This window comes from Homalodisca vitripennis, chromosome 4 (genome assembly GCF_021130785.1).
Source record: "Homalodisca vitripennis isolate AUS2020 chromosome 4, UT_GWSS_2.1, whole genome shotgun sequence".
Taxonomy (NCBI): domain Eukaryota; kingdom Metazoa; phylum Arthropoda; class Insecta; order Hemiptera; family Cicadellidae; genus Homalodisca; species Homalodisca vitripennis.
Genome location: NC_060210.1, coordinates 116,320,907 through 116,392,995, shown reverse-complemented (window position 1 = coordinate 116,392,995; position 72,089 = coordinate 116,320,907). Strand labels below are relative to the sequence as shown.

Sequence of the window (72,089 nt, the reverse complement as noted above, 5' to 3'; positions counted from 1 at the left end):
GCGGTCTACGTCGTTGGACTTTTGGTCTGAGTTAGAGATAGCGCAGGTTCAAATCCTGTATGTGGCAGAAGCACTTTTTACCAGTACCATCGACCTTCCTTGTACTGTATCGACTTTTTGATAAGATCCTCGCACAGGACAATGTCCATGAGGATGGACAGAATAAGGCTTAAGAGGGGATCGGCCTCTATTAGACTATAATGATATACCTTCAGGTTTAGTTGGATGAAAGTTGGGAGTGCCGATTGCCGAGCAGTCTATGCTGATTCGAGTCTGAGTTAGAGGTAGCGCAGGTTTAAATCCTGTCTGCAACCGTTGCACTTTTTATCAGTACCATCGACTGTTTGATAAGATACTCGCACAGGCCAGTGGCCCATGGGGACGGACAGAAAAGGCTTAAAAGGGAATGGGCCTCTCCTTTTGTAATAAAAAACAAAATATTAAAATATCATTTCTAAAAAACGATTTTAAGTTTTTAAGCAAAAGATTTCTTATCTTAGAGTATACATGTTATTGAAAATACCATACGTAACAGATTATGTATTGGAAAACTGTATTGTGCATTATGAACAGAAATGTATTTTTTTAAATTAAGCACACTTTTCGGGAAACGAATTTTATTTCATATACATTTTTGTGAGTGGTTTTTAATTATTAATATTTAAATAGAGAAATAACCATGGCGTTAGTTGCAGTAAACAAGAGAGTACGATGCGTGATATAATTTCAAGGCCTCTGTATTGTGGAAGAAAGTAAAAATAAGAAGCGAAGGCGGCACTGCGGAGATGACGCCATAACTAATGCTAATTGAGGTGACATTGTTCTTCACATGCGCTTCCTTCCCGGTCGCGTTCTTTGCTTCTCCGTCGTTTGCATACGCGCACAGGAACTGGCCTCCACCCGGAAGTCGGGCCTCCCACTAAATGAGGCCTTTTTGGTGAAATTTTACATTAATTACACTGATTATGCCCCCACGTCGGCACCACACTAATGTCTTAAGTAAACCGGAAATGGCCCGAAGCATTGCTTTTGTAGCTTCTTTCTCTGCGCGGATGTGCCCTGGTGCGTTATGGGAGAACTGTTTTTATTTCATTTCTCAGTTCCTTTGTCTAACGAACTGCGAGTCGGAAGCGGTGTCTTACTACAGAACACGGTGAATTTAACTGCTTTTGTCTTAAAAAGTCTCAATATTTTAGACTAATATGACTTCTGCATAACAGCCATTAGAGAATAACCTACATGCTAAATTTTAATAATATTTTAACCATAAATATATATATATATATATATATATATATATATATATATATATATATATATATATAAAGTCGTTTGATAGGTATTTGGTCTTCCGATCATATGTTAGTTTGCTTATTTAAACGCATATGTGACAGATACGGCCAAATACAAAATAATTGAATCTGAAAAAGTAAGCGCTCTGTGGTGTAATGGTAGCACATTCACCCGGCAAGTGAGAGATACGGGTTCGACTCCCGGCGGAGCAAGTACTTTTGTGATTCAATGTGTATTGAAATTAAATAAGGCTATTGCCATTTATACAACTTAATGTATATATATATATATATTTAAATATACTTTATATATAAAGTTATCCGCTTCTCAAAATCGGTGACGTGAAGCAATTCCAGAATATAAAAAACCTATTAAACCTAACTGTTTTCCAAGTTTTGTCAGAGCGGTCAGACCTTTCAGAATACAGTGCAGTTGTATTTCAGCTCCTGTTTTTGCGTAAATTAGGGTCAATGTACACGCCAAGCGAATTAAAATAAAATACTCTATATCATAAAATATCATAATTTTAGGCCTACTATGGGCTGAGAGGAATATAGCCTACCTAAAAACAAAATTCACAAATGTATGATTTTTGTAAAACAATCTTCAAAATCCTCTTCCTATTAGATTTTACCAACGAACACCCTAAATTATTTAGGTATCTTTCACCATTGCGTTTTTTTACTTGTTTACCCATTTTACATTGTACATTAGTCAATACGAACCAGTCTTTGAAGATAATACGAGGCAACAATGCTATCTTAGTTGAGGAGAGGTCTAGGACTTGAGGTAGGAACTTCATCGGTAGAAGGGTTTTCAACAGGAATGCATATGATAAATCTGGATTCTTGAAAAACTCTGCTATAGATGTTCCGTGATGAGCACAGCTGGATACGGATGAATCAAAATCTTGGCAAGTTGGAGAAGAGATAGTCATTTTGTAACTGGGCGATTGAATGAATATTCTGTTATAATGCTGCATACATCGTGGTACAATCAGTATTGAATAAGGTGCAGAGTAATAATATATATATATATATATATATATATATATTAGGGTCTCTGTATAGTTGCCAACTAGTGTATAATCTCTAGTTGTAAACTCAATTAGAGTATAGAGAGTCGGAGATGCAAGAAGTGCTGTACGGTGTGGCCTCATAGCGCCACAGCTCATAGTGCCACAACAAATGTGTGGCGCTATGAGCTGTGGCGCTGTGAGCATGGACCCGATTATTTATTCGGTTGTGTTGACGCTGTGAGCACTCCGGCCAAATCTGTGGCGCTATGAGCTGTGGCGCTGTGAGCACATTCACGTTGTGGCGCTGTGAGCAAATTCACGTTGTGGCGCTGTGAGCTAAGGCACTATAAGCAACCACCGTGCTGTACTGGGATTTTCGACAAATACTGAAATATCCAGTTTAAAGATGGAACGGTTCTAGTATAGAGATTATGATATGCTAGAAGTGTTATACTGCAATTGAAATGGATCTTAAGGTTCTCTGCGTTTTTGGCAAACAGTGAAATATCCAGTTTAAAGATGGAACGGTTCTAGTATAGAGAGTAGGCTGTACTAAGAAGCGCTGTACTGGGATGGAAATTTATCTTAAGGTTCTCTGCGTTTTTTTGGCAAATAGTGAAATATCCAGTTATAAAATGGAATGGTTATCGTATATTTAAGTTAATACTAGACCCAGTATGAATACTATTACGTACAGTTTTGTAGGACTCAATACATTAAGCATATGTCTGTGCAATACAAGTTAACAGAAATTTAGCTTTCTTAAAAAAGTAAACGCATTTCAGTTTCAATAATAAGCTTCTTTCATAATATGCAATAATACACCTTTAGACCTTTAGGTCTTAACCTACATGTACCAGAAGATGAATTCATCGAATTCGAAATGTACATTGTACACAATGAAATCAATAAAAAAGTGTCTAAAGGTGTATTATTGTATGTTATATATCAAACACTTTTCGAAGCTACATCTCTAATAAGCTTCTTTCAATTTAATAAACCATTGAATAAAAACATGCACTATTGGGATCTATTTTACCATGCATTTAGACTTATTTTTATTCTAAGTACATTTACAGACCCAAGTAGAAAACATATTTTAGTTTATAATACAATATATAGTATGTATGATTATGTATATCTTAGAGTATAATATAATCTGTTATAACCTATCAACTGTAATATATATTTCCAATTGTTTATTTTCTCAAAGGTTTGAGTTTTTGTTCAAAATTATAAGCTTTGTCAATTAAGAATCACAAAATGATACAATCATGTATGCAGTGGCAAAGAATAAACTGCATACAAGAAACTTTGTTAAAGTGTTGGTGTAGTCTTCGATATAAGCATAAACACCTATTCGTTGTTTTCGTGTTAAACATATTTTAGAACGAGTGATTTAAAAATAAACTAGGGCAAATTAGTAATATTTTTAGTATTTAAAGCCCAAGGCCGCCTGTATATTAACCCTGTAGCGCAGTGGAAAGTGACAATCACTTTGTTAATCAGGCAGACCATCAACTTGATACTATAACACAATGAACCGCAGGTGAGCCAACTGCAACTTTCCCGCGAGCTGAAATCGAGCCGGATCCAACTTGTCCGATTTGCGCGCGGTCAAGAAAGCGACGCAAGATAACCTAACCCGATCGTAACAAATGACCTACTTAGCGTAGTCACAAGCGCAACGCGCCTCTCTACAAGAACCGCGGCAAAAACAACTCTCCCCCAGGTATTATGTCAATAGCTAATATGTCACTTTCAAGAATACGATACTTAAATAGAGATAAAAAGCGAGCGCGGGAGCTGGTGGCGATATGGAGCGTACTACTAGTTGGCGGCAAGGCGGGTAACTCAAGCCCCGCGTGATACCGCCGCCCGCTCGGCTCTCGCAGATCATCTGTTTCATCATCGGTAGAGTGTCGATCAGCTGATTGTGATACAGAGCCAGAACCAGCTGATCGACTTGGCGTCGCATTGCCCCACGCTCTGTTGGCTCCATCTCCATTACTTCCCATAGCTTCAGTGAAACATAACCTCCAAGATGAACCACAGATTGAGTCTATTATCCGTTCTCTGTTTGAAGTTTATTTTTGACGTAGAAGGATTGTGAAGGAAACAGGATTTTTCCGAACATTTGCCGTCGTTCAGTGAAATAAATAATCAGTAACACTATGTTTCGAGATCTGCAATCTGATCTCTTTCTTCTTCAGTGGTAAATAACTAACCTAACACATAAATACAAACCAGGTTAAAGGTACGATAAGCGGACCCGGTTTTTATATTGAATAATGTAATCATCGATACCTAACATTCGCATCTCAAATCCTAGAATATCAATCGATATAAAAGTATCTATAGTCATCAATAGCAATCATGTGTTTTAAATTAAAATATGAATTTAATATTTACAGTTATCAAGCAAGTTATTATAACCAAAATGAAGAAAACTGAAGACGACCATATTTGCTCCTCTCACATTTACAGTTGTTTCTTTCCCACAAATTTCACATAATGGGTTTTTCGGTCGAGTCCAACATGTTGAAGCCACGAAAAACTTGTTTTATCATCCTTCAAAGCAATATCGTGTAGTTTTCTAAAATTGACTTCCATTTTTAGTAATCAAATGTTACTTATGTAAAATTGAAATATTACCCTACGTATATTATTTGAAAGTGTTTACAGCTGTTGATATAGATTATTTAAGTTAATTTTTCAAATTAATCAGTATCGATTGATTATATCGATGGTTATGATTAAGTAATATCGTTTGCCAATTTCGATATAAAAAACCGGGTCCGCTTATCGTACCCTACCCTAAACAAATCATACCAGAGCGTTGTGAAACGCCTAAATCAGGAATTACAACCACCATGTATCTATGTAACTATTATCCACGCATTATCCTATTATTCTACCCGAAATAGTTTGATGTCTAGATTTTCGTGGAAAACATTACGCACGAATTAGAAACAGTGAAAGTGTTTCAAATCACTTCAAGTTCGTCAGAACCTCATACGGAACTGAATTATAAGATGGCTGTTAAAGGACCATTAAGTTATAATGCTATAAACAGCAACGATATGCATACATTTGAATGTATTCTGTAAAGTATACCGTTGGTAATACTAAAGTATGAAGCCTTGAAGACTTTTTAAAATAATTTTTAATACTTACTATTCATATTGTGGTTCATTGCATCTGAGTTAAGGATAGCGTAAGTTGAAGTCTTTCCTGTGTCCGTATTATTTGTTATCAGTACTATCAAATTTATTTATCTCATCACAAGCAATTTATACACTGACCATGCTTTGCTATGAGAAAGTTCCCACATGGGTTATACCCTTGCGTGAGAGCTGAGTCCGTAACTTTAAAGGTCTAGTCCAAATAATAAGCTACAATTCGTGACAAAAACACTGCAGCAAAGTTGTAGTAATAAATAAAATTAAACAATTTTAACTGAAGTAAAAGATATAAATAAAATCTAACCATTAATTAAAATGAAATATAATCATAAAAATAATGTGTACCTATTTTTTAACCTCTAAATGGGGGAGTTTCGATTTAAATAAAGCTTCCTTATAGGTGCATAAATACTGTGTTTATAAAATATTCAACATATTTTATAAACACAGGAAAAAAGTGTTTATATTGTATATTAAAAGACAAATAAAAACAAGTAAAAAAACAATCAATATCACTTTGGACTGTATCGACTTCCCTTCTAATTTCGTTTGATAAGATCCTCGCATAGGTCATAGTTCTATGAGGACGAGTAGAATAAATCTTAAAAGGGAATGAAAACAAAAACAAAGGGACAACTATGAAATATACTTGTATATTAATTACAAACATTAAATGAACAAGAACTATTAGCTCACGCCAAAGCTTTAGGTATATTTGTGTTGTGGTTCATAAGACCTGACATTTTGAAACTTACGAGCACCGAATTAAAAAGATCCTCTAGGGTATATAGTACACTATCTCTGGGTCAGTCTAATCCCTGAAAGTCTCTGAGGATTAATTTTCTGGAAGAATATCAAACTAGTAGGGCACATAAAATAAGATAGTTTAGGACAAAGCTGCGATTTTTTGACGCTACCGAATTACACAGTGTCTAGTATTGATACGAGTGTACTAAAGAAGTCAGATTAGTTTTAAGCGTGAAAGTAGAAATACAAAAAAAGACGGAGGTGGTAACTTAAACATAACTAAATTACAAGAGATCTGATAGAAAAATCTTATCTTAAATCAAAAAATTAATGTAAATTAAATTAACACAAAAACTCGCAGTGTCCTATTTTTTGCATTTCTGGACTAGCGCGAATTCACAATGATACAGAGTGGATCACCACACCATGCCTTCCTATAATATACCGGTTACATTAGTCCTCTTAAATACCACTATGAGCATTCCTGAGGTAAAATTTGTAAATAAATATGAATATTTTTATGAATCTTCATTTAGTTTTAATTGAAACCTTTAGTGTAATGCTTTATTGTATAATGATACCTGTTAGTGAAAAATATTTTGTTCGTATTCTTTTAATTGTTACTCTCTAATTATTTCTGAGTACATTGATACCACATACATGATATTTCACCCATATTTAGACAAGAAATTAATTTTTAGACATTGAATACACGGGGTGGAATTTGTATGTTCATGACAACTTTATTTTGTACTGCACAGTACAGTTAGCCTAGATTAAATGTTTACTCCTCCAAGTAAATAAGGATGAATCATTCAATAATGCGAATTTCAAAACAGTAATTTTTAAGGGCTAGACAAATTGAAAATGAAGTATATGATGCTGTAGGCCTAATATGTTATAATGAGGGGGTTTTAGGAAAGGAAACAAAGATCTGGTGCGAACTGTCCTGTTGGGCTAAAGCATCAAGATTTGACACGTGTGAGCGAATGGCTATAAAGAAAATTGAAAAAGGGCGTGCGAAGCAAGATTAAATACAAAAAGAATAATTGTAGAAACTGAACAAGTGCCTGATAACTATAGGCATGGAGGTCACTAATGATAGTTCACAGAAATTGTTTTGCTTTTGTGTCTATAGTCAATATATTTTTGTTTCTTTTTATAACTTCCAAAAACTGTACTCTTTATTACGTAGGTACCAATATTTCTTAATCTATTCAAGATTTTTCCAAAAATTCCCACAGATCACTTATAGCATTATTTAAAACAATAATAAACCGTTTCATTCTTTTTAAGCATAAACGCATTGTTTCTGAAGATTCAAGATTTGATTTTAACGCGTTTTAAACACACACACACACACACACACACACACACACACACACACACACACACACACACACACACACACACACACACACACACACACACACACACACATACATACATTATATGTAAATTAAACAAATAAATATCACCTGCTACAAACTCCTTTCATAAAATTCATATTTCTTTTTCAAGCACTAGAGTAGTTCCAGTTAAAATGTCATGGAGTTTCGTTCATTAATTTCTGAGAAAATTGTTCCTAAAAATTGGTAATTTAACATTGGTTTACAATTGCTGACTTTCCCTATGGGAATACGCTGTTAATGGGATCGTGCGGTAATTGATAATCTAGAACATCACGCTAGACAAAAGAATCAATTTAGACAAAATTATCACAGATTTATGAAAATGTACCATCCCAGGTTATTAGTTAACCAATTAACTACGAATAGTTGGCGTGTGTTCGGTTAATAAATAAATTACATTATGATATTAAAAGTAACCCAACAATGGCATTATTGAAATGCCACTTGAACAAATGAGTCGACCATTTCCAAAATTTTGATAATTGAGGATTTAGTAGATTTGACAGAATTTTGTATACTTGATAAGACAGTAGACACTATTTGATCCAAAACTCTCTGAATCACACCCCTTTATTGAAACAGAATTCACCAATTCGTCATCCTCTGTTAATGTTCCAAAACTCTTCAACCCCATGTTCCACCTATCATACTAATAGGCAGTAATGCAAAAAAACTGACTATTTCATAACCATATGATATTCACTTACAATGATGATCCAAAGACAGCGTTATTACTAAAGTGGTGGTGTCGAACCAATGCTTGAAATTGCACGCAGAAGAGGAAAAGAAATTTACATAACCGGAAGGAAGGAAAAGACAAAAGGATGAGGTAAGAAACTATATATTATTAAAGGACAACTCATTAATTCTATATGTTTCCAATGATAACATAACCTAAAGATGTCTACATAACTGCTCTAAATTTGCGCACAAGGACTATTTAACTCCAACGGCTTGAATTTATTTTGTATTATCCGGAGATCACTCTGTCCCTATCTATTATTAGTTATTAGGCTATATAAGTAGGTAAATATTCGGCCATACGTACGTATTATAAATAATAAAATTTTAAGTTAACCTTTACGAGCGCCCACGTGATCTAAGATTGAATTTAGGTTATATCTCGAGGTATTCATTTCCGATCGGTACGTTCCCGTCCTAAACGTTCTGACACGTGAACTGAGGTCGAAATCCCTTGAGATAGTACCAAAATCCAAGCTCCGATCACGTGAGTACTCGTAAAGGTTAACTTTAACTTGGGTACTACTAGTAACATGTCCATGATAACCTATTCTAAATAATATATCATAGTAGACAGGGACAGAGTGGTCTCCGGATGATATCATAGTATCTTTATTTTAAATACTGTTTTTATATTATTATCTGATGAAAGAGATTTGTTTCAGGCATTGCGCCTAAGGAGTCCCTAATCTTCATATTTTTGGACATCGAAAAAGAGCGGTTGGTCTAGGCACTGCTGTGACTGTTCCTGACTTAATTTGCAGGGCATAATACGTTTCCATAAGGGATTCTACTAATCTTGCAACAGAATAGACCAAGAACAATTCATACTTAGTTATGCCAAAGGAAAAGCTCCAAAAAGATATTGGTTTAAAGATCCTATATTCTAAAAGAGGTATGGCTATTCAATATTTTATTCTATCATATCGAAATGAAGGAGGAGGTGTTTTAGTAAAGAAATGTCAAAATGTGTTAAATATTTTAAAATTTATAGTTCAAAGATTGTGTCGTCTTGTTTTAAACTGGCAAGTCAACATAACAAAAATTTCCGAGGTGTAGATAAGTCAAAGTAAAAACCTTTACTAAGTCTAAAACCCTATTATTGCAGAGTAAAATGCAGGCGACAGTATTTATCAAGTCATTTAAGTACGGCTTGTTTTTGAAAAGCTTAAATCAACATTATTGAAAATGAATTTAAAGTACGATTACTTTGTGGAAATAATTGTAGAGAATTATAATGTTGGGCTTGGTTCACCAGTATCAGGTTATTGTTCCAAATGTCTTGAACCGAAAGAGAACATTCAGCCTATTGTAGATTTGGAAAAAAATGGGAAACTTAAAATTCAATTGGAAGTCCACGAAAAAAGGGAAGGTGTTTTGGAGCTATTACAAACTAATGAAGATGGCACTTTGATTATTCATTTGATTGTAACAAAATGAATTTTTCCTAAGTTGACCGACCAAGTTGCTTTTTTACGGCAATTTTATATAAATAACTTCTACAATGTGGCTCAGTTCTAGTTCGAAGCAGGCAAATGTAAACATTTTCATTTATGGTTTCTTAAGTTGCAACAATCGGGTGTCGATTGAGTTTTTTTAACAACCTTATCGTCATAGCCGTGTTAGGTAGAATCTTCAAGAGGCTGGAAACCTTGGAGAGACCTTGAATCTTCCGGATACAAGAAGCATCTTAAGACCGGTGGCGGAGGGGCTTCCATGCGGAAATTTCAACCATCACAGTTCGGAAGCTTTCAAATGCATGACATTTTAGTCTTTTTCAATATTGAAGCCTATTAACCAAGCTCATCACAATCTCCATAAACGATTCGTATGAAATACACGAAGAGTTTTTTCATGGTGTACACAACTTTTGATTTAATTACAACTCTTTAAATATACTATTTTACCACTGTAACTTGTAATATTCATTTACATTATTAGAATAATATGGTCAATAAATTTAATAATTTCAACTTTAAAGAGTTAAGATATTTATTTCGAAATAATTTTAGGTAAGATAGACTCTTACGGTAATATTAAAACAGGTTCCCTTATGGAGGACACACTAAGGATCCTAAGGATCATGTTTAAACGCTGGCGCTTCGCAGATCCTGCTTGTCATCTGATTTAACTGATACAATTCTCACCCGAGTGTTATATCAGGCCCCTCCTGGACCTCACTCAGCACCGGTGGTATGGCTCGGGTGACTATTACAAGAATAATTGTCTTTCCATTAGGCTTCTCCGTCAAGAGTACAATAGTAATTAATGAATTCGAGCAATTGAAAATAACACAATTGCTTAACGTTCTTTCTCACACCACTCAATATTCTATATACAGAAATTTGATATTCAAAATCGTCTAGTAATTGTTTGAGCAAGCGAACAATGATTTACTGTAACGTTTTTTGAGTTTCCGAAATATCCGAGGTGAACAAATTATACTAGATTGGGTCGACGAGTCCTTCAATAAAGTAAATTTCAATATTGAATTGTTTAATAGATGACTAAGTTTAAACAAAATATAAAAATAATATTTTAACTCAGCATAAAAATTCAGGTATAAAAAGTTTTTATTTCAAATTCAGCAAATGAAAATGCAACATTGTGATAATAGCAAGAAAAAATAGGATTTCAGACATTATACAGCGTTATATGTCTCAAAAATAGAATACTATGTTTCGAGGGTGTTTTAATGAAAATGCAAGATTGCAATAACTGTAACAATAAATAGGATTTCAGACATTATACAGCGTTATATGTCTCAAAAATAGAATACTATGTTTCGAGGATGTTTTAATGAAAATGCAAGATTGCAATAACTGTAACAATAAATAGGATTTCAGACATTATACAGCGTTATATGTCTCAAAAATAGAACACTATGTTTCGAGGATGTTTTGGGGATTTTGACGCCAGATGAAGAGGGTAGATTTCAATCCTCAAAGCGCAGTGTTATATTGTTGTAAGATATTATAACAGTGGCAAATCTCCGACATCCCATTATACTTTCTAATCATCCATCTTTAATAAGAAACCTTAAACAAAGAATGTGTACAATAATTGAAATCAAGATTTAGTAGACTTAGTAGGTGACAAACAAACTGTTCAATGTGCACAAAGAATTTACAACAGTCCAAGTAAAATAAATAATTTTTTACTGGTTATTAAAACTTGAAGATAAATTGCCAACTAGAGCAACAGTGCACTTAAAATGTTAGGTCAAAACTACTGCAGAGGTTCGACATTGGCGTAGTTAAGATAATCTCCAGATTATTGAATTTAGTTTAAAGTAATTTTTAGTAACTTTACAGTTTTTCATGACATAAAATACGGCTTGTTTTCCTTATTTTATGTATTAACTTTTACAGTTAAGTTCAATTTCTTATTGGTTTCAAAAATATAAGAAGTTATTCTTATTCTTTAATGGACACAAAAGTGTCTCACGAATTATCGACCTCTCTCAACTTTGGTCTAGGGTATACTAAGCCCCTTGTCCCTTAAAAATTCTAAAAATGTACTATAAAATAAATAACAAACATTTACTTTTGGGATAAGAACTACTTTAAAACAGTTAACTAATATCGCAAAGATCTATAATTATACAAGAGACTTTGTACTAATATATAAGATATGTAACACATTGTTAAGGGAAATGTAATCGATTTTGCAAGGGAAATTATTTTCCATGTTAAATTAATAGCCCGTTAAGATAACTTCCATGAATACAGAAAAAGCAGAAAATTGTTTTGATCACTTCACATGAAATTATAGGTACTATTCAAAGTAGAAAAATTATATTATTTTTCAATCATCCCCAAATAAAAACGGGTGAAGTTAAAAATGTGAAATTTTAGAGTATTTCATAAGTTATAGATTCAGGGAATATAACATTTATAGGACACTTTAACATCTTTAAGAAATAAATATTTAAAATAGATATATAAAGAGAAAGTCACTAGCCGATCGGGAGAACGTTTATTGGTGGTAAAGTTCAATTAACCTCAGCACATAACCTCGATCCGATTTCGACCATTGGTAGTTGAGTCAGCCAGCTTGGGTCGTGAGAAGTCATTAGACCTGAGCTAAACCAATGAATACAAGCAAAGGCCCCTGATAGTTGAGTCAGCCAGCCAGACTTGGGCAGCGAGACGTTATCAGACCCGAATTAAACGCGCCCAGGAAAATGCCTCTAATAGTTCGAGTCAGACAGCTAGACCAGGGCGGCGAGACGTTATCAGATCTGAGCTAAACGCGTCCAGGAAAAGGCCTCTAATAGTTGAGTCAGCCAGCTAGACCAGGGCGGCGAGACGTTATCAGATCTGAGTTAAAAGCACCCAGGCAAAGGCCTCTAATAGTTCAGTAAGCCGTCTAGACTCGGGCGGCGAGACGTTATCAGATCTGAGTTAAACGCGCTCAGGTAAAGGCCTCTAATAGTCGAGTCAGCCAGCTAGACTCCGGGGGCGAGACGTTATCAGATCTGAGTTAAACGCGCCCAGGAAAAGGCCTCTAATAGTCGAGTCAGCCAGCTAGACCCGGGCGGCGAGCGATATCAGATCCGAGCTAAACGCAGCCAGACAAAGGCCGCTGATAGTCGAGTGATGACGTCTAATAATGGAAACAATTGTGATAGGGGATCAGCAGGCGAGGGGTTCGCACGCTCTCGGCGGCCACGGCGTCAGAATCACCGAGCTTATAAACACATTAAGTGAACGTTACGGCCAACAATAGTTAATGGCCACTTCCGTTTCCCGCCGGAAGACCGCTGAAAACACACACAGTTTGCTAGACAAATTGCTTGAGCAGCGTAAAAAGTCACAATTAAATTACAGCGTACAGAGGGCGTGAAGGCCAACGCGGCGATACAGCACTGCTATGTGTGGACGGATGGTGGAGCGCTCCAGTGAGGTAACAGGAAATACAGTTCGGGAGCTTTGGGCCTGCAAACCATACTCCTCTTGTACACAAATTCACACATGGAACAAACAAATCTTTAATAGAGTAAATCAAAGTATAAGCCTTCGTCTACAGCACTGTACAGAAAGCCAGGTGGATAAAAAACATCACATTGAAATGGAGCATTGCAGGAAAAAGAAACTAAACAAGTAAATCTATCCAAAATATATGAGTGGCGCTGTTTTCTTATATTCAATTCAATCCAAGACCAATAAATGGTATTGGTTACTTGGACGTCAAATCTTGATTATGGTTTGGGATTAGGACTATTTGGCTTGGGTTTGATCTTATCTTTTTATCCGTTATTCGCTTCCATGACATATGGCATTGTTAAAATCCCGTTTCAGGCGTTCATGGATTTTGTTATGAAAACAGACTTACTGCAAACTTACAAATCATACACCAGAATCTCCGTAGCACTTAATCCACGTTAAATCGCAGTACAGGAACTTCCGTTGGTTGTTATCTAATGAAACGTAATGAGCCAATCTGGGCTAGTAGGAGGTTTCTCACTCATCTACCTCCTTCATCCTTATGTACAATATGTGAACAGTGTACACTTGTGAACAGTATATAATATTATGATACGCAATACGCTTATTATGTTTACAGTTTGCGTAAATTCGTGACGATTTGGAGGCGTGCATTCTTTAAAGGGAGTTCAAAGCCCTCCCAAGTCCCCCCACTAGCTACACCATTGAGCGGACATGCGGGTATATGCTGACGCTAGTGGAGCGTGGTCTGTGTTCCCGGACGTTCATGCCACCGAGACCAATCTCCATTGGCGATGCCAGAGACCGCTGTTGTCAATCACCCGGCGATGATGTGTTTGTTGACGTTCATGCCAGAAAGTACAATCACTTTTGCGTTGCTAGAGACCGCTGTTATCAATCGCCGTGCGATGATGTGTTTGTTGACGTTCATGCCAGAAAGTACAATCACTTTTGCGTTGCTAGAGACCGCTGTTATCAATCACCTGGCGATGATGTGTTTGTTGACGTTCATGCCAGAAAGTACAATCACTTTTGCGTTGCTAGAGACCGCTGTTATCAATCACCCGGCGATGATGTGTTTGTTGACGTTCATGCCAGAAAGTACAATCATTTTTGCGTTGCTAGAGACCGCTGTTATCAATCGTCTGTTGGTGATATGTTGGTGGACATTCATGCCACAAAGAACAATCGCCGTTGGCGTTGCTTGAGACCGCTGTTATCAATCGTCTGTTGGCGATATGTTGGTGGACATTCATGCCACAAAGACCAATCGCCCTTGGCGTTGCTTATGACCGCTGTTATCAACCACCCGGCGATGATGTGTTTGTTGACGTTCATGCCAGAAAGTACAATCACTTTTGCGTTGCTAGAGACCGCTGTTATCAATCACCCGGCGATGATGTGTTTGTTGACGTTTATGCCAGAAAGTACAATCATTTTTGCGTTGCTAGAGACCGGTGTTATCAATCGTCTGGCGATGATATGTTGGTGGACATTCATGCCACAAAGAACAATCGCCATTGGCGTTGCTTGAGACCGCTGTTATCAATCGTCTGTTGGCGATATATTGGTGGACATTCATGCCACAAAGAACAATCGCCCTTGGCGTTGCTAGAGACCGCTGTTATCAATCGTCTGTTGGTGGATATTCATGCCACAAAGACCAATCGCCCTTGGCGTTGCTTATGACCGCTGTTATCAATCACCCGGCGATGATGTGTTTGTTGACGTTTATGCCAGAAAGTACAATCATTTTTGCGTTGCTAGAGACCGGTGTTATCAATCGTCTGTTGGTGATATGTTGGTGGACATTCATGCCACAAAGAACAATCGCCGTTGGCGTTGCTTGAGACCGCTGTTATCAATCGTCTGTTGGCGATATGTTGGTGGACATTCATGCCACAAAGAACAATCGCCCTTGGCGTTGCTAGAGACCGCTGTTAGTAATCGTCTGTTGGTGGATATTCATGCCACAAAGAACAATCGCCCTTGGCGTTGCTTATGACCGCTGTTATCAATCGTCTGTTGGCGATATGTTGATGGACATTCATGCCACAAAGAACAATCGCCCTTGGCGTTGCTAGAGACCGCTGTTATCAATCGCCGTGCGGTGTTGTGTTCGTTGACGGTCATGCCACAAAGAACAATCGCCGCGCCGCGCCGTTACATATTAAACTTAAATTATAATGGGTAAGTTTCCATATATTTATTTGTATGCAGAAACTTGAAGCTGAAGACTGACAAGAAGTTGAGTTTTAGGTTGAGAATCTGACGATTTGTTCATGATATCCAAGACATTTCACCCATCGTCGAACAATTCTGTCTATTTAACATTTTTAGACAGTTAAAATAATAGTAATAGCACTATGTTATTAATAGAGGAACTAATAAGCCACTATATATTAAAATATTACCACTAGACTAATTAACAGCGTTCGAAATGTTTTTTTGAGATGATCAAAATATGTTGATATGACGAAATATTTATTTTAGGGCGAAATGAGTGAAGGAGACTCATGATGAATAAATGCATTGGATGAATCCTGATTATTAGTCTTTCAACAAGTGCAATTTAAATGTTAATAGTCCAAAATGGCAATCAAGGAAGTTCCACAGTTTTACATGGAGTCTGATCCATGGAAATTCCGTTCTACATTATATTAGCAGATTATTTAAATGCACTTTCATAAATACTATCCTTCCACCATATGCAGCTAACCTGAACATATTTGCTGAATTCCATGTTATTCGACAGGATAGTGCGGCCGCGAGTATACATGAAGACTGAATCCAGTAAACTCAAATTTACCATAAGATCCTACCTCCAAATGGCTTGATTATAGGATCTCGCTTATCATCAATTACTCTGGGAATTAACTATTGTAGAAACATATGTGAGGATTGCCCTGTTCATGTGTTTGATTATAATCAAAAATATATAAACTATTTGATAAGCAATGTTCAGTAGATCCTTGCAAGTTTCTGAAAGTTATAGTTAGAACAAAAGACTATAATATTCTTAGATGAAATGCCCCTTAAGGAATAAGTGCCGAATATTGAGAAACCAATTCATGTTTTTGACATCTTGAAGCCGTGCGTTATGGAGTCTACTACACATTCTGGATATAATATTAACAAGTAAAGGTCACGGGGAGTTAAGATATATCTAGACAAAAGAATGTGTTTAAAATTGAAAACAGCATAACTTCAAGGGATAAATCCCCAACTTGATGGTTTCGATATGTTTTGTTAGCAACAACCAAACGTCATGGAAAACTTAAGTATGTTCCCGTTTCCAGTGAGACCATGTTTGATTTTCACCTGATAAGGTGGAAAGCACTGGGTACAGTAAATATTGCATTTCATGACTAGTCTTGAAAGTATACTATTGCAGGGCGAGAATGCATTTACACGCGAAGTATGGAAAAGACTATTGAGCCCCATAATAGAACTTTCTAGGCGAGCATTAAACGATATGTTTCATCACGATGCCAAAAGCACACGAAATCTTTTAAAAGATTATCTGACATGCCATAGTGTAGTTGTAATCATTCTTCCGTAAGTAAACGTAACACTATTATATCATTAATTTTTTTGCTAAAATCAGCTGTTTGAACATAGGACTGTCAAATCAAACTCAATTGTTTGTACAGGGAAAGATATGTTTACATAGGGAAAGAATTGTTCAAATAGGGAAAAGTAATTGGGAGACTGAATATCAGCTGAACTAGCGACGAGGAAAACGACGACTTTCGCAGATCTCAGCTGTCTTGGAAAGTAGCCCATTACCATAAGAAACTTATGATATACTAAACAGCCTAAGTTAGGCCTGGGGTTGACAAAACCTTTTCCCACCTTTTCGTTCTCTCTAGTTCTTAGACAAATCGGCGTACTTTGTTGAGTTTGTTATACCCAGTACAACTTGCAGGACAGCATTTGACAGCCATACTAGTGATTAGGCATCACGCTATTAACAGTTTTTCATGGAAAAGCTAACCTATCAATAGATCTGCTGGACATAGTATTGAAAAAGAACCCCGATTTGCCAGTGGGACATCTTTTGCAAACACGGTTGTTGACCTAGCCACAATTCGTTGGCAGCCTCTGACCTAACCAACCCTAACTTCCCTATCATTCTATTTCCTCAAATGGTAACAAAGTATGTTGTTTTGAAATTGAGGATAGAACTTCTTATCTTCCAAAACCTCCACAAGTATTTAGGTACTTTTACCAAATGTTGGTGTAAGAGAAGTGATTTTCATGATTTTTCCAATGAAAGGCGTCAAAGCAAAAAAATAACCCTATACCTAAGCTAAGCTAAAAAAGAAAACGATCCATCTAACATTTAAAATATAGTGCTCTTTTCAAATAAAAAACTAAATTTACGCAACTAGAAAAAAACTATACGAAACTTGTATCAAAACTAAAACGGATCTATATCTCAGTAAATTCAATTTCTCTGACAAAATTGATTAGCTATTCAATCAAAATTTTCGAAGATATTTTGAAACACGCCAAAGGATAATTTGACAGCTTAAATATTTCCAGTCAAAATCACCAATATATTGCCAGGAATTATATCAGAGGTTTCGGAACAGTTAGACGTTGAGATAATATTCTTTACGCCCTAGTGAATCTTGTAATCTGGCTTTGCAATCTAATAATTATAATCTGTAGAATTATAGTTGTGTCAAAGTACATTGTTTCATATGAATTTGTTCAATATTAGTTCTCTGAATATTATTAAAATATGACGAGTCCTACTTAAAACCTTTTCCTTATTAGTATCTTTGTCCGTCTGTGTGATACGATACATCTTGATAAAACGGCACTAGAAACTTCAAACTTGGTTTATAGGTTCTCTTGTTTTAAAGAAGATCGCTTTTGAAATTATTGTGAAAGCTTCATGAGCAGCTAGTAACAAGTAGCATTCTTATAGTTTTACAGTTCTTATAGGTAGCCATGATTACGACGATATGAACACAGAATTTAACAATTTGTAAAGAAACAGTTCAATCATATGACATTTTTTAGAAGTTACGAACACGTGGGACTGAAGATTGATAGGTGGAACTTTCGTTATGTTGCGTGTAGTCCTTCAGTACTTTGTTGTATTTGTTTATTGGCTGAGCTTTAGCGAAGCCTATTACTCGTAGGGCTGGAAAAATGTAATTTCTGTCTGTATGTCTGCCTGCACAATTTCTCGAAAACAAAGTGACCAATAGACTTACAATTTTGTATGAAGCTTAATTTCTACATAAGTAAAATAAAGTTTTATGATGGTGCATGGTATTTGGGTGACCTTTATCATACCACTCATTGTATTTGAGTGACCCTGATCACTCATGGTATTTGGGTGACTTTTAACAAAGACTTTACGTTGGTCTTATGGCTAACCAACGAGAAAATTAGAAGATAAATAAATTTGTAAACAAACTATATGAATCAATTGAAATGTAAAAAATGTCTATTTTTTTCTTACACTAAAAAGAAAAGAATGGAAAGGCAATGTGACAAGATTTGATTTCAGCGCACTCTTTCGTTGTAGTACCCTCCCTAGCTCACCGGAAATTTTACTGCTATGAAACCTAATTTATTATGTATTATATGGCAAGATATTTTGAGAAGTATTTCATTAAATTTTGAGTGAAACTTCATTTCTACCATCATTTATGAATTATATGATGGTGCATGTCCAATCATGGAATTTGGCTGAGCGTTATTGGAGGCTATGACTCAGTAGGCAGATAAAGTTTTTCTTTTGTCTACTAGAGGGGCTGTAATAATTTCCTTATGACCTGTCTGTCTGTCTGCAGGACGCAACCCCAACGAAGCCTGTTAAACGACACGTGGTGTATTTAATTTGTAAAAAAGTAATGAATAAAAATTTTGAATTTATCCGCAAAGTTCTACTACCCTACATTTATTTTCAGAGCAAGGATGGAACAATTACGCAAGACAGTGAGAGGCTCATGGGAGGTATCCATTCAGAAACTTAAACATTGTGAAATCTCACTCAAAGTTAGGAAATCTGAATTTGTGAGAACAATCAGACGAGAGCAAACTAATTAACGGACTGCTTATTAGAGGAAACAGTAAAATGAAAAACTCTTATATAATCAACCAATTATAACAGTGGTTTTGTGAAATTAATAAACACACGAAGACAAAGAAGGAGAAGGGGGTGTGTGGGAATGGACGATCGAGCAGACATGCGATCTGGCGGTATCGGATGACATCAATGATCGCGCGTGGGTCGCCAAAAACTACTGTGCAGAGAGAGACAGAGTGCGCTACTAAATGTGGTAAACATTATGACTGTAAAAAGGCAGTCTACAGGTACGCACATATGTTTGATCAATTGGTTGCTAAAACTATACAAACATCATCATTATTATTATCATCATTACAAGTATGATAATATTTTTTAGGAGAAGCCGATCCACTTGTATGCCTTTTTCTGTCCGTCCTCACGCATCTTATCAAACAGAATAAGGGGGAGAGTCGATACAGTACGAGGTTGATGCTACTGATAAAAAGTACAAGGTTCACAGACAGGATTCGAACCTGCGCTATCTCTTACTCAGACTCAAAGTCCAACGTCTTAGACCGCTCGGCCATCAGCACTCCCAATATGTCTTTGTACAAGCGGTTGCACATAGAGTTCTTTAATTATATGTTTTATTTTACTAGAATTTTTAGAAAATATCATATTTATTTATTTTGTTAATAAGCACAAAATAGTTTGTTCCAGCAATTTTCCTCTTTTTTGAGGAGGGGGGGATTTAGCCGATATATTTATTTATATTTTCATTTTACTCACCATTTGCACTTATTTAATTGATATTGTGTTTAACTTAGTTTAATTGGTTACAAATATATATGATGGTATTTCTACAACTCTTTACTTAGTATAAGTAATCCAAATACGGTCGAATAAACTAAGTCAAATAATAATGAAAGTATATAAAATGCTTGCAAAAATAATTACTACTAACAATGTGTTTTTCAGTCTGTTTCTTTTAAAGATTAAAACAAACTACTATTATGATTTCGATAAAATTGTGTGCAGCTATCAAGCTATTACACTTCAGAAAAAGATATTTCTAATTAAAACTCTTTAAATTTAAGTTATTTGGATTATGACATGTGACAATTGTTTTCAATGATTGTTTTTTAAACTATAAGTTTAAAAAATTACACTGCTTCAAATAAAATTTGGCATTTGTAAATCTACCTTTTACAATAGTTAATGTTTTTACATTTTTTTACACCACAAATATTGCGAGTATGATACACTTTTAGACCCCTACTTGCACGCTGCAGTCTCATTATAGTTTCTGTATACGTAGTGTAGGGCTATACTTATTATTTGCACCTAAACTAACAAAAATTTGAATATATTTAGTATTTGTAATGTTTTACTATTATTATTTAGTTAAATTAATTTAATATTAATTCATTTTTATACCTATTTAATTTTTTTGCAACATAAGTAAAAGTCCTCTGTAAAGAGACAAACGAAAATATCTGTATCTTATACAGATATGAGTCTTGAATATTCCAAATCCAGTTGTCAACAGATATCAAATTGCCACAGTGAATTGTAAGCTCTTGTTATTTTTACAAATTATATTTTTGCCATTATGCAGAGTATAGCGTAGTTTTTAAATGTAAATTTGTTATTGTGAAGTATAACTGCGTTTTGTGTTGAATACGACGATATATTCGTTGGTTTCCTGTCCTAATAAATTAGAAATAAAGTAAAATATTAAATAAAAACTGTACCACGAATTTATTTGGCACCAACGCATGGTAAATATAATTAATATATTTATTTATTACTTATTATTTATGATCATGTGTTATTTATTTATGATTATATTATTTATTTATGATTATATATTATTTATTAAAAATAATAAGTGTTAATAAATAATACACAAGTATCCTTTGTTAGTAGTTTCTTTCTGACAATGGAAGGATTTTGAAGAAAATATAATTTTTTTGGATATTTTTTACTATTCAGTGATAAAAAAATCAGTAACTACGTTTCTAGACCTGAAATCTGATTCCTTCCTCAGGTGAATACTGGCCTAACACACAACTACAATCTAGGATATGTGTTTTTAACAAACAATATTCACCAGAGGAAGAGTTCAGATTGCAGACCTCGAAACGTAGCTGATATATTGTGTCACTAAATAAATGTCTGAAAAATGTATGTCTTTTTCACAAGGATATGTTTGAAAAATGGATACATGATTGTAGGCAAACAATGAACAAATAAAGTACGGTAATATATTTATACATCACTAATTTCACGTTTTCAAAATTGCTAGTGACGAGGATGGCAAAGAAAAATAAGGATGCTAGAGTGATCTACAAATTTTGATTTTTTTACAGCTGCATCTATACCATCAGATATTTTTAAAGATGGGCCAAGAGATCTGTGCGCGCCGACGCGACGTGGCTGTACTAGCCATCCACAAAACATTGATCCCATCTACGCGCTGTAATTCTGTGATTGATTTAAAAGAACTGAATGTTTTTAAAAGAACTAACGGAGCTTCTTATATTTATATATAACCACGACAAAACTGAAATAATAAGTAAATATTCCAGTTTTTGCCAGTTCTGCCATGGGTAATACTGAACAGATGGGCTCTAAGAGAAAGCCCGATGATTTTAGAAAAGGCGGACGGCCGGTCTGTGCGCGCAGACCGCTTGGTACATATGTACTTAGTCCGTATACTGGGGGAGGAGGCCACAAAAACAGAACACTGAGTCACATAATTTGTTGTATTTGTTAGGAATATTAACATGTTTATTTACAAAGCTCGTGGATGACAATAACAGTAACTAAAGTACGCTATACAGACATGCATCTAGGCTAATAATACTGCAATCTGCCAGAGCCGGACATGCGTTGCGCCCTTCTTCACTTCCAAAATTTAACAAAATTCCTTTTTTTACCATCAATTGGGTAGAAAATTAAAAAAATTCAATAGTCAAATAAAAAATAAATAAATTGACAAACACTTTCCAAATTAATATTATAGTCTATTACTAAAATACTTAAAAAAACTAAAAGATAACATATTTTATTCTTCTCTCAAAATATAAAAATAAAATAAAAACATATGTGTGCAAATTTGTGGGTTCCGAATGAAAGACTTTAAACTATACGACTTTTTGAATTAGTCTAAACATATATACGACAGCATAATAACAAACGATATACTTAATTTTAACAGTATATTTTTTACACATTTTGAAATAATTTTCTAATATATCATATTTGAGATGTATTTGATGTATGTATTTGTAGTATTTTGTCTTTTAAAACAAATACACGAACAATAAAAAATAATATCTTAACTAACGTGAATAAGAGAGAAAGTCTGTTGGGGCGTGTGGTTTGTCGCCCGGAAAAAAACGTTTATTGGAGCTAACACTTCAATTAACCTCAGCACATAACCTCAATCGGAAAAGTTCCTGTCCTCTAATATTTTTAAGAACGGCCTTCCCGAACAGCGTTTAAACCTTCTTACTGAACAAAAATCCCCTGTTCTTGTCATTTAATTTGTGTTTCCTTAGAAAAGTTTAGACTTCAAAAGGGCGCGAGAACACGCCGGGGTGGGTCTCGAAGCTAAACGGTACTACACTTATAACGCCGGTGTTTCATCCATTTCGAACCATCAGAGGAAGTAAAACATCTGTTTGGGAAGTTAGAGACTACTGTAAAATACTTGTTAATGATTAATCTTTATGAGGGATCTTTAGATATTTGCCAACCGCACATCTGAGCTTTTAACATGGGTATACGAATTGAACTGCGTTATAAATAGGGCTCGTCTCAAACACTTCATTTTTTCACTTCAGAAACTTAGATTTCAGTTTCCCAATGTCAATGAATTTGTACAAATAAGATTACCTGTTAATACTAATTTAAAACTAATACTTGAAGTATAAGTTTCTGAAATGAAATATTTATGGGTTTAAGACGAACTAAATAAGGCAGTTTTTTTGAAATTGTATCCGCATTCCTTTTTTATTTGGTTAAAGTTGTTATTGACGATGGAAAGTTTGAAAGTATAATCGAATTTCGAACATTTGCTATCGTTATATGTTACAAAATGTTATATGTTACACTACGTTTCGAAGGCTCAAATCTGCCCTCTTCTTCACGAGAAAAAAGACCATAAGTTGTAATAAACACCCGATGTTTATCCAGATATATAACAGCAGAATCTCAGATGCGCGGCCGGCAGCTAACTAACGTACCTCCTTAAGTAGGCCAACGCAATATTTAATGTTTACTTGCCAATAACGATATTATTTTTTTAGAACATGTTTTAATGTGAAGAAATGTTTCTTTTATTTTAAAGTAACTCAAATTCGCTGCGAAAAAGGGTGATATTTTGGGTAAAAGTTAGTGGAATACGTCGGTACTGCAAATATGAAGAATATAACCTCCCAAACTCACATTTAACTCCTCACACTAGTACCTTGCTAGCTACTCATCATCTCCTATATACAAATACACAAGTACAACTGTACACACAGAGTGGATTCACAAGACTCAACTTATTTATATAGTAAGTACTTTGAGTAGAAGTGAATGGTAATCTACAGTCAATAAATACATTAAATTTACTCTTATGATACAATATTAACAATTGTGTAGGATACTCGCACGGGGTCGGGCCACCGAGTGCGTTCACAACTTTAAAACGAGTTGTTGGCGGTTAAAATACATTTAGTCGTCGACAAATCTTCGTTAAAAACTTAACAGAGCTAAAGAGAGGTAGTAGTTGACTTTGTCGTCCGTGGAATACACCGCAACAAGTCACACCGGTTTGAACGTCTTTGAGATATCCCATATAAATGCATTTTTCAATATCCTAGGTAAAATTTATTAATATCACATGAGGGCTTTGGCCCTCTGAGTATTTAGGTTTCTCTCTATTACTTAAAAACTGTCCTATGCTATTAAAAAATGTATCCTATTCAATAATAAAAAAGCTTTTGCGTAAAACAATAAATTACTAAAACACTTTTAAAGCTTTAAACTAATAGTTTAAGAACGCGCAGCGTTCGGTACAGAATCGCTTTCAACCGATGATTTCAAGAGTTAGTTTATTTTTGAAGGTCTGGCTCTAAGTATGAGACATGCAACTGTAGACCTATAGGCGCAGAGAGACGATGTCGTGAACTGTAACTTTAGTGGTAGACACGGGCCTTAAAGCTAACATCAACCATAAACACTGCGTCAAGAGTCTTGGACCGAGGTAACGGGGGTCGTATTTACACAACATTCCGTGAAGGAGCCTAAGGTTGCCGAAGGAATGGTTCTTCACTGGTACCGAAGACGGAAAGTTCCTGTCCGAGGGAGTGGAAGAAAAGATTGCACATTTGAGTTCCTTGTTTCACAGAGGGTCCACTGGGCGGTTTGAGGTTAGACTTCGACGTTGGGTGAGTCGGGAGAGTCATCCTCGACGTCGACCGACTGTGGACTGTGCGGCGGGGGTGGCGAGGGCGAAGGAGAGCGTGGTGGCAGGGGGTGGTAGTAGGGGGCGGCGGTAGGGAGTCCTGGAGGCGGCAGGTGCGAGGGACCCGCCACCCCCGGGTAGAGGCGGTACGCCAGAGGCTTCTGAAGCGTGGTGACGGCGGCGGCGGCCACGGCGGCCTGGCGGTAGTAGAGGTCTGCGGCGCTGGGGGCGGTGCTGCCTGCCGCCCCTGGGTACGGCCAGCAGTAGGGCGGCCCACCGTAGAGTCGCTGGAAAGCCGCATAGTTCCCCGCCTCCGCCAGCAGCTCCAGGCCAACAGCCGTCTGTCGCTTCCACTTCGTCCTGCAACAAGAAAGCCACCATATAGAAGTGAGTCACATTATAGTCTGCACTTTATCACTTTATTGATTGCTAATTGAATAGTTAAGAAAGTACCTATCTAAAACATGATGTGCAAACTTTGTATGGCATGTGCCAATAAAATATTTTTCAGACGGATGTATTAAAATTAATACGCAACCACTGAATTAGGTGTTGTAATATAATATCAAAAAGTAACTTTCATTGAAATCAATTGATGAGATTTCGGATGAAACCTTCGAAATCAAGCTAAGAGGAGTAAAATATTCCTACTCAACGAAACCCTACAAGTTTTGGAGGAAACTTTGGAAATCAAACTAAAAGGAGTATAATATTCCTACTCAACAATACCCCAGAATTTTAGGAGGAAATCTATGAAATAAAAATAATACTCTCCTCTCCACATGGCTACGCAAGGCGAAATTTGTAATGATGTAAGTCAGAACAGAGCACGCATTGATTTCAATAGAACGAATAATAGTAATTATCACAATAATGTGTTTATGCGCAAGTAAGCCTGTTTCTTTTTTGTAATCTTGTGCGTAAACTCTCATCCCCACATCGACAAAATTGCCTGCCTTAGGTGTTTCATATACGAGTTGAATTATTGGATAATCAAAACCACACACGAGATCTAATAAAGTTCGTCCAGTGTGGAGAGCGACAACAAGGAACCTCGGAGAGGTGATTACGCTCACTCCTCTACGCCGTTATTACAGCCATTACGCTTGTTCACGTATCATTAATTAACGAGAGCATTAGAGCCGATAGACACATCACGGGGCAGCGGCAGGAGTGTCCGCAGTGGCGGCGTGGCGCGTTGGAGGAGTCAAGGTCCCGGTCTCCATTATGCCACCGATTTTAATTGAACTGCCCGGCCGGGAGGAGACAATGTCCGCGGGTAATGGAACATGCCACGGTTTACTCTTTTTACCGGTGACTTAAACTGTAATTATTTACTTTGGAAGCGTCCTCTCACGGACACGAGGCAAAACCGGCGGGACGAATGGCAGAACGTGCTCCGGGCCAGCGTGTGCTCGTCTGCCCTGGCAGCTCACCGCCGAGCACATAGAGACCTAGAGAGGACACTGGAGAGTTGTGAGTGGATCGAGCTTTAGTGCATTGACTCGCTGTGTACGAGACCAATAAGCGTTTCGTTCCAAGCAAGTTTTGATCCTGTTAGAGTAACATGTGACTCCTATGTTTGACTTTAGAGACTTAGAGAGGACAATGGAGAGTTGTGAGTGGATCAAGCTTTAGTGCATTGACTCGCTGTGTACGAGACCAATAAGCGTTTCGTTCCAAGCAAGTTTTGATCCTGTTAGAGTAACGTGTGACTCCTATGTTTGACTTTAGAGACTTAGAGAGGACACTGGAGAGTTGTGAGTGGATCAAGCTTTAGTGCATTGACTCGCTGTGTACGAGACCAATAAGCGATTCGTTCCAAGCAAGTTTTGATCCTGTTAGAGTAACATGTGACTCCTATGTTTGACTTTAGAGACTTAGAGAGGACAATGGAGAGTTGTGAGTGGATCAAGCTTTAGTGCATTGACTCGCTGTGTACGAGACCAATAAGCGTTTCGTTCCAAGCAAGTTTTGATCCTGTTAGAGTAACGTGTGACTCCTATGTTTGACTTTAGAGACTTAGAGAGGACACTGGAGAGTTGTGAATGGATCAAGCTTTAGTGCATTGACTCGCTGTGTACGAGACCAATAAGCGATTCGTTCCAAGAAAGATTTGGTCCCATTAGATTAGTAAAAACATTGTAACATTTTACATCTAAGTTTGCCTTTAATGAATAATCTTGATGTTTTTCAAATAATTACTAATTTAACACGTTGACTGCGACAAACAACATTGACGGCTTGCTTCGTATAAGAATAGTTATCATCACTCAGTATTGACTAGTAAATGCAACTTAATGGGTATGGCGGTTATGGAGATATAACCGAATCAAGCAACGTAGAGTGTGGCTGCTGCTTGGATGGGTGACCGCTGAGCGATCCTGTCCTTGCAAGCAGCTCGCCTGCCCGGCCATTGGTGATGGTTCGGAAGTCACCTTTAAGCCATTCGCGTTGTGCCCAGTTTAAGTGTTAGAGAGGGTTTCTTAGCCCTAACTTGGGCTGGTAAAATAAGAAATTTACTATTACGTGTTATTTATTTTAGCTTGACAGTTATTATTCAGTAGTTGTAAAAATATGTATGTGGAACCGCAATTTTATTGTTTGTGAGTTTTTCTTGTAAGGTAAGTTTTGTTAGTGGTTATCTAGTAAAATATTTAGAATTATAATTTAAATTGCTAACTAATCAAGTGCATAATCTACATAATTTTGGTGACACGCTCAGCATCATTCTATTTTGATTAATCATTACACAACCAATTTAAACAGAGCACTTAACCGTGTTTTCTTTTCGAAGTGCTCTAGAATTGCTTAACATGAAAAGATTTACATGATCGTATTTAATGGTTGGCCATTACAGCGCGAACTCTCTTGTCATCTTCTCATTGTCTTCCTGCACGATTGTCCGACACAATAGAGGATTACTGGTGTTTTGAAAGAATCCCATTCTCTTTTGATGATTACTCGCTATCGTCAAATTTGGTGACGAAATTGTTTGACAAATTACAGTCCGACTTTATTAGGCCCTTAAGTACATATCTCACTGTCACTTCAGGCGATCAGCAATATTGTATAAGGTCAATAAAGAGAGCGACTGGTGTTCAAGAAAAGTATACTAATATTATCCAGCTTTAAAAACAGAGGAAAGTTCATGGTACAAGGACGATTAGTAAAATACGGTAATTTAAAATCAAGACCAATTATAGACAACAAAATTTAAAGTAAATTAAATATATTTTTAATTTTAGGATAGTTAAAATAGAACTTACAGCGAAGTAAACGTTGTTTCAACCAGTTACAGCTCAAATGGAGCGTTGAATTACATGAGTAAGTATTTTGGTGCATTGATTACTCATATTGACCTTCGTCGTAAGTCACAGTTTCCATTCCGGGAAGATTAATATAGATTTTCCCTTAAAACGTTGAGTAAAACCAATAAAAATACCATTTGCATTGAAAGAACTTCATATAAAAATAAGGGATCTCTAATGCGATGAAATCTTCAGATAATGGACTTTGAAGATCATTACTAAACAGTTTGTATGGAGGAACTTGACATTTACACAGCTATTCATTGTTTACATGACAAGAAACAGTGTTGAAGTTTAACCCAATTTTTGCTCCAGAAGAAGGACTCTTTTTTAGACATGTGATGTTATTAGTTTTACGACAATACATGATATAATAGTGGTAATAGAGGATGATTATTGGGGAGTATTAGTATACCGAGTTGGAAGAACAGAAATGGTACAAGAAATGGACAATATAATCCATCTTCAAGAAAGGTGTAAAAACGGTGCCAAAGAATAGACAATGATAGGTGGTAATAGCGGAAGATTGTGAAGTAAACAGGATTTTTTTCGGGCATTTTTCATCCCTTTTCCTTCAAAATTCTCCCATTGTCAAAAATAAACTTCAAATGGGGCGGAAGATTAATGAGATAAAACTTGATCTTCGGAAAAAGTTCTTCGATAACAAACAATATCGAGTGCTGTGAACATGAAACGGTTGAGCAGCCCTTGTTCCATTGGAGGAACCATTACGTATGACAAATTGCGACCGCAATAATTAGTACAGCAGCAGTTTTATGAGCTGAAATTGTAACTGCTTTGAATGTGAAAGAGTTTGACGGCAGAGAGCGGTCTGGAGTCGGAGCCGATTCGCCCTGCAGTGCGGTCGCTGTATGGGCTCACTCGGGCGGAAACGCTACCCCGGCTCCCCTAATGACTGCTATATATCACTTCTCCGCTGTAAATGCCCTATTTGAATACCCACATCTAAATTGATTCGGTCAAGAAGAAAATCGATATTAATGTGTATCCGTTGCACACTGGACCTCGCTATTAGTGAGGTCTTCGTCTCCAGACTCCAGGTCTCTCCTCTTGTGGTAATCAGGTGTGCTGCACAGACTCACACAGGATCAAGATTTAGAGCCTATTTGTCAAATCTTAACAGTAGTGTATCCCAGGTGTGAGTAATTGCAGATCGAAATTGAATTTGTTTTAATCTGTAAAATAGTGCAGTAAAGGTTCACCCAATTCCAAACTGTAAAAACCGTCAAATCACTTTTTTAGAATTGTACATTATTCATAGGTTTCTTCTTCCAGCAAAGGAGTTGAAATGAAAATGTACTATATGATTTAAAGCCTACTGGATGCTCAATTGTTTTTTCTCTATAATCGTAGTGGCTCATTACATAAACCCAACACAAACAACCTTGAAACTTACACAAGAATCAAAGGATATTAAGGACCTGAAAGTGCCTTCTTAAAACATGTCATTGTCCGCCGTTCGGTACAACAGCTCTTGAAACCCCAAGAAAGAACTGTATCGATTTTGAGGCCAAAAGATCAAAGAGAAATCCGACCATGTCTGGTCTGTCTGTGGAATAACTCTTGATAGAAAATCCTAGAGACTTCAAACTTGGAATTTAATGATACCCTATTGATTTTGGAAAGGTAAAACTGCAGTTCTTCAGTGTGTCTTTGTGTGTGTGTGATAGATCTTTCGTACGTTGTGTCGGTATTAAAAATACGTTTATTCAGATTTTCAATACTTTGTTGTATCAGTTTATTAATACACAGCATTATTATTATTTCATAGTGATTAGAATTAAAAAAAGCAATTAGAGAATTTGTACACACTAAAGTGTGTTTAATGTTTAAACTTAATATTGCTAAGATCAAAAGTCAAAAGTATTAGAAAGTTTGGACATGACAGGTTTAACGGTTTGTAAGAATTGTCATCCTTGATACATGTATTGTTTTTCCTAGAGCCATAAATATTCTGAAACACAGAAGTCGTTGACAAAATAGCAACAAAAAACTGGACGAATTGTTTTTCAGTGGTGTTTGAGGTTTTGCCTTTTCTTCATGAATATGTTCCATTGAGGGAAGATGTTTTGTGGATGGCTTCAAAGCCGCAGCGGCGAAGCCGGGATCAACAATGAAGGCGATGGACTGTGTAATAGCTGTCCTCAACGGGGCCCGTGGACAATCGATTGCTGTAGCAATTAATAGCCCTGCAAGTCGCCTTGGTCAAACAGAGGACGGGGCAGATGCTATCTCGGCACCTCCGGGGCACCTTTGATGTAGGGCAGGTAATGAAGTGGTCTCTGGTGGATGGAAGAAGCGTGTGAGTGTAGATGAATCCTTAAATTGATACAGGTACTCCCCAATACGTGACTCTCTACTAGACGTAACGGACTGTGACTGAAAGACCATTGATACAATTTGGTGAAAAAAGATCAAGGAATTATCAGTCGAGTTGCATTCATGGTGTTCTTAGGCGGACTCTCTACTAGACGTAACGGACTGTGACTAAAGACCATTGATATAATTTGGTGAAAAAACGGTCAAGGAGGTATCAGTAGAGTTGTGTTCACGGTGTTCTTCGGTGGACTCTCTACTAGACGTAACGGACTGTGACTGAAAGACCATTGATATAATTTGGTGAAAAAAGGTCAAGGAATTATCAGTCGAGTCCAACTACATAATCTGAAGAAGTTGATTTCCACTGAGAAGACACATTTTAAGAAGATGGTGAAATCGTAATGGAAAGAAAGGGCTAAAATTATTCGCAGTTGACAGCACATACAGTTTTATAACCTTTCACTCAGAGGAATTTTCAGCGAAGTCCCTATCCTCCCCATCTAGTAACGTCTCAGGATTAATGTTATTTCCGTTTAAATTAAGGGAGCACGAACTGCAGTGAAACACAGGGAAACAGCACCACTCGACTCAGGATCAGGTACTTACGAAAACTGAGAATCAGCAAAGACCCAATAATCTAATAAAGAACGGTAAAAGGGAATTTATTTTCAAAATATATTTATCTCACAGGTAGAAAATTCTAAGGGATTTAAATGAGATTCGTTAGGTGACATCCACATTTTTGTCATAAAGCAATTTTAATGACTGTACAAAACGTGTTCGATAATTATGCAACTTTTTATACCAAATGCTTAGGCACAAATAAGGACAAAAATGACCGCTAGTGTTATAAAATATATATTGGAGAAGCTCTATGGCCTGCGAAATACTATTTAAACCGTTTTAGGATGTAAATCATTTTAATTTTATAACAAAAAATGTACTAGTGCTCGAAAATTGTGAAAAATCCAAATTGTGTCTAATAATCACGATTAGTCAGTGAACCGACAGAACTACTATTCAATAATAAAAAGAAATGACTCAGCAGTCCACACTGAGATTTGAAGCCTAATTTACTTAATCTATCTTGGTCATCACTTAACGTCTTTATTCTGGTAATTGAGGTAATCAAATGGGTAAATTGTTTCTGCTCAAATCGTAGTACCGTATTGAAAAAGGTCGAGTAGGATTCAATTTAATTTGTTCAACTGTGTTAGTGAAAAGAATCCTGTAGGATTACAGAATATAGTGTGAGTTAAACAATCATGACAACCAGCCAACGTATGTGGCCTTGAAGACGGAAATATTGTAAAAAGAGCTGTAACTTACTATTTCGTTCTGCTAAAATGTCTTGATTTGAAAAGATACCTTTGAAACCTGCAGGTTATTCGGTTGCACAATAATAATCCTGTAAGGGTTTCGTAAGCACTCTCTTGCCGAAATGCTAAGACAAGCGCAAAGTTCATTCCAAAATGATCATCATTACTTTTGCTTCCCACAAAATTATGGAAACCTTTGCCCAGAGAGCCATCAGAGGCAAAGAGTGGTAATTATCCGACCGGGTTAAGAGTTGGCCGGGTGATTGGGTTTAATGACTAGCTGATTGTCGTGGAATGGCGGTTGTCGTGGACCAATGACAGCTATCGACGGACTCTGGCCACTCTGGGAGAGCGATAAACAGCAATTACTCCAGGAGCCCGAGCCTCTGGGCGGTGCAAATGAAGAATCATCGCTTGCCCTTGGTAAATGTCCTCTTCAGCAACAGTTAGAGGCGCTCTCGACACTTGACTCTTCACGTGGCTCGGGTTGTCCTTACCACGTGACTTCTAGTTGGCGGAGTCAGAGTTAGAATTTTGTGAGTTCTCTAGACTTTCAGGGCTTGGTCGACGTCCAACTAAATATTTATATTCTTCATTAAGTATTGTTATTCCTCATTAAGTATTGATATTCTTCATTAAGTATTGATATTCTTAATTAAGTATTGTTATTCTTCATTAAGTCTTGATATTCTTCATTAACTATTGATATTCTTCATTAATTATTGTTATTCTTCATTACGTATTGATATTCTCCATTAAGTATTGATATTCTTTATTAACTATTGATATTATTCATTAATTATTGTTATTCTTCATTAAGTATTCTTATTCTTCATTACGTATTGATTATCTTCATTAAGTATTGATAATCTTCATTAAGTATTGATATTCTTCGTTAAGTATTGATATTCTACTAGGAATCATCCATGACAACACTTTTTGAAGAATTCTATTCTTTTGGAACTAGAACTACTCATTGTACATTTACAACTTCAGTTCGTTGTTACTGAAGGAAATAGGAATTTTCCGGAAATTTGCCATCTTTCAATAATACAAAAAATTAGTCACACAACGTTTCGAGATCTGAAATCTGATCTCTTCTTCAGGTGAATAACTTACCTAACACATAAATACAAACTAGGTTAAAATGAACAAACTATACCAGAGCGTTGTGACACACGTAAGTCAGGAATCACAACCACCGTGTTGGGTGTCAAATTCACTAACTTTAAAATATACATGAAATGAAAAAAAATATATATAGTGCAATGGATTCAAAATATATAGTTGTGCTGACATAAAACAACGTTTAAACAAAAATGTAGATATTACATTTAAAAGGTCCTTTCAATTAATAAGATTTGTTTGCTGTAATGCAACTTTGGAACCAGGTGATATTTTTGCCACTTTTAGAGTCCAGTGGGGCGTAGCTCTTTCCATACCACATTTTCGAGTTCCGCCAAAATTAGTGAGCCTGATTATCGATTTCTTTGGTAGAGGAACAGTTTGTAATTATGTGTTAGGTTAGTTATTTACCCGAAAAAGAGATCAGATTGTAGATCTCGAAACGTAGTATTACTGAACGATGGCAAATGTCCGGAAAATCCTGGTTCCCTCACAATCCTTCCATCATCAAAAACAAACTTCATTGTCACTATTTCAAATTGTAATTATTATTCAGAAATCAGATTAGAAGACTAATAAATGTAGACTGTTTCAATAGTCTGAGAATAGGATGGAGAGAATTTACAACAAAATAAACGTTTGCTTTGTCGGAAGATGTTGCGTGCGCTGTTCTCCGCTATGATAAGGAACATAAAACGCAGGAAATGATGCAAATGGTGATGATAGGGTCAGGGTGAATACTGATAACCCTGTGTTGGCCAGTGCAGTGAAGCGATCTGACAATGTGCTGGTGGAGAGAATGTCATTGTGGCTCTGTCAGTCGTTAGTTGTTTTGGATTTAATGTTTAATGTTGTTCAGTGGGTTTAATACGGGAAAAAAATAACAGCCCGCAAATCAGTATCAGAAATCAATACATTAAGCACATTTCCAACATTTTTGCCAAAAGTCTTCTCTGTTTTTGAGGTTTTCCGTTTGGATTTATGCAAAAAAAATGGCTATGAAGAGTATTCAAATATTGCAACAAAACTGTATGGTGATAAGATCTTAAAATTTTAAAAAATCTGAATTTATGTTAATTTCTTCCTGGACCGAATAAAAGAAAGTAAACTCATGTGAAATGTAAGTTACCATCATATTTTGAAGGCTGTTAATGCATAAAACGGAAAAGCATTTACAGAAAAGATTATACTAAACATTTTGATGTTTTATATTTACTGTATATGAAGATATATACGATAAGTGATAACCTAAATAGAAAAATAACTCATATTGGAGGTATATAGTAAAGCAGCATAACATGTAATTTAATAAGTAGTTCATTATATTATTATAAATTGTCGTGGTAATTGGTCTAACTTAATTAGAATAATAAATAAATTTTACTTTTTTTAGGCTTTTTAATAATATGTAGACACAGCACCTCTTACTTAGAAATTGAGCACGTTATAAGAATTTATTAAATTATAGTGAAAGATTAATACATAAACAGATATTGACTTATAAATAATCATCATAAGTTTGTTCATCGTATTATCGGTAAGGCTGAAATTAACATTGCAATAGTTTGTCATAGGTAATAAAAAATGTAAAGTAATGTGTTATTTTATGAGGTGAAGTTAGGGCTAAGAAGCCCTCTCTAACTAACCAACGGCTTAAAGGCGAATTCTGAACCACCACCAATGGCCGGGCTTGTAAGGACAGGATCGCTCAGTGGTCACCCATCGAAGCAGCAGCCACGCTCGACGTTGCTTGATTCTGTTATTTCGCGATAACCGCCGTACCCGCTACACCGCGCCACTGACAAATAAGCTAATGAATGTAAATGTAGGAACAGGGAGGTTCTCAAAATAAATAGGTGTAAACTGATAACTAAATCATCACCATCATAGAAGAGTTTATGATGAGTCGCTGGGATATCTAATCTAAAAATATCTTAAATTACCAAAATTTTAAAATCTGGATACAAAGATAGTGTGAATTAGTGTGAATGAGTGAAATGTAAGTCTGACTGTGTGTGAGTGTGTAGAGTATTTGCTGTTTGAATATATGACGACTGCTATACAATGTTATATATTGTCTAAAAGCAATAAAGAAATGATTTGATTTGATTTGATCACCAAAGTTTAAATTTAAAATCCTTCTAAGGCTACTGATTCTCAAATTAAGTGGGAAGGGTTAATTCAATGAGAATTTTGAGTTTAGCTCCATTTCACCTTCCTATTAGTGCAGCGCCTGTAATCAATTGTACATCTGATGAGACAATGAGAATGTCTCTACACATAGATTACACTACATTTTGTAGTCTATATGTCACTGATGTCGAAACTATGTAAAGAAATCATTATGAGCTTCATCGTCGCTGTCAGTTTTGGATATCTTCAGACGAACATGAGTCCAGATTCCAGGAGTCAAGTCTGTGATGCGTCAGATTCCAGACGCTGCACTAAGAGGAAGGTGAACTGGAGTGAGGCTCAATACTCTCATACTATTTTTGCACTGTCCTGAAACTAACCTCCTGTTCTGGTACCAGGTCTTGACTTGCGTGTCGCTCAGACTCAGTTTGGCGGCCAACTCCATGCGGTCCTGGACACTCAGGTACTTCTGGCGCTCGAAACTCTTCTCCAGCGTCTGCAGCTGGTGGTCGGTGAACGCTGTTCTCGCCTTGCGCTGCTTCTTGTTGAGGCTGTGACTGGAGCTGCGAGTGCTGTCGTCCTCTTTGTGTCCTGCAACAGATACAGATCTCACTGAGTACATACGGACTCTAACACAGGTAGCCTATTTATTGAGTTTGATTTAGAGAGAAAACTGTTCTTCAGATAGAGGTCGGTGATCTATTTCACATCTTGTGCTGCAAATACCACAACGGCAATGGCATTTTAAAGCTATCGTACCACCAATCATATGGAAGACTCTTGGAGCAATTGGAAACATATTACTCCAAAAAATATTACTAAATGTTAATAAAAACAATACTTTCCCAAATTGTTTATTTTTCGAACGAGGCCTTTCGAAACCAAAGGTTTCATCGTCAGGCAACTCCACAAAAAATAAACAATTTGGAAAAGTATTATTTTTATTAACATTTAGTAATATTTTATCATATGGAAGTCCTGATTCTGATTATGAGAACCACGTATGTTGTATAATCGACAATCACTCAGGTTGCAACTAAATTAGGCTAGACTGTTCAAAAAATATCCGATGAAAACTTAGTTTTCCAGCTGCTCCTTTATACCTTGAGGTTTCGTCTTTAAAGTAATTCATAATGAAAGATTAACGATATAGCTAAATATTTTCGGTGGTTACTTTGATTGCAAAAGGTACGTTTTAATACAGGAAAAGTACAAAAAATCCCAGGTTCAAGTTCGGTTCTTCCAGAAAAATTTAGCAGGCTTGATGGTTTGAACAAATGGAATCATTTTCTAACAATAAGTAACATTATAAATACTTCTATTATCACTTATAAATTTGTGCTGATTTTTTTCTCAAACAATTCCGAAACAATTTGTGATTGGTCGTGACAGCCATTCCGAAGTCTAAAAATAATTACAGGGTTGAAAAAGTCCAATGATTAACTCGACGTTTCGGAGACGGTATATCCAGCTATCCGTAGATTTGGCAGACCCGTGAGGCGAAAGGAGATCCGAAAACTCGAAAACTTTTTCTAAAATGCAAATCTGAATGTTTTCCAAACCCTGCAAAGTGGTTCGACAATAGCTCCGGGCAATTTGGCGCTGACAAAGGCGCTCGGGACCGTGATAGACCGTCTCAGTCTGAATATCGAGTCTGTTTACAAAGGGGATCGGGATAGTGGAGTCGGCAAAGTGAATCAGTTGAGAAGCTTTTAGGTCCATCAGACTCCCCCGCCCCCACCCCCGCCCCCGGTCAGATCGGTCGGTCAATACAGCCTTGCCCCTTGACAATTGGCTACTTGCGCCGAGCCGCGCTCCTCTATTGTTCCTGCTCTGAACGACTCGTTGGCGGCGCTTCTTACCTCTCGTTTTGTCTTCTCCAGCAGCCTCTTCGGAGTAATCTGATATTGTTCTTCAAGTAACCGGCGACGTAATGAAGTTACCGGTAATAGTATCAACGTTCCGTTGTCTCTATGGGACTTTGAATTCAAATTCGCTCAGACTGATCGTGGTTCGCAAGTTGGACCACTGGTCCATGAATACGGTACAAAAATTGGTACAACACTGAGGCAAGATGAACTAGCTTCACTGCAAGGACGTAGCCAGCGAGGGATTCAAAGGGTCCGGAAACCCCCCAAATTTTCAATTACTTTGGGGGGGAGTCCTAGGAAGTTCCTGTGTGAAGTAGTTTGCACGGAACGGAAGTAGCCAAGCGTCGAATACAGCGAGCCATTCAGCAGAAGTAGGTTTATAGTATGGAGGCCAATAACATCATCTCCTCGTGGTCCACGATGACAGGTTCTCGTGATTCTTAATGAGTTTGAGCCCAACACTAGTAAATCTGAGATATTATCAACAGGACAGATATAAGAGATGTTCACGTCTGTCATAAGGACATACACTAGATCAGGACAGATATCAGAGATATAGGTCTGTCATTAGGAGAGATATTAAAGGTTTTTATCACCAGGATAGATAAAAGAGAAGTATGTATATCATCAGGATAATCACCAGAGAGCTTTATCAGGTATCCCCGACGTAGTTATATAATCAGGAGAGATATCAAAGATGTTTATCATCAGGACAGAATCAACGTTCTTTGTCGTCAGGACGGATAAAAGAGATGTTTATTACCGCCATAGATATTAGAGATGTACGAGAAGAGGAGAGATATATCAGAGGTTTTTAATTAATTTACGCGAATATTACATTCCACATTTGGCGACTAGAAGAAGGATGGCGGACATCTTGATTCTTCATAAGATTGTTAACGGTGCTCTAGACTGCCCTCGTCTTCTCTCTCTTCTCGAGTTTCGAATTCCGACATCCACTCGTTCCGGGGACATCTTTTTCAAGAGGGCACTTCCTTCTCTTTACAGCTACCACAGCTGTATTCCCAGACTTATGAGAGAAGGTAATGAGGTTTCAGGTGGTGTGGAATTTTTTGGATCCTCTTATCAGTCATTTCGATCGTGCTTGGGGAAGCTACTATGACGGGCAACTAGTTCTTAATTTGTTGTTGTTTAGCTGTTTACTGTTATTATTATTGTGTTCATATTATATACGTGTTATTATTGTTGTCCAGATTCCTATATATATATTGACCCTAAAGTAACCCACCATTATTATTTTTATTATATAATTTTTGTTGTTTAGCTGTTTCTGTTGTTATTATTATTGTGTCAGATTTATACATGTTATTACTGTTGTTCAGATTATATAAATATCATCTCACTATAGACCATAATGTAACTCGCCATTATTATTATATAACTTTTGTTGTTAGCTGTTTCCGTTGTTATTATTATTGTGTTCAGATTCTATACGTGTATTATTGTTATATAATTTTTGTTATTTAGCTGCTACTTTTATTATTATCTCGCCCAGACTCTTTACGTATTATTATATTATTATTGTTGTTAACTTGCAATAATTATTGTTGTTCAGATTCCATGGATATCATTACACTCATCATAAACCTTATTTAAATCACCATAATCCTTTATGTTATTATTGTTATTTTTCTCTGATTGTGTTTTGATTTTGTTGTTTTGATTAATGTTAAGTAAAATGCTTGGTTATGGATAGCTGCCAACTTTGTTATAAGTTATGTTGTACAAAATGGTTTACCGTTGAAATAAATAAATTACACACAGCGTTCCTCCACAATCCTCGTTAAGACAATGCTATATAGAAATACAGCTTCCAAAATATTCTATTTTTAATATTTTAACTTAACTTTAGAATTTTAACAATTAAATTACAATGTTTTATAAACTCTTAACCGCATTCTTTACATGATTCCTGCAATGAAGCGAACCAAGCGGAGGGCTATTTATTATAGTATAGTATTTGTTATAGTATTTATATCGTATTTTTATGTATAATCTTTGTCAAGAAAACAATCCTACTTGGTCTATGTTATTAATTTATATGTTATTGGTTTTTGACGCATGTGAACTAATTTATATCTTCATTTTTGTATCCATACAGAGGCTTGTACTATATAAAGCTGTAGCCGATTCTAATGGTCGGTGGACTGGGGAGCCCAACGTTGTGCACCAAGCGCTCGCTAAGCCAGAACAGGGTAACGATAAGCGAAGTATGACAGGCGACAGAACGGGTTATATAATACATCGTCAAATCGCGTCTGATTAGATTATAGAATGTAGTGTGTGAGAGTGAGGGGTGTGGAGAGGGGGTGAGGGGTGGGGCGGGGCGGCGCAACATGGCGGCAATACACCAGATAAATAAACAATAGGGAGAGAGAGAGTTGATGAGCGCCAGGACTGGATGGCAGTTGGTAATACTGCAGCTGCCGGTACCTGCTAGTTGCCGTGGCACCCATGTTTTATCAGCAATTACTGTGTTTAAAAATGTTTTCATGTACATTTTTTTTCATTATATAATCAACTATAAATAATATTAAATCGTTTTAAGTGGCCAACTTTGAAAGTGGAATAAAGATGTTACACACTCAGATTCTCTAGGCATGAATTTTTGTCACAGTTAAAAATCACCCTACAGTATGATAATTTCGATTAATTAGGGATTAAAAGTTGAAATTTGAAATTATAACTGTGGAGGTGTAGGGTCTTTAATTCTAGAATAATAGTGAATAGCGGTATGAAAGAGGGGTTTCAAATGTAACATCATTACGTGGATTGTATTTTATAATTAGGCATAATCGTATAATTTCGTTAATCCGATGGTGCAGATTAAAATAGTGTACTTGTATTTTTGGGTGTCAGGCAAATTTTTGTCTGCCTAAAGTTATATGATCAACATAGGGGTAATATTCGTGTTTAATCCTACAATTGTTAGTATCTTGTTTGAATTTCCCATATATTATCTCTCTAGTATTTCCATATTTTTTCACTTTTTTCCATATAATTTTCACTGAATCTCTACTACTAAATAAATAATACGTGTACTTGAGTAGAATAGATGGTTTTAAAAGAGTGATCCTTACTTGAACTATGACTATGAACCTTTCTTTATACGTATATGGTTTAGACAATATCGGAGAATTTGTAGAGAATATAATTTTATTGCATTCATCACAAAAATTGCATTTGTATTTACTTTATATTTTATTTTTAATTTTCAGTCAGCGCGGATCTCGCGTTTTAAACTTATACAATTTATTTCATATTTCTTATCCATTTTTTGTACATTTTTTATACACAACATTTCTTGTTACAATTTTATTTCTATTTTTGTAAATGTTAGTAACTGATATTTGCAGTAAAGTTGTTGAAAACGATGCTTATTGTGAAGTAAATTAGAATAAATGACTGCCTAGGTAAACTTTCCAGTAAACTTAATTTAGTTTCTTGTGCTTTAGACTGTTCTATTAAAAGATGTATAGGCATTTTCATACATAATAATAATCTTAAAATTATATTTAATAAAGCATGTTTGGATTGATTTAGTGACATACACTAACTGGGGGGGAATATATAAATAGAACTTAATATGGTGAAATCGGTTAAGAATTAAACACTGGTAGAAATATTTACGCATGAAAATAATATCGGAGCGCAATTATATTGCATTTGAAAGTGGAAGTAAAAGTATTTTTTTTAATGTGTTCAATCTTAATTTTAAGCAGCCTAGTTTTTTTTTATTTTTATTTACAAAATATAAGCGCGGTGAACTGGTATATGAAATCGGACTTTGTTACTCTAATTGTGAATGGATCCATAGTGTAAGATCCCATACAGGGTACATTCCTGGAGTAAACGTATGTGATATTCTATGAGAATATAATTATGTCAACAGTACCAAAATATGAAGCCGCTTTAATACATACTGGCTGCGTGTAAGTTATAGAAAAGTAGCCTAGTACTATTGGTAGTATTAACTTAGCAAGATTAGTGACGTATATAGAAAATTATTTTGGAGGGCTGACACACCGGGTGGTTCAGGAGGTAAGAAAATACCCTCCATAAAGAGGAGCTCGGGAATCATCTCCGGGAAAATTATTGGGCTTTAAAATGTGTTCTAGCTAAAAAAAAAAAAACAAACTACTGAGTGCAGTTTTAATGTTTGTCTTTCAAAATGTCACGGGGGGGGACTTGAGCTCCCTGAGCCCCCATTATATACTCCCATGAGCTAAACAGTTATTGGACAGCGCTTTAACCTAGTCCTACCAAGTACGTTTTGACTGCGATTGCTGATTTAGCTACCTTTCATTAATGGTGTTCTAAAATAAATTTGTGCATTTTTAAGTGACTGGTAAAAGTGAAAATCTAAGAAAAAAGTTGCTTCCTTATTTTTTAAATCAACCATGAGATAGATCTATTGAATTGTTGGTTTCACCTAACAGCCAAGGGTTAATTTAACGAGTGAAATAAAACGTTCTTCTTATTTTCAATGGTACAACTTAAATGTTCCTATGCCATTTGAATTCAGTAATATACGAGTTTAAAATCGTCACTTTTTATTTAGGATTAACTTTATAAATTCTGTGTTGAAAATGGTGATTAATTGAAATAATTTAAAAAAATATGTAATTTGAGATTATACTGAACATTTTTTTAAAAATTTTTTTACGTTTTTAGCAAACGTTATAGAAATGTACTCATCAATGTGAGCTCAATGAACAATCAATATTGCCAAATCAAATGTTCCCTTAAAACCCCCAGATCCAGTCTCTCACGCCTGTGTAAAACCCTCAATCTCTGGGGTCCCGAATCAATATATGGTGAACCCAACAGTTCTGCTTGGGTTAGGAAGAGGTTCGGATGTCCCCGACAATTTGCCGGGAGCCGTTCCTCTCTCCCCCGGGAGTCTAACGCTGTTAAACTCGCTCAAAGCCTCGCTCTCGATTGCACGATTTTATTTTCCCTCCCTTCCGCTAAACATTCCACTCTCTTGGGTCCGCTCAGTCGAGCGAGTCGCTTACGGGGATCTCTGATCGTCGTTCTTCTCGGGCTTTGTCTGGTTATCAGAAACTAGTCGTCACTCTTCTCTTTGCGTTGTCTGGTTTCCAGATTTTGATCATCGAAATTCTCGGCCATTGTCTGTCTATCAGATTCTGATCGTCGATATTCTCAGGCTATGTATGAGTATCAGACTCTGGTCGTATCGCTTGTAGGACTTTGTCTGGTTACCAGTTTCTGATATTCATTCTTCTGTGGTTTTGTCTGTTTGACACATCGGGTTTTCTCTAGTTATAATGTTTCAATTGACACTACTTGTGATTTGTTTTGATACCATATTTTCCTTGGGCTGGTCATATTATATAATGACTGTTGATCTCCTCACGCAAAGAATACATAACATTGTTTCTGAAGCAGGGTTTATAATACTTCAGTACGGGTGGTAAACTTATTTATGATTAAACAATTGATAATCCGCTGATTACTTGAAAACAATGTAAGTAGGCTACTTTGCATCAAACTGCGAACATTTTACGAAATGCATTTAATTCATTTTTGGGTTTATGAGTATATCTGACAAGACCTCCGTTTGTTTTTTTCTTATTAGCTAATCCAATTGAAACGACATTTTTTAAATATTGAGAATTCTTGAATGTACACGGGTTCCTTTTGGTCAAAGGAAGAACTCTATTGATGTTTTTTTATGAAAACGCCAAAGGGCAGCAAAGTAATTAGGGAACAAATTAACAGTGAGTTTGGTTCTGTCGAGTCCTTTGGTCCTTGATCCGTTTATAAGTAGTTAATTTTCTAAAAGGAATTGGCCGGTGATTTTTATAAAACAATTTTGAACAAATAAAGAAAATTTGGGAAATACAGGGCGGTGACGACGTAACTCTAGACAGTCACGGAGTTGGGGGTCACGGGACGACTCCGTGATTGGGACAAATTGCAGCAAGGGTGACACCCTCCCCTCCACCCCCTCGCTTTGTGTCTATTATCATTTTAAGAGATAACATTATTCGCCACGGTCTGGACTGCGGGGTGACTCGATTACGCCGGGTTTGGGGTAATTTCGAATGACGACGACAATTAGCTTATGTTTGTCGGATTTAATTGCCCCCGCTTTTGTTCGCGTACGAGCGCTTTGTACCCCCTCACCCACGGTCACCCCTCTCCACCCCCCTGCAAACTCGATGACAATAACATCACTGAGTTAGGTTTCGCCACTCACAGAACGTAAAGTTTAACGATTATATCTGGAGTGTGTTGTGTATCAAACCACCTCATGCATTGTCAAAGCTAGGCCTCAAGATGGGATGAACTAGCAAAAGCTAAAACAATAACAAGGGTTGTTGAATTTTTGATGCAAACACATTATACTAGCAACGTGTTATCAAATAATTGTAGAAACAGAACTGTGGTCTTTTTCTTTATGCCGTTATCTCATTTAGTTCAGCAACGCATACATTAATTAATTCATTTGCATTATAATATAATACTAGAAAAAAAAATTAGTTACCAGATTGAGTGGTAAACTTTATATGGTAAGTTCGTTGACTGTACTTGTAGTGTCGTCTGAACAGGATCAGTTACCAGTACAAAAGCGATCAGCAAACAATTGACACGGCACGGCACATTGGTGACGATATGTTAGTCAAGCCGTGTTTGTGTATGGTAAACAGCAGTAGTTACCAGATTGAGTGGTAAACTGTATATGGTAAGTTCGTTGACTGCACTTATAGTGTCGTCTGAACAGGATCAGTTACCAGTACAAAAGCGATCAGCAAACAATTGACACGGCACGGCACATTGGTGACGATATGTTAGTCAAGCCGTGTTTGTGTATGGTAAAACAGCAGTAGTTAGCAGATTGAGTGGTAAACTGTATATGGTAATATGGTAAGTTCAGTGACTGCACTTATAGTGTCGTCTGAACAGGATCAGTTACCGATACAAAAGCGATCAGCAAACAATTGACACGGCACGGCACATTGGTGACGATATGTTAGTCAAGCCGTGTTTGTGTATGGTAGTAAACAGCAGTAGTTAGCAGATTGAGTGGTAAACTGTATATGGTAAGTTCAGTGACTGCACTTATAGTGTCGTCTGAACAGGATCAGTTACCGATACAAAAGCGATCAGCAAACAATTGACACGGCACGGCACATTGGTGACGATATGTTAGTCAAGCCGTGTTTGTGTATGGTAAACAGCAGTAGTTAGCAGATTGAGTGGTACCGGTCGTGTTGGTGGGGGGAAGGGGTGGCCCCGCCCCCCTCGGTGTCACAATGTGTGCTGTGACAATCCTCCCCCCCCCTTTGTAAAGTCGTAACGGGGTAGTGTAACAAACCGGTATATTGAGATTTCTGCAAACCGCCGTATTCTTTACAGGGTTATATTCGAGATAATATGGATCAGTGATACAGATTGGTACAGTTAAAGAGATTTGAAGGGATGGCTTTTGAAATGTAATATTATTTTCAAGGCAGCAAAACATAAAAATTACGTGTTTGATACCGATTTTTCCATTGACACCTAGGACTTCTGAAAAACTATAAGAATTTCTGTGTCTTTAAGGATTTTATAATTATTATATTATTTTATAATTATCTCCAAATAACGCACTAATATGCCTACTTTATTTTTGTAGTCATGGAGAGAATTGTATTTTAATTGAATAGTAAAAGTTTACCTAGAAAGTAGTTTTTCTACCTATTGCTACACTATACCTAATTTTTAATTCAAAATAAACGCCATGTATGCCAGCCATATCATAACAACCAAAATTCGAAATCGTTTATTTCGCAATATATTGATTTCATTTCAAAAACCGCTAATATTCTGGGGAACACCAAAGATTTCCAAAAATTAAGTTTGATACTACTATCAATGGGGATGTATTTTTTATACCGATAGTTCAATTTTGCCTTGTAGATATTAATATTTTGTGTTATTTTCCAATTGAAGGTAGGCCTGAATGATCTGCTCTCACTCTACCTTAGTGTGAGTAGCAGTCAGATACAGTGAGGGGATACACCGGGGGCTCAGCCCCCCCCCCCCCGAGATACAGCCGCCAGCATTGTTGAAGGGGTGTGAGGGGGCTCAGTGGCTGATCAATTGATCGGTACACTGGTGGGAGGGGGTGCGTGGGTGGTGGTTGGGGGAGTTGTTGGTTTGGTCTCGATTGTATTCGTTTGAGTACTGCTCATTGATGTTATCTCAAAAAATGGGTATTTAAAAGTCAACGGAGATAAATAAAAAATGTACCAATGTATGTTGCAGCCAAATTGATATCTTAAACCGTCAATCCGCGCGTCAGATCTAAAATGCGCCATTCAAAATCAGTATTTTCTTCAATTCCGTTGACCAATATTTTAACACTGCTGTAACGTCAAAGTAAACGAGAGGAATGTGTTGCAATTTTAAGTTTGAATCGCACACACAGTCTAAAATGATTTTATCATTCCTAATTAATCATATTGTTCTTAAACAAGCGAGTAAAAGATCGAGGACTGAAGTGTAACTCGCAAGGTCATTCTTGCCTTGCAATCTCAAAAGATTGAGTATAATTTCGTGTGAATTAAAAATGTACCTCGCTTCATTCTTTTCTTCAATCGGCTATGCCACAGGCCATACGTATTAATGTCAGTATTCTGAACTAATTAGATAACTGAACTTAATCTGATTGATCGTGTAGATCTGGTTTTAGGGGGCAACACTCGAGTCGCGGGAGCGTGATAATCGAATAGAACGACGGTTTTATCAATTAACTATTCAACACATTTAGGTACGAAACTAGGTGGTTCGGAGTACAAATAAAATCGCAGTTCGCTTTGTTTCTTGCAAATAAGTCATTGATTAATTACAATTTCTGAGGTATTCGGGCTTATAAGCTTATATCACGAGGGTATATGAAACGCAACCACACACATTTTTCCAACCAACATCAATTTCACACGGTTATCGTGGCTTTGTAATGAAATAAAAACCATTCTGCGGACAGATAAATGTGTTATCCGCCATAGTATATTTACTAAATGTAACAATACAGTTAATATTCTACATAATTTATACTAAAATGTTACGTTTCCTAATCTACGTTTTCATATAGTGGACATTCAAATAGTGTACATACGATACCTACTATTTGTAATGGTAAGAATCAAAGTATCTTTGTAAATTATTAATAAGGCAAAATCGTAAAAAATAAAGTACAAAACTAATTTACGTACTGTTCTAATTACTAATTTTGTTAAGAAGATGCATTTCCCTTCTATCCTTAGACATGCTTTGTTGATTACTCAACTGTAAATAACGGAATTATGAGGGAATTAAAATAAACACCCAGGCTGCAGTTGTTTTACGATACAATTGATACTAAAGTTGACTATACCTATTAAAACTTATTTCCAATGATTAAAAGTACATACTAAGTGATGTGGGTTGTTACGTTTTAAGTATTAGAGACAGTGACGTATATAGACAATTTTTTCGAGGGATGCTGACACACTGGGTGTTTTAGGAAGTATAAAGTATCCTCCAAAAATAGGGGCTCAGGAATGTTTCCTAGGAAAATTTGTGAGCTTCAAGATATCATAAATGTGTCCTATTTTAAAGTAAATTATTGGGCGCATCTTTTATTTTTGTCTTTAAAATTTTCAGGAGCCCCCTCAGATGCCCCCATGTTAAGAGTATATTATTAAAGGGTTAAGTATTGCTCAGTACTGAGATTTTTAATTTCAATTCCATAAGGAGTTTGGTTTACTTTCCTCAATAATAACACGCATATTAGGCATTCCGCAAGGTGGAAAATTAGTCCATCTTTTGTTCCCAAGTTTTGAGCCGTGGCAGCTTGTTAACGCTCGCTAATTCTTACCGGCCCTAAACCGCACCATTACGCTTCTGGTCTGTGCCGGGTTAAACTCGCCGTCACAATTACCATCACTATTACCATTACCATTACCATCCAGTTACCAGGCGGTCGCTGTCGAGTAATTGCATGTCTAATTGAAGAGCCTGCGACAGGATACGGGAACGATAACCGGGATAATTAAATCTTAACTGTGGTGTAGAACAACAAAAACACGTTAGCAAACACGCAGCGTTTAGGGCGATAGCGGTTCACGCGAGCTGCAGATTAACCGGGTCCCAGATTATCCGATGGCGGCGCGGGCGCAGGGCGTCGTGATTGACCGCGCTCAAAGCTATCGCGCCGATAAGTCTTAAATAGACCGCCCGCAATAAAGCTGCCTTTCTGTTTATCCCTTTTCATCTTGACTAGTAGATTGACATCAGAAGCGGATTTTTTTATACGGAACGTATTGCTTACCGTGATTGGAAAACCATAAAGATTTACGTAAAACTGTAAATGGCACTTAATTTTGTACTGAACCTCGTTTTAATGTATTTTTATTTTGAACGCTGAAATTTACATTTAATTAAAACTATTACGTATTTTTGTCACTTAAAAATAAGGTTACGGAAAGGTAACAAAATACATTCAAGGTCGTTCCAGCAAATGACTTAGGATAACTTTGTGAAAAGCGGTGATAAAGTATTTCTGGTGGTGTAACGGAAGTAGAGGCCATCGTGGTGGTACCAGCAGTTACCAGCGATAATTACTCGTCAAGTGCAGACTAGATTCTAGACTAGGTCTGATACACCCTGTGCAGTGCTCACCACATGCTCTAGCTTCCAAGTCTTTCAGTGTCCACCAAAAAGAGCAACGATGAAGAGTGTTTTTGGTGGTGTAACGGAAATAGAGGCCATCGCGGCGGTTCCAGCAGTTACCAGCGATAATTACTCGTCAAGTGCCGACTAGATTCTAGATTAGTCTGATACACCGTGTGTAGTGCGGACCACATGTTCTAGCTTCCAAGTCACCTAGTGTCCACCAAAAAGAGCGGTGATGAAGAGAGGCTCTGATGGTGTATCGGAAGTAGAGGCCATCGTGGTGGTACCAGCAGTTACCAACGATAATTACTCGTCATGTGCCGACTAGATTCTAGACTAGTCTGATATACCGTGTACAGTGCTCACCACATGCTCTAGCTTCTAACTCTTCCAGTGTCCACCAAAAAGAGCGATGATGAAGAGAGGCTCTGATGGTGTAACGGAAGTAGAGGCCATCGCGGCGGTTCCAGCAGTTACCAGCGATAATTACTCGTCATGTGCCGACTAGATTCTAGACTAGTCTGATATACCGTGTACAGAGCTCACCATATTCTCTAGCTTCCAAGTCTTCCAGTGTCCACGAAATAACGGCGATGAGGAATATATTTAGTGATGTAATAGAAGTTGGAACTATCGACGCGTTTCTATCATTTGGCCAACGTTAAACGGTCATAAAAAGAGTATTACCTACTAGTCTTCGAATGCTGAAGTCATATGGGATAAGGGGAAAATATCTTGATCTCTTTCATTCTACACAAGGTGCAATAAGATCTTCTATTAGTCCTTAAGAATTTTGTTTCGATAACGATTCAATAACCCGAACTTTCATCCAAGATTTCGATTACAGCACTTTGAAGGTGATGCAATCGAATTTTTGTTGGCTTAATATTTGTTGGTATTTTTTAGTTTAGACAATTATGATAATATTTCCGAAGAGAAAACTAATTCTTTGAAAAGACCATGAGAAATTATATGCATAAAAGGTACATATTTTGGGCAACTAAAAGAAATTTCCATTGAATATATGAGAAAATTAAATGACGCCATTTACCTACACTGATATGCAGCATTTTTTTCATAGGTCTCACTTCAAGATATTCTAAAACTACTATTTTAATTTCATCAATTCCTCGTGAGAAATGATCATTTTATGTATTTTTCTTTTTTTATAGAAGGAATCTTAATGAGCCTTGTTTAAAAAAATATAAAATGTGACTAAATTAACCCATCCGAAACCTTTCCCGCTTACTTGGTTACTTAGGCCTACCTTTCTCTTAGTGAGAATAGGATTTGCACCTCGCATGATTCCGCAACCGCCAGGAAATTGCCGTTTATTTTCGCTTAACCAACAACCAATCCACAGAGCTTTGGCCTCATGGCGTGTCTACTCTTTACACCTCTTGCATGCGTTTAACAAGCGTTTACCACAAACGCTGTACAGTCACTGCTTTAATACAATGTCCAGAAAATGCACCTAACTTAATTTTAAGGGCGGGTTATTGAATCATAACTTAGCGCGATATAGTGATAACTGTAATGCTTTTGTTACTTGGTATTAGGTAAACGTTACTACGTTTTAAAAGCTTATCCCTATAATAGAATTGACTTAAAATACTTTTGACGGAAATGGAAAATTAGCAAAAGACTTTTGGTGGGTAATTAATAAAATCTATATTGCTGCATCTATGAGATTAAATAGACGCGATGTAGATTCATATAAGTACATTTTATATATTAAGTCATCAGTTATTTATCATGTAGCATTTTCATGAAGTAAATAATAATAATAAAAACAATAAAAAAACGGAGGGTCAAGAACTGTTAATATACTATTCTTAAACCTATTTAATGATTTAAAACGCATTTATGTTATATTGAATTGGGATTCGGAGAAGATTAATGTGATCTTGGGATTGAAATTAATTTGAAAACTAATTAGTTGTTTATGTTTCCAAGGACTATAGTTTGAGGATTGGCTGCAACTTAGTTTTTATTTTAGACTCTTGACCCTAACAGACTTGTTAATGTACCAAAGAGATGAGTAGTCTAAAACCGTCTTAAACGATTAGTATAAAATTCACCAATCTTTATAATAGGTAGATACATTATACAAGTACATAATAAACAAACGTTGAACATTACAGTAATATTTATTCTTTTCCTTAAAATACACTCACAAAATTTAATTTCCTATTAAGTAGTATAACAGTTTAAGAATTATGAGTTAGTGTGTCACCAATTATACAAAATTTTAGTTTATTGGAAGTGTCAAATGAATAATATTTATTTACGTGCAGTATTCCGGGGGGAAATGGTTTTGAGAATATTTAAAATGAATATATTGGTTTGAATAAAAAAACACACAATTGGTGCTTAGTTGTTTAACAATGAAATGAATAAGAATTAAATGATCAGCTCGATAACTTGATAAAATATAAGATGTTTGTTTTGTTATAATTAATTCGATATTTTAGTTACACTTGTAATATATCTTATACACACTTTATTTATTATTTATTTCTTTTAGCTATCGAAAGAGGAATACTAAAATATTTACACGTTCTAGCAATTGGCATCAGCAATTTCAAGAAATTTCGAGTTTCCATCAATAAATGAAATAGGTCTATAATCGTCTGTCGCGGAGTGGGTTCCGCGTGATCAGCCGGCATAGTCTATTCATAGCCTGGTAATAAGATCTTCATCTTTCATGAGCTCGTGATCGAACAGCCTTAACTCTCCAAGTAGTCCATTGTCGCGGGAATTGTGCTCTGAGCTCGCGAATGAACAGAGACGATCGTGAAAGTTTGAAGCGCTTACACACGGCGTGAAGTGCTACGTGGGGGCCTCTATACGTCGCAGGATCTAATTCTGCTGACTCATTGCGCTATTAATTATCCCAATATTTTAAGGGTTCCAGCCCCTGCCTTTTAGAGAACTAAATAGTTCCCGTTTCCGTTTCAGCGGAACAAAAAAACACCCCTTCTGGCGGCCGCGTTGTCATGGTCGAGAGCTTTCGTCTCCATTCAGACTTTTCATTAGGGTAATTATGCTGAATAAACAGCCAACAGACACAACACTTCAGCAATACTCACGGTATCTCTGGCCGGTGGAAAAAAAGAGTGTCACATGGATGAGTGGAAGGGAATTCAAGATTATTATTTTCTATTTTTTTCCAGTTATAATAATCTTTTTTAAATAAACCAAACCGACATACAAACTCAGTCAGTGTAACCTAGATCATGTACCACACACATGTCGGGAATTTTGTAACGTATAAGCATTAAAATATGTTGAAATATGAACCCCAAGAATAAGCTAAACATTTGGGAACTATGTATAAGTAAATGGTTCTCGAATTCTCACGTTCTCGAATTATTGGCAAAAGTAAATTCGGTAGGCAGGCGGTTACACTTTTTTATGACCAAATGCTAAAGATTAAGAATTGATCAGATTCTACTTATCTGGTCAGGCACGACACAAAGACCTGTCAACGGCAAGCCCCAAATGAAATTGCACCCTGAGAGTCGAAGCTAGGCCGCGACGATATACACGTCAGCTGCGACTCAGATCCAAGATTACAGAACACCTGGCGGGCGCCCGGGAGCCGACTCCTGAGGTAATCCTAATTGATTGAAACTGACGCCCCAACAATCATAACTCATCGGGGAGGGTCCGGATCGATCTAGGATCGGCTGTCGGCGAGAAAGTAAACAATACAGAACGTTCTGACTGCCAGGAATCGGAGTGGAAAACAGTCTCAGGTGCCGTAGCTTATGTTTTATTTTATCCGCAGGTAGCCTATTTTGTTTGCACACACTGCAGAAACCAGTACAATATTTTATATAAAAAATAGAGTAAAAGCAGATTTTTACAATTTCGTGTTCTGTATATAATAAATTTATTTATACATGCTTTTGTCTTGTAGACATGAAGATGTTATAAAAATTAGATATGAATTTCATGGAGTTCCTCAAGGTACATCATTGCATCTCGAATTTTTTGGGAGTGAAAATGTGATCGTAGAGAATGTATGTATTAGGTTTTTTGAGTTCTCAGATACTAACAAACAAGTATTTTATTGAATATAATTTCCTCCTAATGTAATAAATCTGAGTCTAAACTACTTCTAAAGATTTATGCGTTTCGGAGGCTCGTAATTAGTTCATGGCGATCTCAGATATTTTTATGGATATTTTAAAATGCTAAAAGTATTATAGGGTAGTATCCAACCCTTATAGTGAATTATTTGAGTTATTTTTGTTATATTCGAATTTGTTGTGTACATTATTTATTAGACTTGTAGCTGAATACTGCAGGAAATTGCCCAATAACTGCTGGATGTTTATGAACATTAAGAAAGACAATACATGCCAAGTATTTGTATTATATTGTATTTTATGATATTGGAAACTACTGAGAATGTATTCAATAGTAATTTTCAGAGAATGTAAATAACAAATAACATTAATTATATGTAATCTATTGATGTTATTTGGTAATAATAACAAGTATTGTAAATTCGTTTATAAAACGTGAAACGAAAATAAATTTAATAATTTGAGATCATATTTTAAGTTATTATCAACCCCAAAAATTTTGTTGAAATACTGTTATAAAAAGCTTCGAGTTAATTTTTAAAAATCTGATTGTACGGCAACCTGTAATTATTTGCATGTTTATACAATATTAAGTTTATGTAAACTGTATAGTTAATTTAGAAGCTTAGCCATTTTAAACCTTACAAGTTATTAAAATACAAGTGATTTATAAAAATTTAGAGATTCCATACACCTTATTTTTCTATATAAACTCATAATTTAGGTAAGAATATTTTAGGAATGTGAAAGTACAAAATTTCAGGTTGCATAAATTAATACTCTACAATTTGCATTAATAATATATACGATGACCATATCATAATTTTTAATTGTATAAATTATAGTTTTCAGAACTTTTAGAGCATTTCAACTACAATTGTTCTAAGTTTTACTGCAATATTATTTTTGTACGGTAGCCTACTAATTTTTATTTATGTGATGCTATTGTAGGCTATGGTTCTCAATAACCTATACGGTCGCGTTCCGTAAACCGTAGGGCTTATAGTATAATCTTATTAAATAACTTGTAAGAACAAACGCAAAAATATTAACCTCATTTCCGTTTTTTTTTTTTTTTTAACCTGCTAGTTTAAATAGAACCAATCGTTTTCGTAATTTTACAGCATCCGTCTTGAAGCCGTAAGATATTAAAAATCATATGTTTTTAAGGTTTTTTATACTTTTGGTAATGATCTACATTGAGCAATATAAAAATTGTATTAGTAAAGATATTGCTACTAAGTGTTCATTTTGAAATATTTTCGTGCAAAACACTTTTTGAAGAAATGAAGAAAGTTATCGTGATCGTACCCATTGTCGATATTACAAGTTACGAGTACATTCCACAAAAATTTTACAGCCGCCATATTGAAACTTATAAGACTTTAATACAACTTTTAAGAGATTTAAAAGACTAATCCACTTTCAGAGTATAAGTCTAATTCAGCGTCATTTTAAAGCAGACATATCGAAAAATTCCAAAATAAAATGGTTTGAAAATATTACAATATTCTTGAACAAATTCTGTTTCTGTTGTTTAAGCTAGCTGATATAAATATTATGCGTGGACTAAATGCAAAATGGTGCCATTTTGAAATTGATTGAATTTTTTACAAAGGAAATAACCAAGACGCGTGTAAGTGTACTATTTCCATATAGTTTTTACTTTGAATAAATAAGATGGCGTAAAAAGCGCGTTTAATATTGCTTTTGAAAATGTTCGTACATTGCGTAAAGTAAACGGTAATATCTAAGGCTCATGAACTGTAGAAAAGGACGGTTCTAAAAACTCCGTTAAAAGGATGATTTGCAAAAAACATATTTATGTGAAATCTACCTAAAATGCGTCCATGTAGCTAAAACTGTTACAAACAGCTAATCAGTCTTACTGGTGGGTATGCACTTTAGAAGGACTGGAAATAAAGGTTCAGAAATGATTCTAATCCTTCGCTTCTATCATAATCTCTAATATCTGTTTCCGACCTTTTTGGAGATCCAAGTCTCTGGACAAGAGAACATTCCAGTGCATAGTGAGAAGAAACAAAACTGTTTCAAAGACTTAAATTAAATTTTCAAGATTGTAATATCGTATCGTAGAAACAGTGCTATAATGGTACAGAGAGTCAGATGGAGAGGACAATCTGTTTGCTCGACAAGCAGATAGCGGATGCTGAGGATGCTACGCAAGATGACCGCAAACCGCAGGCTGATAGATAACACATCCTTCGACCGCAGCAGGAGCAAACCGTAGATTAGACGGTGACAAAGGAAGAAATTGGATAGCTCTGAATAAATTAAAAGGATTTTTAATCGTCAACATGTAACAAATTTAACTAAGATGGAGTTTTCTCTCTTTCCTCGACCCTTCTCACTAGAACATAGCCAGGAAAAAATATAGGAAAAGTTTGTAGGAGAGGGGTCCACACAACTGATATTCGGTAGTGGACAGAGAGTAAGGCCCCATTTTGTTCCTTAAAAAGTTCTTGACCCGTTTCTTTGTTGAGAACAATATTTCAGCATTACTTGTCAGTAATACTGAATTATTTAAATAATAATAATCGCTTACTAAAAAAGTAATTAAGAAAATTTAAAATTTGTGGGGGGGGGTCCGGACCCCTTGGACCCCTCGCTCGCTACGCCCTTGCCTTCTTAATATATATGTTGATTAAATAGAAAATAAAATTTATGTCTTAATTAAGTGCTGTGGTATATTTGAACTGCTAAGCGAAAAATCGAACGCGTTATAGCAACTTTACCTTAAATTTCGTAATACTGTGTTAATAAAACTAGGGCAAATAAAGAATGTAAACAATTGTCAAAAATATAGAATGTTGAAATTTAGTTTAACAACTGAAGTGGATTAGCAATATTAAAATTAAACAACAATTAGGTTGGCAAACTAAAAATATACAATACTAAAAATAATTTGCTGAACTTTTTCCAAAAGGTTTATGACTTTGTCTTCATGGAAGATAAATAAAAAGAAAGCCCTTATCAGATCACTTTATATAAAGGTACAGTTAAAAAATTACCACATACACCAAATTAATTTAACAAAACAAATAAATTTAAAAAAATAGCTTTAATTAAAATATAAATTATTTGAAAGTAATTTTATATTTTAAAGGCATTTTATTATTAAAATTGACACTGTTTTTGTATTCATTGATGACCTAAGAGAATTATACATTTTAAATTAAATATAGTTTAAAAAGTAGGCTGCAAGATAAAATAATTAGTAACGAAATTAAATTTTTGTAAATATAAAAAAAACATACCACTCTCTAAAGTTGTAACTCACGTAGGCGCTGTAAAAAGTTAAATTTTTATCTTCAGCAGTTTTTATTTCGGACTGATAACGAAATGACTAAATTTCCAACTTTACATGCTTGTAATTTCACACGGAGTGTTCAAAAAATTATATCGTTTTCCTGTATTCAGGGAAGATACACGAAAGAGCTATAAATGAAAACAATGAATCTTTCCAAACTCAAAATCGGTTGCACCAAATTAACACCTTTGTTTTTACGGATTCTGATGAAAAGTTTCAGTATTTCAAAAAGTGAAGTGGCCATAAATAAGTTCGCGGGCCGAGCTGACAACGAGATTGCAGCATCCACGAGGAAGCTAAACTGTTACAGAGATGTTATTACCAATTATCTATGGTTGTGTCACCGCGCTGCTGCCTCGGCCCTGCCGCTGAGCTGGCAACGTCGCTTTGCGTCCCGACCGTCGCTGTCGCTGTTGACCAAACATTGGCCTGGACCGGCAGTCAGTGGTTGGTGAATCGGTCATAGTCAATATCAATGTTATTTAATTAACCTTGTGACAGACTCGAGTCTCTTCCATAACAACAGTGGATTTTACTATTTCAATACATTTTTATTAGTATCGGTATTAACCATTTGTATAGTGAATCAAAAATATCGCTGTTCCTCTAAATAGGCTAAAACGGCAGGTAAATACGAGTATACACTTCAGTAATTACGTAATTTCATAATAAATATCCAACTTATCGACACACTGTTGTCACACCTAATTCGCATCTAGGGCATAACTTTTGAGCGACTTAAAGCAAATGATTTCTAAAAATGTCACTATTCTACAGTATTTCCATTGCAATAACTCTATTGAGTTTCATAAAAGGTTAACTCTATCCTCGCTATGCAATTGGCGCTGTTTTCGGTCATAGAACCTAAGTGGGTGAAAAACGGACACAAAACTTAAAAAGCATTTCATTTTTGTCAATTAATAACCCAACATTGGACAGTCCAAGAACAACTGAAAACCCAAAAACTAAATTTGGGAGTGTCGATGGCCGAGCGGCCGAGCGGATTTTGGTTCTGGGCTAGAGATAGCGAGGTTCAAATCCTGACTGTGACCATTGCACTTTTTATCAGTACCATCGACCTAGTACTGTATCGACTCTCCACCTTATTCTGTTTGATAAGATCCTCGCACAGGCCAGTGGCTCATGAGGACTGGCAGAATAAGACTTTAAAGGGAGTCGGCCTTTCCTTAAAAAACCCTTCTAGGTAATTTAAAGCGTAACGTTGTTTGTTAGGTCTTGAGATAAACCAAGATCGTAGCCAGCGAGGGGGTCCAAGGGGCCCCCCTCCACAAAATTTTAATTGTTTAAATATTCCGTTTTTAGTAAACGATTATTATTATTTAAATGATTCAGTATTACTGACAAGTACTGTTGAAGGATCGTTCTCAACACAAATACGGGTCAAGAACTTTTTAAAGAACAAAATGTCGCCTTATTTTCTGTCCACATTGGGAAAATATCTGTTGTCTTGACCCTCTTCCGAATTTCTTTCTGGCTATGTTCTTGAAACAGACGAATAACTTACAGTCTTGTGTAAAGCTATCAGTAATCAATAACTAAATCTTGAAACACACACAGCTAGGCAAACCCTGATTACTTAAAGAGTAGCTGTCCACAACGCGTGCTGACGCCTCTAGCGTGCTGATAGATGCTGATGCGTGCACGACAGCACTCAGCGGACTGTCAGCGCGGTCAGGCGCTGCGGAAATTGGTCGAAACTACAACAATCAGACTTTAAATGATGAAGTAGATGTGTTGAACGATATCAGTGCTTTTGTAATATTGCGTAAACACAACATTATGAACATTACATCAGCAAAGATGTGTTAGTGATGTCATCAAGTACGATCATAGGTTCCATGCATAAGTAAGATTTTGCACGTTCACTGCAAAATGAAATAACATTTAATTTGTTTAAGGAATCGCTATTATGATGGAATTTTCTTTAAGTATTTCACATTTTCACCGATCAGAACTCCACAACACTAAACCACCACAATCCGAAAATATATATGATTCAGCTATTGTTCATCGTACAGAAAGAGGTAAAGTGTTTTAAAATTTTCAGGTTTTTTATAGCAGTATTATAAAAATTACACTTAAAAATAAACAATGCATTCTCAAATTGTTACTTCTAGATGACAGCCAACATGAAATCCGAGTTACCCCAACTGAGCCGTAAGGGATGGGCTACTGAAGCCGCCTGCTTTTTATGGCTCAAGAAAGTTTTAAGAGGGGTGCATTAACGAATGAAAGCAACACAAGCTGTTATGGACAGTGTGGCCAAAAGTTGCAAGAAATTTGATTGATATTTCAATTTTTACCGTTACTATACTATAATTGTTTGCTGAATTGTTTACTACAGATTACTTATTTTAATTACATGTACTATATTTTGTACATTGCCATTGTACATTTTTGTATTTTGTAAATGTTACTATTGTATATTGCTAGGACATTTTGAATTTACCGCAATGGTTACATTTCATGCGTATTCTCCAGAAGTTTCAATTATATATCTAAAGTTTTAAGTAGATTTGTAAAACACCGTTGAAATATTTTTCTTCAGGGATTGCTATGGAGCCTGTGGTTGTTGGATATTTAAAGATTTCAATTTATGTTCTTACCATTCGACTTATAAGCAATCACCTAAGAAATTTATACCCTGTTTAAAATTATAATTCCGGACTAAATGCGTGAACACAACAGCTAATTGAATACAACCGCAAATACATATTAATTTTTGTATTGCTACGGTTTTTAAGAAAAAAATGTACGGTAAATAAAAAAAAACGTTTTTTAATATTATTTAAACATTTACTCATAAAAAATTGTATTACCAAAAATAGCAAAACTACATCTGCACGGGAAATATAACAAAACTAACATTTAATTTGATAACTAACAAAATCATTATACATTATAAGGCGTGAAAAACTAGTTTAATTTGCGATTAAATTGGCTAAAAGATGTTGAAATTAAGAATATTTACTTAAAATTATAACATGGCACCTAATGACTGAAAATTAATATAACAGAGCGTTTAAAAAATATTGTTATGGTTAAATTCTTGTATGGAAGCTTTGAAAAGTATCCAATTGCCTATACGGATTGGACTAATAAAAAATGAAAAACTTTTTACCAAGTCCCTTATTAATTAACCTTATTGTTGTCATTTTATGGAAATAAAGAAGGAAGAGGTAAATTATTAACAAACTTATTAGCATGTTTTAAACGAATAAATTGCAATACTCAAACTAAACTCAAAGGTAGTTCGCATTTTAAAAATTAGCATAGCCCACTTAAGGAATGCGCTAAGCAGTGAATCTGTCTTATGGTAATTTATTCGCATTCAATATTTATGTACTTAAACTGCTACATTAACTGAGATAAGTATTAGAGTGAGTTGATACTCGTTATTCCCGCACATGTATCTTACATTTTCAGTTGAATGTTTTGAAGAAAAGTGGACTATTTATAAATTTAAAATGTATTAAAATCTCTATTTTATTCTTTTATGTAACATAGTATTAGGTTCGCTAAGTTTAGAACATAGATGTGTTAGCAGGATAGCGTGCAGCACCTGCAGTTCTGCAGTTTTAGTCAATCAGTTACCACTCATGTTCTTACATTTTCATGCTGAGTCTTTCAAATGTAAGGGACCAATTTATGTTTAAGTTATGTCACCTTCATTTCTTGTTGTAAGACAGGTTATGTCCGGCAATTACAAGAAATGGGATTAATTAATTATGAATCATAATTTAAGCAGGATCCACCATGCCCCATTAAAACAATAATTGTACAAACTTAGTTATATCAGTTTAGTAAGACTCAATCAATTCAGTATTGTTTTTTCCGTTTATTCTTACATTGATAAATATATAAAAAGTACTTTTACTAAAAGTACTCATTTACAATGATTATCAGAACAACTAGTTGATTGATTGATTAGTTGAATTATTTGTACATTATTGTAGCATACAGATGAAAATAGAGCTTATCTTACATTTGAGCTCCCACAGTATAGTTTGATAACATTATAACTTTGTTCTTATTTTTCCTATTTCTTTCACACAAAACATTGTTCGACTTAGTTTATTTTAATCTTTTTGACACAAAGTAAACAACTTTAGTACGAACGATAAACGTATGGTACCTGACAAATAATGTAGCATACGGGGTTTGTATGTAAATAATGCATTCGTTACTGCAAATAATATAACTACTTAGCCTACCACTTGGTATAATTTTTACGTATTGTTCTGATTTATCCTTGTAAACTCGTACAAAATAAATCAAAACTAGAGCATTGACGGTTATCTATACTAAATAGAAATATTTTGAAAATCAACGAATATGCAAAATTACGTAAGTCGTGACAAGATCAACTACTTCGTGTTTGAACTAATTTTAAATTAAAATGAAAAAATTCAAAATCAACTACTTGACTGATTCATGGAAATTGTATAGTAATACTGTAATGAGATATGCAAACTTTAATATTTTATGTAGACATTAGTGGGTTTTTAGTTACTTTTATTGCAGGTAAAGGATCAGTCCTGGTCTATTGAAACATCTTGCCATCGGGCGAATGTCAACCCAGAGTTTCCAAATCTACCAACAGCCTTCCCTAGGCAGTTTCAAGGTTAAATGTAATCTATTGTATAAAACACAAAATGAGACGTCACAAACAAAATTCGTAGAATTTAATATATTCTCAAAAAACAAGGAACGTGCTTTTGTGTACTGATGGTTTAAAAAAGTTTGAATAGAAGATTTATTATTTTAAAATAGTGTCCTAAATGGTGTTGTATAAAAATATACTTTAATCCTACAGTATTGTTAAAACTACATCAAATTATAAAGGCAATCCAATAACTATCATACTTCAAATATAGACCTTAAAATGAGGATCTTCAAAAATAAGATTTAAGAAAAACATAACCGATGGATTTCGTTTTCATTAATGATGGTGCACATCATAAGGTTATGTAGACCTTCAGAAAAAACGCAGTATTTAATTTTTTTTTTTAATCACCACCTTTTTAAAGTTACAATAGCTTCAATATTCACGAGAAACTAACAGCCAACAAAACATTTCAAAACACAGTCCTAATTAAATGTAATTGATGATAATATGAAGAGACTCCAACTTGAAGAGTAGAACTAAAATCAACGACAGCACACGTTGTGTGCCCAATTTGGCACATGATTTGTTAATTAATCCGGAGAGAAAGTGCGTGGTAACAAGATCAGGAGGACTGACAAAATATCAGCAATTATAAAAATAAGGACAAACACAATTAGTCCTCAGTACGAGAAAGGAAAACAGTAAGAAAGAAGTAATAATTACAGGAAGTCGCTAATTTATGGAATTACTAATGGCGTAATTGCCGTCTTAAATAGTCCTGCTGCTCGAATGTCCTGAAATTATCCTTCACAAGTTGTTGTAATGATGAATGCAGTTTAGTTGTGTTATAAAACAGGAGAGCTTTCGCACGCCAGTTCTCTAATAACGGTAGAATTACAGTACGCAAAATGACGACTTTTCAGTAAACCTTCATCGTATAACTTAAAAAAATAGCTTATTTTTATAATGCAGAATATATGTAATTGCGAGAAAAATAATAATCCGTAACTAAGTATATGTTACCGTATTGCTTTTGAATTAAAAGGAAATAACCCCTAAGTAACTTTTACATACATAATCGTATTTTTACACATGTGTTGTTAAAAAAATAATAAAAAAGGTTAGAGACAAGTCAAATTCATATCTTACGTTCATAGCTGGGTGATAAACTACAGATATAATTAAAAAAAGAAAAACCAGAGATAGTTACCTGGATATCGTTTATATATATATATATATATATATATATATATATATATATATATATATATATATATATATAATAGATATTAATGTTAATATATTAGATTAATTACAGCAATATTAATTTAAACTTACCTTAAAAAGTAAATCTGTGTTATTTTGATGACAAATCTGTCATTTTACTGACCTGTTAATAAGATTTAGGCCCTAATGCTTATAAATATTAAATCATCAGTAATAATGACATATTAATCACTCACAATTTTTCATCGTAATTAAAATAAAATTCTAAGTTTAATGTTAGCGTGCTTTGTATTTGTTCATATTAGGCCCAGTAAGATATAATATGTCAAACGTACGCAACAATTTCGTGTGTTGGTAAAGTACACACTAAGGAGTTCGTCTCAAAGAATAATTAATCGTTAAGTATTTATTTAGAATGGTGTTGCATACCTTTTAGTACTTAAATTTCCTAATCATAATAAATAATTATTTCCATTGCACCTTACGGATGGTAGACTATAGTCTGGTTCATCCCTAACCATACCCGTGATAATATATGTTACCATTTAAACAATATTTACCACTGGTTGGTTACCAGTGGGTTAGTCGGTAATGTACACAAGTAAACAATAACATTTTATGATTTTGGCAAAAAATTCTCTAAACAGTTTGTTTACAAATTATATGTAGTTTTATTAACATGGTGTCACTATGAGTCAACTGTTTCCTAGGCTCAAATCATATGGGTACCCCCCCATCAAGCAGGGCTATAAGGAAATCTACTTCAGGTCTTATTCCCTCTGCTACTCGTTCCGGTGCTTTCATTTGATCCGAGATTAGTCAACAGTAAATTAATTAATATTGTAGCTATTTATAAGCGGCTATAAATAAAAATAAATCGTCTAAATTAGTACAATTCACATAGAAAAGTAATAGAACGTTCGTATGATTTAATACTGATAATCTAGGAGCTGAGAGCCTAACTGTTTTTCTTGAAATTGATAGAAGAATATTGTTCCTTAGTAGAAAATAAATTGTCAGCAATGCTATTTTTGATGGAGGGTAAATATAAAAAGGGTTAAAAATACGAATATGTATTTTTTATCAGATTATATTTTTAGTAACACTTGAACCAAACGTTAGACATTGAATAAGAATAATCTTTAAAACTAATCAATTTCTTCCTTAGTATAAATCTCTCAATCGATTCAGAAAAAATCCAAGTTGTGCTTATTGAACCTGGACCATGAGGCATTTAATTCAACAGCAATTGGAGTAAGCTATATTAATGTTTATTCACTATAATGCATTGACGATTGTTTTTGTTTATTTTCCAGAAACAAAAACACCTTCCACATTGTAAACAAATAAGTGGTGTTTTGTTGAAAGACAACAAGAATCGCATAAGATACGGAAATGACGGTTAATAATTGTTGACGATTTGGATGTCTATATTTATAGGACGGTTTATAGAGTAATTAAATGAGAACCAGATATTGCTATAAGAAGGGAGTATAATGCAAAATCAATATCATCACATAAAATGAAGTATTTTTAAAACTAATACGGACTTTTATTTTGTAACTGTTGTCTAATTTTATCAATAGTGAAAATATAGGCGTAACGTTTAAATGTTAATTCAATGTTCATTGTAACCCATATTAATTAAATTAGGTAATTGGTAAATAAAATAAGAATTTCCACGAATAAATGTATAAATATCAATACTTTGAATTGACAAGATTAGATTACGAATTTATTTGTGATGTACTATTAATAAATGTAATTGTTACACGCGTTAATAATGACACCAACAATGATCTACCTTTAAGTTGGACATTTATAATCCATTCAATCAACAGCAATAATTAAGAATCCACAAATTGATACGGTAAATTGAAATGTTCCGCCGCAACCGCCGAGTTACCGCCGATCCACGCCGCGAGGCTTTCTACCTACCTCTCGAGCTCCTGTGGTTTTCTGTGTCCATTATGACAATCAATTCTGGTTTTGGAAGTGGACCATAATAATCATGTTTGGTGCCGGCCCTCTAATCAAGCGGGTACACCAGGCCTAATTCTTTATTTATGGGAGCAGCTCCTACGTCAGTAGTTTCTTTATCAATACTGCTATCATGTCTGTCTTTTGATGTGGAATTTTGTTTTTGAATTAACCGCACGCAGCTCATCAGGGTTTCCAAAGATTTCAGGCAGCAATTTTCTACAAGTTATTCTGCCCTATTTGTAACGTCATAATCGGTAATGATCAGGACTTACCATTAGAACAGACGCTGCTGGCGTCCCCTGGCAGGCCGCTGTCTGTCCCGCTCTCGTGTCCATCGCTCAGCTCGGCGTCCCGACAGTGCAGGGATAGGTCTCGAGGAGCGTCTCCTGAAGAGGCCGGCGACGGGGGCGATCGCTGTCCGCTCTGCCCCGACAAGATGTCCGTGATCATGAACCTGGACCGCGCGAGGTGAGGGTGGTGGTGCGGCATGCTCAGGACCCCCGGGGGCATATCGTGGACGGTCATGGGTCCGCCCGTGGGCGCCGGTATTCCCGCCAACTCCCGACTTGGCGCTCGGTCTCGACGGCAAAGTCACTAACACTCCGGTTCAGTCCATATCACATGTCCACCAGCACTGAAAAATCCTCAAAGTTTGTGAGTTCTCGGAAAAAATCAAGGGAACTAAACTGGATCCTTGTGGCACACCGAATTAACTATCGAGTCTCTTGAAGAAAACACAAGTCAATTAAAATCCACTGTAAAACTTGCTTTTAAACAATGAATGGCTATTAGAGTCACTAACAATCCCCGAAGAAGTTCTGTCCTCTGGAAACGTCCTAACCGGTGGAGTCACTGGAGTCGACTGCCCTCCGCTGTCAGTCGGCCGCCCCTCCCCACCCTTCCCCTCGGCAAGCCACGCCCCCCGCGCGTCGACTAATAGAATCACTCGCTCTCCTGACTCCGCCAACCAGCAGCCTCCGATTATCGGGATCGAGTGATCCCTCCCTCCCCCCTCTCCACTTACCTCCCCTCTCGCGCCTACTCTGCGGTTTAAGGCAATCTATTACATCTTCACCTCTTTCATCCATCCTTTCCCGTTTTGATTTGTTAAGTAACACCAACCCCGTAGTCGGTGACTGAACGTCTGCCGATTGTCTCTGTTTGCGCTCTTCTTGTTCTGTAAGGATGCAACTAAGTAACAATACTTCCGGTTTGGATGTAGTTGCCGTATTTTATTACACTCAGACGTCTGTTTTGTCGTTAACCCTTTATAACTCCTTATTATTGATCCGGGCCAGTTTTAGTATGGTCTCGTGCTTTTATTTCTTATTAATTATACTTCCTCAACCTCCACTTGTTCCAATCCAACGGTGATTCTATGTTATATCATGAGTTAATTAATGTATTATAATAATGAAATAAGAATGGCTTCAAACTATCATCTTCGGTAGACTATTTTAATCGCCTGATCTGTTAGGATACAATATGTTAGAAGACCATAAATTAAACCTACAATATTAAAAAGCATACAACATTGATCAAGCAATAATTTCATGTAAAAAATCTGTTTATAACAATAGCAAACAACAGACATTTAGTATATTTTGGTTTGCAATATTAATTTAATGTTTGTTCCACATCTCGTATGAAAGAAATTAAAGTCAGTATAAATACAGTGCTTGTCAAAAAGTAAAATAAAAAGGTTTTGAGCTAGTTAAAATTCCTTAACTAATAGCCTTTTCATATGCCTAAAACCATTTGTCTGGTTTTATATCCGGTCCAGAGTTGTAGGCTATACTTTTTTATATTTCTTTTTTTTAACTCGTTTTTACAAACAGGAAACATTTTGTGGAGTCCACTGTATTAAAGATAGAAAGGTCTACTTGTGTCAAAACTTTTGTTTTTCATGGGCTAATAGCATAACATAATTCAATGTAGGAAATCTTTAAGTACTAGAGTATATGTATAAGTATTGTACTGGTGTCCTTATAGTTTTGACACACACAGTATGTATATAAGTAAGTGTAAATATCCAAAAATGTAATTTCTCGGAAAATATAAACAAATAATTATTGCTCTTTCAAAAAAGGAAGTCACTTATATACAATAATTTCCTTTGCAGTGGTGCTAAGTCAAATGTAAATTGCTAGGTAGTTTAGCCGAGTTATGTTCCTGAATAAATAGAATAATATTTTGGAATACTGATGTAAAATGGTCTGAATGGCATAATTTTGTACCTCATCTGCAACTTTCAGAATTAAGGGTCATATTCCGACCGTTAGTTAGCTCGTACCTCAAAATTCTTACTGAAAGTATGTCGAGTTGGAAAGTATTAAGATATCATTATAGGGAGTCTCTTTCCAGTGCCTGTTCCAATTTGCAAACAGTTATAAAAGAAAAAAAAAACAAACAAATTACAAATTATGTCGAATTTGTGTAGGCTAAATACAAACTGTCCTTATTGTAGATCTACAAAATTGTAAAAACAGCAGACTAGAAAAAGATTGGCTATTGTTAAAATTACGTGTAAGTAATTGTCTATTAAATTAACTTATATGTGTGTAATTACTATCAAAGATGGACTACTTCTAAGTAATTGGCATTGAGATGTGTATAGCTGAGAGTTACTAGCAAATATCGACTGCTTTTAAGTAATTGGCATTGATTAATATCAATAGTCTCTAGAAGCAACCAAGGAAGACCTGAAATCCAAAGTTACACCACAAGTCCCAGTCAATTTACAGAATGTTCCTAAATTATGGAAAATCTTTCTGGGGTGAATTTTATTCGTCAGAATAGGACTGTTTCTTTCTGTGAGAGATTTCCAAAATATTCCTTTACGTGTGATTAGAGGGGCAAGAGTTGGCCTACAAAGATAGTTTTTCGTAATTGAGAGCCAAGTATGTATTCATATTTTACCACCTAATTATTATTATTATTGCCATAATACGAATTATCGTTTTCAAGTAGGTTACCATAGTGGGCGCCATCATACTTTATTGTCAATATTCGGATCTAGCCAGGTGACTTAACGCGCAGAGAGGACTAACTTTAACCTCAAAATCCATTTATTCAATAACTGTTTGGAATAGTTGGTATACATAATACATTTGTATAAGTGACCTTGGTCACATACACAATATTAGTCTATTACATTAATGTTCACGTTGCAAATTCAAATATCTGATAGGCCTAAATGTAGATTATGTGTGCATATTGATTACTATATGTAAACTATTTAAGTAAAGTAAAACTGCTTTTAGGTGTGAGGATTGTTTGTCAAAACCGGGTGAAAAATCATGAATGTAATGCCTTTCAAAAACAGTTTGTTTTGCTTAATGAGTACCAATAGTACAGTAATTTGAAACTGTCCGTGGGACATATGTCATTAATTAAATGTTTGCTTTGAAGATTTCAAACTTTGGATTAATTATTTTTTTGTAAATAATTTTAAAAATTAACAAAATTTTAGTAAATATATAAAATGTTCTAAAATATATAGTGAAATACAAATAGTGAGTTAATCTCCACTTCACCTTCCGCTCTGTGCAGTATCTGTAATCTGATGGTGTCACAGACTTAACTCCTGGAATTAAGTCTGTCCGTTTTAAGAAATAAAAAAATCGGTGAAGAAGAAGCATTGCATCATTTCCACATCAGAGACACCTGGACTACAAAATCAAGTGTAATCTAGATAATGAGATCTTGTAATTGTCTCATCAGATGGACATCATCACAACAATGTCAAATCTGTCATGTCCTTACTTGTGATCTTATAATCATGGAAGATGTCTGATTTGAACAACATTATGATTAATATACAACCAAACGCTTTTGGGTTTTTCTTTGAATACCGGTATTCAAAAGGCAAAATAAAAAAATAATGTTTAAAAAAGATAAAATTCAAAGAAAAGGATGAAATTTTTTCCTGAATAACCAATAGAAATATCGACGTACGTATTACGCGTAATTATCATAGCTATGTCGCCCGAACATCAGTCTGGGTTTAGTCAGAATTTCAGTAGCCTACTGAGGACGCTGTAGACTTTCACATGCATGCTTGTACTATAATAATCCCATTTTTATTTTTTAGCCATACAGTTGTAGCAGGTCTGTCCTTTCAAGTTTTTTTTAAGGCTTTCACGAGGGTTACCGAAAAGGGTCTAATAGACAGACTTGCTCTAACTGTAGGCTATTACATGCTCAGTAAAAAATATATATATATATATATATATATATATATATATATATATATATATATATATATATATTAAGGAGAGTCTACCGTCTCATTTAACCTACTGTCGACTGTATCATATTTAGGTACCATTTATTTAAAAACTACTATAACCAGGTAAACTAAACTTCTTGACATATTGTCATTACGCTTTAACTAACAATTATACCTAAAACTAAGTTTATATGCCTTCAGAATGTTGTAAAAAAATATAAATTCGTTATGAGTAAAAATAATATTTAAAAAACTTGCATATTTTTGAATTTATAGTTTTTAAATGGCGATTATACAGTAAATTCGAGTATGCCATACAAAGGAGGTGGAGAGGAAGATGTGATGAAAATTTAAAGAAAATGCATTAAAAATTTTTTTTAGAAAAGTGTACCTAAGTAGAAAATCAAGCAAAAAAAATATTTTCTTTATTCAAACAACAGCATCAATTCCATGCCAATAAAGTTATTTTTATTCCTTCATATTTTCCAGCTTCCTCTTCTTAGTTCTTGGTTTTTGGTTATGCCACATTTGATCAAGGGCGTTTGGCCCAAGTGCAAAGCTTGCACCAGCCTCACTAAAGCGTTCTTACAAGACATTTATCATTGCTAAGTAACCGGAGTTTTAAATTACTAATAGAATCCCAAACATATTTTTAGTATTTCAAGTGCAACAAAAACTCGTTTTGGTACCCGTGACCATAGAATATTATTGAATCAGTTGGACTTTGAGTCTTTCCACACAGATATTTCTGGAGTCCTGTTTGAAAAATCTCTGTACATAGGCTTGATTTTATTCATAACTGCTAGAGGGAGTAAAGACCTGTATACCCAACATAAAATATGGAGCAAAACATCAATAAGTTATTTCGTAAGTCATATTATTATAAGAATCACAAATTGAAAATTCACCAATATGCCATATAAGGTCGTAAAATTTATTTTAGTGGCTTATTAGATTGAAATATATATATATATATATACACATTATTTATATATATATACATTATTTATATATATAATATTATATATATATATATATATATATATATATATATATAGTTTATGTACTGTACATCAAACTAATAACATAATCTTTTTACTAGAAAAATTATAAAATGAATAATCAATTTTTAGGAGAAAATTTGTGTTAGACTCCCCTTGTACTACTCATTATATATACACATTATTTATATATATATACATATTTTATATATATATATATATATATATATATATATATATATATATATATAGTTTATGTACTGTACATCAAACTAATAACATAATCTTTTTACTAGAAAAATTATAAAATGAATAATCAATTTTTAGGAGAAAATTTGTGTTAGACTCCCCTTGTAACTTTGCAAAGCTTTCTTATTTAACATTAATTAGCTAACATACTGAAATCGAAGAATTTGTATAAATACAAAAACATAAGAAGAATGTATATTTTGAATTGCTACAAACAGTTTATAATACTGTTGGTGAGTGCTATATCGATGTCATATATATGTCATATGAATATAAAACAATACTTTTTGAATGCCACCATCAAAATTTGGGGGTTGGCATTTCCCCAACAATAATTAGACCAATCTGAAAATACTACGTATTCAACATCTTATACTACTTAATCAGTATTCAGATATTCACATAGATTTAATAACATTTTCTTTCGCAAAGTATAGAATTGTATATGGTATACAAAGTAACATACAATTTTTACGCAAATACCATTCAGTCATTCATTACAAACAAAAATACGGTTATCTAACATAATGGCGTAATACGTTCAACAGGAAAGAAGTAACTTTTTTATCAATCAAGTTACGTTTCATAAAATAAGGTTTGGCTTTCCATGGATTGGTTAAGAAAACAATATTTGTATCTATACAGGATGTAAATGCAATACAAAAATCAATCTAGAAGTGATGTAATACAATCTAGAAAATGCAATAAATAATAAAAGTTTTTATTTATATTTATGTATTTTACAAAGTAGGGGAACCCCAAAACACGTATCGCGTATCGCGTACCAGGCTTTGCCGAGGTTCAACACAGAATTTCACGTCTATAACTCATTTCATTATTGGCAGATAGAACGAAATACACACGGAAATTTTTGCATAAAGGCATTTTTACATCCCTCGGCAGAAAGAGAAAATATGTCAGTCTGAGTAGATAGACTTCATTGTCCAGCCAAATTCTTGTCTACGTAGAAAATTGAGTTTCATGCAAAATTTCAAATCTAAAGTTTGAACCTTCTTCGAGGTATCTTGCCAAATGTATATTTGTTCATTAAATTGGGTTCATTATTAGAAATAATAAAAGTCTACACGTCATGTTACTATAAAGTGTAATACGAATATGTGTTAGGATACATGTGTTAATATGTCAGCTGTTAAAATGTCTCATTAGTGTACTGAGGTTGTTTACAAATGTATTTATTCTGCTATTCTTGTTGCCATCATGATTACCCGTAGTATCGATGTAAAAATAATTACCGCTCATAACCAAATCCTATCGAGTGACATGCACAATAATCGAATTCAGCATTCCAATTAAAACATTTAAGCGGTATGCATAATTTCAAGTCTGTATATCAGGTCATTTTCAAGATATCGTGTGGACAGATAGACAAACAAACAGAAATTGTCCAGCCCCACTCGTACAGGCTTCGCTAAAGCTCAGCCAATACACTACAGTAAAATAAGCAAAAGACCGGCAACGACGAAAGTAAAGTAAAGTAGTCTTGTTTTATTAGGCGAAATTACGGCTGAGAAGGACCTTAAACCTGGGAACCAACGGCATAAAGGTGACTTCCGAACCACCAACAATGGCCGGGCAGGCGGGCTGCTTGCAAGGACAGGATCGCTCAGCGGTCACCCATCCAAGTAGCAGCCACGCTCGACGTTGCTTGACGCGGTTATCTTGCGATAACCGTTGTAACCGCTACATTGCGCCATTGGCAACTAGGCTAGGGTTGGGGAGAACTCAAGATTTTAAAAGTTATTAGAAATTGTTTTGATTATAACTCCTACTGTACAGTTACGGTACGCTATTTTCATTCTTCCTGTAAAAGACTGAGCGTCCTGTCTAGTTTAACTTAATGTCATCATTTCATCAACTTCTTTGTTTGAAGGTTATTTTTGACGATGGAAGGATTGTGAAGGAAACAGGATTTTTCCGGACATTTGCCCTCGTTCAGTGAAACAAGAAATCAGTAACACCACGTTTCGAGATCTGCAATCTGACCTCTTCTTCAGGTAAATAACTAACCTAATACATAATTACAAACTAGGTTAAAATAAACAAATCATATCAAAGCGTTGTGGCACGCCTAAGTCAGGAATAACAACCACGACGTTGTTTGTCAACTTCACTAACTCTAAAAACATGCACTTAATGAAAAACTATACACAACACTAATCATTAAAACTGAACTACAGAATACATCAACTTGGCTCTGTTCTAGACTTAAAAGTACAAAAAGCTGCTTATAACTAAAGGCGTATATGAATACTACAGCACATTCTTTCTCGCATAATCACCTTCATAACTAGAAGAAAGATGACATTATTAACCTCCCCCTTCCACAATTAAAGTTAATAACTCTATTCCGGAGATAGCCATGGAAATGCCGAAGTCTTGATGAGCATTCGACCTAGGAGCATCACAGCGACTCTTTGCAAAAAGGCCTCATCATCTGTTTTTATCCCGGGGTCATTTGCAATCCACGGGAACGCCTAACTGCACAAACTGTTCTACTTGTCTCTTCCAGCTTCAAGGTTGCATGTATTATATACTGCAGGCTCCTCTGTTATTGATGACAAGCTCTTCATTCAGAAAAGGAAAATTACATCAATATCCAACATGTTACCTTGATATATAAGGCTTGTAATTTGACTAGATAGGTGTACGCTAAGTGTTACGCAATAGGCTTCACTGAGATTGGATGCTAAAGTTCAAGTCTACGGCTCATTCCAGTCTCGAAATGTCATATATAGACAGACAGACAATCCTACAGAAAAGACTCTTTTACAAACCCTCGGTAGACAAAACACTTCTGTCAGTCTACTCAGTGAAATGGTTCAATAATCCAAATTCCATGGTTGGACATGCACCAAATTATAGAACTCATTCTTGTCTATTTAGAAATAAATTTTCATGCAAAGTTAAAAAGTCTACGATCGAAATTGTTCTCGAGATATTTTTTGCCACATAGTGCATTCTCAATTTTGTTCCAAATTTAGGTTTCTTAGCAGTTTTTAAATGATAAAAGTTCCGGTGAGCTAGGGAGGGTACTCCAACGCAAGAGTGCGCTGAAATCAAATCTTGTACCTACTTTATTGACATTCCACTATATAATTTTTTTTCTTTACTCTATAAATAAAGGCCTACACGTAAGTCGCCAAAAGATTATGTTGAATGCGTTGGGGTAGTTAGGCTACACATGTTAAAATTTTATATGTTGAAATCGCATATGATTGTACTCGGTTTCTTTGCAAATTTATTTATTCTGCTATTTCCTCGTTGCGTCTATCGTTACCTTTAAGACCGATGAAAAGATATTCGCTAATACTCAGCTAAATCCCATTGAGTAACATGTACCATAATAAAACTTAGTGTTGCCCAATAATAAAGCTTCTTGCATAATTTCAAATCTGTATTCACAGTATTGTGATTTAATTGTGTGGAAAAAAGTCAATTTCATAGCAGTTCTCTAAATTAACAGCCTAATAAATGCTTCACTTTGATGAAAACGTTGCAGAGCTAAAGGTTTTGATTAAATATTCAAAAACAACAAGTGGCAGTTTTTTAGTGAACGTATTGTTTATTTTTTCTAATCTATATCTTTGTGGTGATGCATTTTCAGGCCCTCATTTCCAAGTCTATTAGAACACACCACACACACAAATATGCATCTCTCACACAATGCTAATATAAAGTATGGAAATATGAA

The 72,089-nt window shown here is 35.4% G+C and overlaps 1 protein-coding gene across 1 annotated transcript; it reads right to left on the bottom strand.

Annotated features, from left to right (window-relative positions):
* Positions 1–22,133: 22,133 nt before the first annotated feature.
* Positions 22,134–63,748, bottom strand: LOC124359981 (homeobox protein B-H1-like). The gene is made up of 3 exons (XM_046813194.1): positions 63,169–63,748; positions 35,449–35,659; positions 22,134–25,200 (listed from the first exon to the last, which is right to left on the bottom strand). The coding sequence occupies exons 1-3, from the start codon at positions 63,419–63,421 to the stop codon at positions 24,807–24,809; spliced, it is 858 nt and encodes a 285-aa protein (XP_046669150.1). The 5' UTR covers positions 63,422–63,748; the 3' UTR covers positions 22,134–24,806.
* Between the last annotated feature and the right edge of the window lie 8,341 nt (positions 63,749–72,089).

Excerpts from the sequence above, each read along its gene's own strand:
- LOC124359981 (XM_046813194.1), bottom strand. The coding sequence starts at position 63,421 with ATGACCGTCCACGATATGCCCCCGGGGGTCCTGAGCATGCCGCACCAC. Across the intron at positions 35,660-63,168 it reads CAGCAGCGTCTGTTCTAATG|GACACAAAGAGGACGACAGC; the intron begins GTAAGTCCTGAT and ends TATCTGTTGCAG. Across the intron at positions 25,201-35,448 it reads ACCTGGTACCAGAACAGGAG|GACGAAGTGGAAGCGACAGA; the intron begins GTTAGTTTCAGG and ends TTCTTGTTGCAG.